General features: G+C 51.4%; 1 protein-coding gene across 6 annotated transcripts; it reads right to left on the bottom strand.

The window, feature by feature from the left end:
* Positions 1–12,455: 12,455 nt before the first annotated feature.
* Positions 12,456–70,344, bottom strand: PXYLP1 (2-phosphoxylose phosphatase 1). 6 transcript variants are annotated; one of them, XM_079100383.1, is made up of 7 exons: positions 69,812–69,973; positions 63,281–63,514; positions 45,015–45,147; positions 29,480–29,638; positions 28,489–28,615; positions 19,766–19,905; positions 12,456–14,793 (listed from the first exon to the last, which is right to left on the bottom strand). In XM_079100383.1, exons 3-7 carry the CDS (start codon positions 45,091–45,093, stop codon positions 13,856–13,858), a joined length of 1,443 nt encoding a protein of 480 aa, XP_078956509.1. In that variant the 5' UTR covers positions 45,094–45,147; positions 63,281–63,514; positions 69,812–69,973; the 3' UTR covers positions 12,456–13,855. The 6 variants fall into 6 exon arrangements, with proteins under 6 accessions (XP_078956509.1, XP_078956510.1, XP_078956507.1 ...); XM_079100384.1 differs by lacking the exons at positions 63,281–63,514; positions 69,812–69,973 and adding an exon at positions 70,265–70,344; XM_079100381.1 differs by lacking the exon at positions 63,281–63,514.
* Between the last annotated feature and the right edge of the window lie 563 nt (positions 70,345–70,907).

The raw sequence follows: 70,907 nt of genomic DNA, 5'->3' as shown, positions 1-70,907 counted from the left end.
AACTACTAGGTAAAAGCTCACAAATTCCTGACCCACAGAAACTGTCAGATAATAAACTTTTGTTGTTTTAAGGTAATTTACTATGCAACAAAAGATATGTAACACAATGAATTATACAGATCTTCTAAATGCAGGCATATTTTATTCAGTATTCAATATCACCATCAAACTCATTAGAAAAAAGTTTTAATTTTAGAAAGCTGTCAAGCTCATAGTGGCAGATACTTTTCAAAATTCTAATTTTTATTTTCCTCACAAGCTCAAAATTTGTCTTTGGCATTAAATCATGTCAATTGGCTTCCTTCCATTGATAGGCTCACTTTGTTCATTTTCTAGAAAAACTCTACTAAATACCCATATGCAAGACATCTCCTGCCAGTTGTTTAAGTAAAAGGCAACTCAAAACAACAGAACTGTTTTACCTGAAGACAGGACCTTGGTACAAAATGAAATTGCTTTATGAATATTTCCCATTTTGTCATACAGATTATAAAAAGAACACACATTCAAGGTTTGAAATTAAGTAAAATGAATACTTTAGCTTCATGAAAGATGTTCTTAAGTGAAACTGGTTTCCTTATTCCCCATCCCTGTAAGTATGCCAGTGAAAAATACAATCATATCAAACATACTTTAGTGTCACTGTCCTGATTCATTCCTGCTAAGGCACCACTTTAAATATCAATACAGTGAAAAATGCAAATAACTAATATTATTGTGGAAACGGTTTTGACCTCATAGATGCCCTAAAAGGGTCTTATCGATCTCCACAGGTTCACTCAGGGAGGGATGGCATACTTACAGGGATGGGGGATGAGGAAGCCAGTTTCACTTGAGAACATCCTTAATGAAGAGTGTTTGTTCACTCAATTTTGAATCTTGACTACATGTCCTTTTCATATTCTATGTGACAAAAGAGGAAAAATTCGTAAAGCGAGTCCACTGCATACCGGAGGAAAAGCAAAGCTGTTGTTGCTCACACAGAGGAAATCAGATGCCTCCCGAAAGTCTGTACTTCACAAACCTGTCTCATGGAGTACACTGTTACTAGTGGTGGTCCTCCCTAGCAGGGGTTGGGCAAGTGTGCAGTTTAAAATGTTTAGATCAAAACTCGATTACTATAGGCTGTCTCTCTCATAAAGAAACAGTCCTGAAAAATGTGGTCTTCACTCTCCTGCCTAGTGGCACAAATATTTCTTCCTTTTGAGATTCAGTGATGGAGAAGACAGGTCTCATTCCCTCTTCCTTGTCACCCCTGTACTCAACTCTCCTATTTCACGATCCAGTGCCTTTCAGGCCCCCACATGCCCTGAAGTTCCCTCTTAGTTCATTCCTTCTTTTCCTTCTTCCTCCAAATGTAACAGAACTCCTATCTCAAGCCTGTTCTCACCAGTTGCTCCATTTTCTTTCTTTCTTTTTTTTTTTTTTTTTTGCCCAGGTGCTCCAGCAAATAGAAAAGTGAAAACAGCCCCGGGGTCTACAGAGGCTGGAGTCTGAGGGATGAGACTGTGAAACTGCGTCTGGAGGTCTCAAAAGGCTGACAACCTCCAGAACCCAGGCATTTGAGAATATGACCTGGGTGGGCCGGGGCCATAGGAAACCTATCTTCCTGGGAACAGGAACCACAGATCTTCCTCCTCCCAGTTACTGTCCACGCCTGTCCCCTCTGCCCGCAGCCAAGCCTCCTGCATCCCCCGCTACAAGCGGGGAAAAAAGGAAAAAAAAAAAAAAAAAAAAAAAAAAAATGCTGTGGGATACACGCGTAGGCATTAGGAAGACAACAGGAAATGCAAGGTTGGCGCTCCGGGCGAAGGGGTGAACCATCCGGCCACCTGCCTCTACTCGGCAGAGACGCCTGGGGATGAGCGGGGAGCAGGCACCGCCGCGGGCCGACGAAGCCGCGGCAGGCAGCAGCGCGATGCCGAGGAGGCCTTGTGCGCCATAAGGAACCGCGATACCGCACAGCTGGATCGGAAGGGCTGTGGTCAGTCCCTTCCTTCCAAAGTCCGGGTTTCTCTGACTCACGAACGACCCCTGGAGGTAGACACTCCGCTGAAGCCCGTACGGTTCCACCCCTTCAGAAACCATCTCTACTGCCAGCTTCGCTCCGCCTTCCGCTTACGAAAACGCAGGCAGTTCTGGGGCTGAGGCCCCGCGCAGCTTTCTGGGAAATGGAGTCCTGATCAAGAGGATCCTGGGAGTCGTAGTTCCTACTGGTCCCTTTGCGCAGGCGCGTTTCCGTTTCCACGTCGCGCCTTCTAGCCATCACGGAACTGTGGTCGCTCCGGCTCCTGGTCCGGCGGGGAGGAATTACTGAGCGGGACGTGACGGACAGTTTGGGTGTGCTAGGGGTCTGACTATGACTGCCGTGTGTGCCAGTCCTCGCGATGGGGATTCAGGGACAGCGCCATAGGGCCCCCGAGGCAGCGAGGCAAAACCTTGAGGTGTAGGATAGGACTGAGGGGGCTGACGCGTCCGGGGCCCGGGCCTTAGATCCCAGACGAGCAGGGCTCTGACCTCAGCGTGCAGGGCTGCGACCTTGAAAGACACCTCGAGCCACACCGAGCAGATGTGCGGCATCCCTAGGCCCTGGAAAGCCCTTGTCGCTTTCGGGGGAGGCACCTTATGATCTAAATTTAATGACTTCTCAGAAGGGTAGTGAGGGGAGGCCATTGGGGACTGAGCAGTAGTGCAGGGAGCAGTGATGGAAAGCTGATGATGGTAGTAGTAGTAGTGCGGACTGAGCGGATGATAAGGGATGGGGAGAGAGAGGAGTGGAGAATCCCCAGATTTCTGGTGTGAGCGGTGGCATGTCTGCAGATATTCTTACCTAGTGAAATTCTTATTCATAATCTGCCTCAATTCATTAAAAGACCTGAAGGATCCGTTTGTGAGGGCACATTTGCAAATCATTCACAAAACATTCAGATGCACACACTGATCCAAGGGCTGTCCGTGCACAAAGTCCACAGCTCACATTTATATTCACACTTATGCTATTGCTGTTGTTCCTCAAATTCCATGCGTTGGAAACTTAACCCCTAATACAACGGTTTGGGGAAGTGAAACTAATAACTGGTGATTAGAATGAATGTTGTTTTCTGTGAAGCAAGTGGATTTGTTATAAAAGTGAGTTTGGCCTTTTCTTGCTCTCTTGCACATGCCTTCTCACCATGTGATTCCTGCCACCATGCTAGGATGCAACAAACAGCCCTCATCAGATGTGGTACCTTAGTCTTGGATTTTCAGCCTCCGGCACCACGAATCAAGTTTCTTTCCTTTATAAACCACTCAGTCTCTTGTATTCTGTTATAACAGCAGGAAACTAAGACACCTGTTGAACACACTGGTGTGTTCTAAGTGTAGCCTTCAGAAAACAAAAACCAAACCAAAAAACAAAACAAACAAAAAACCAAAAAAACAGGTTATATTCCTTAGACATTTCTGGAAATTTCAAACCCAAAAGAGCTGTCAATCCTCTCTCTCTCTCTTAGTCACCTTCCTGCCTCCCTGGCCTGATGGGAAGGATGGAGAAATGAGGCTTGGATTCAGGTGAGGCTTTGCCTTTCTGAATGTGTTTGCTGAGAGTCTTCCCAGAGCATTAGTTCTGAACACATTGTGTGTGTGCTGGATTCTTTGGAGAATCCAGTAAAAGCTATAAACTCTTCCTGGGTAAGCAATCCTCTTTAAAGCCACACTATTACGAAAGCAAAATTGAAGCCCATCTGTGGGGCCCAGGCTAAGAACCTCACTTGAAGTAGATGAAAACGTCTGTTTCTTGGTTGCTGTCTGCTTATCTCATTCAGGCTGCTGTGGCCAAATACCCTTTACTTCCTCTGTTGTTGTTCACCCCAGAAGCTGCTTTCCCTGCAACCTGAAGCTCCCTCTGGTGGCTAGGAGGAGTGAGCTATTCTTTCCACCTGTGTACCTGATCGTCAAGCTTAGCAAGGGGACATATACTCTGGGTCCAGTTGGTCTCACCTGACTGCCTTTTTAATCCCTTTGATGAGCCAGCTGTTTAGAACTCTTTTTTTTTTTTATTGTAAACAAATGGGATACATGTTGTTTCTCTGTTTGTACATGGCGTAAAGGCATACCATTTGTGTATGTTTAGAACTCTTAACAACTGGCTCCCTGACCAATAAATTGACCTTCTGATTTTGGATCCTGATGAATCCCTGTCTATCTGAAAAATTGTTCTTCAGTAACTGACTGGCTGGTTGACTAAGTTTCAAACCCACAAATCACTGGATTCACTAACCGACTTTCTTACAGGTACCTTTAAAATAGAGGGAATTAATTGCTCATGGTTCTGGAGACAAGGAAGTCCAAGATCAAAGGTGCCAGCAAATTAGATGTGTGATGAGGACACTCGCTTGGCTTCACAGATGGCAGAAAAGGCACAGCAGTTACCTTCAGCCTATAAGGGGACTAATCCAATAATCGTTGGATGTGACAACCATTTCCCAGTAGGCCCATCTCTTAATAATGTCATGTTAGGTGTTAGGTTCCACCATATGAACTTTGGAGAGATCAACATTCAGATCATAGCACCGTCTCTGTAGCCTTCAAGTGGTTCAAGAGGGGAGAAGAGAAGGGTCACAATCCCCAGAGGAGTTAGGGTGTGAGGAAGGGGCCACCTCTTCTCTCGCCATGTGTTACCCTTAGGCACCAGTCACTGTGGGTCCTCTGCTGTGCAGTCCATCGTTCAGCTGGTCAGTTGGAGTCAGTCACGGGGTCAGCTTGTCAGATGTTTTGTTGTTTAGGGTTAGTAGGTTAGTTAGAAAGCCAATGGCTCAATCAAGTGTGAGTTAGAAACTTCACCAGCCAACCAACCAGTCAGTTACTCAGGATTAATTTTTCGGATAGACAGTAAGTGGTCCATCAGGATTCAAGAGTCAAAAGGCCAATTTATTGGTCAGCCTGTCAATCAGGGATCCAGAATGCTAGACAGCTGGCTCATCAGTGGGTCAAAAAGGCAGTTGGGGTGAGACCAACTGGACCCTGAGTGACCTCCCGGCTAAGCCTGACGCTCATGTACACAGGTGGAGGGAAGAGCTCGCTCCTCCTGGCCGCCGGGGGAAGCTTCAAGTTGCTGGGAAAGCACTTCCTCTGGAGCGGCACAGGGCCCGGGCGGAGCTGCCGCTAGAGGCTGGTGGGCGTGGCCTCACATCCGCACCCTGCACACCATCCGGGCACCTTCAGGCTTGAGGGAGCGGGGCTCTGGGCGCCAGGTGGACTTCCACACTAGGGAGATATTAAGACATGCCTGCCTCCATGAGGGAAGCCAGGCAGTGCCCTCTAGGAGGACACGCCGTCCCGGGCACTGTTGCAACCAAAGTTCAGGATCCTGGGGTGGGGTCGGCGGGGGGGAGAACAAGGGGGACCTGGACCGCCTCACCTGTCAGCCCAGGAGGGAGGGAGGAGCTCCCTAGGGCTGAGGCACTGGGGCAGGATCTCTTCCACAGGTGCATGCCTGTTCTAGGCTGCTTCTCCTTTAGCTTCCTCTAGTGGCCACCAAGCTCCCATTCCTTTGCTAAACTCTGTGGCCACTGCTGCTTCTTTTGTGGTGCTGGGATTGAACCCAGGGTCTCAGGCATGCCAGGCATGGGCTTTACCATTGAGCTACATCCCCAGCCCCAACAGCTTCCTCTTGATCAAACAGACACTACTAAAAGCAAGGATGGAGGTTAGAGGCAGATAAAGAAGGAACCTTGGGAAAAGGATGAGCTCCCTTGGGGAATGATGCGGTGTCAAGCGGTGTTGGGTACAAAGGTAGGATTCAATAAATTCGGGTTCTTTTTAACCCCATGAGGAAGTATACCTGCCCAAGAGCCATATCTCCCGTTACCGAGAGCTTGATGCTGCACCTGCAGGTGGGCTACCTGGCGTGGCAGGAGCATATTCTGGTCCTGGTGACCCACTGCAATGAAAAGAAGAGTCACCTGGGAGCAACAAAGACCCTGCCATGTTGAGGTGTCCCCTGCGCCTGCAGCCTTGTGTGATCCCTGGGATCTGTCATCTCCAGGGGAGAGACAAGGAATCAGGTTTAGAGCACCGAGAAGCCTTGTCTAGGCCCCACACCTAGGAGGTGGTAGAACTGGACTTGAACTTGGTCTATGTGATTCCCAGGCTCTCTGCCTTTGTGGACTCTCATGCTGCAGACTGCAAGTGGGGTGAAGGGCTGAGAGGCTGCTCCGAAAGTGACTGTCCTCACACAGGTCCTGTACACCGGACACCTATGTGGTGATACTCAAGCCCCCTCCCAGGCGTGCAGAAATACAACCACTGCAGTCCACACACAACCTCTTCATCCTGCTACTTCCTGCGAGTGGAAAGCTGGAGACTTCAGTGGGAGCCACACCATGGAGGGCCCTGTGGGCCAGGGGTGGCACAGTTTGACTGGGGGAGGTACTAGGGATTGAACCCAGGAGTGCTCTACAGCCCAGCCACTTAAAAAATAGATTTTTAAAATTTGAGACAAAGTCCTGCTAAATGGCAGAGACTGGCCTTGAACTTGTGATCCTCCTGCCTCAGCCTTCTGAGTTGCTGGGATTAAGGCACCTGACTGCATGATTTGGTTTATGATGCTGCAAGCATTCAATCTGTAGTCACCACAGAGAATATTTGGTATTAGTGAGATGCCCTCCTACCTGTCACAGGGCCCTGTGCAAGATGCTCACTGCAGGGGCACAGTGATTATCCCCCCAGCCACGCTGCCAGCTGTGAGGCTTAGGCAAATGACCTCCTCTCAGTTTCTTCCCATCTTGTGGTGTGTGTGTTGTGGTGATGGGGGTCAAACCCAGGGCCTGTGCTGGCTAGGCAAGTGCCCTAGGCTGAACCACACCTCCAGCCCTCTCTTTCCGCACCTTAAAGTGCGGAGAAGAATAAGAACAGTTTCTAGGGGCTCCTAAGGCTGAAACAAGGTCGCACCTACGAAGTCATCTCCTGCTCCACTTCATCCTCTCCGTCTTTCCAGCCACTGCTATGGGTGACCAGTTCCACCCAGGCCTCAACCTGATAGCATCTGGAGTCTCCTGCTTCCTGCCCTGAGGCTTCTCTGACGTGCTGAGGATGAGCCAGCAGGCAGGGTTTTCGCCCTTCTTCCCCAGAGGGAAAAGTTCCAGGATGGCCCTCGGGAGGCCCTGGGGCTGAAGCAGCCAGTCACCCACAGGGTGGCCAACTCAATGGTGGCCCTCCTGCTCTTCATTCTCGCTCCCTGGGATCATGTTCCTTAAGGAATCACCCCCACTTAAGCATTTATTCCTCAGACTCTACTTTTAGGGGAGCCCAGGCTAAGACAATGCATCGCTAAGATGGTCCTACTTTCTTGGAAATGTTGCATTAGAGAAAATAGTGGGAAAAGTAACCGAGGAGCCAGATATGAATATCCATAACAAAGCGGCAGGAAAGGGACCTTTCTCTAGTGTAGGATGGACCCTTGACTGTGGCCTCAGTGTCAGTTTTCATTTATTCACTTGTGGGGTACAGGTCATGGAGTCGTGTGGGGGAGGAAGCGTGTGCTGGAGGGGCCTAGGGGAGCTTGGTGGTCTGGGATGATCCACGTTCAGCCCTGGGTCTGCCACCCCCACTGACTGTGTGATCCGGGGTACACTCTACCTCTGGGCCTCAGCTTCCTTATTTGTGAGATGAGGATAATAAAGGCCTGCTTCAAGCAGTTACTCCCACTGTGAGACACAAGCTCTGTCAGTTGAAGGCCTAGCCCAGTGTCCAGCTCATGGTATTTGTTCAGTAAATGGTAAGTCTCTCGTTAGCTGAGAACTGGCCAGAACAAGTATCCCCTGTTGTTTCACATGTGCAGATGGCCATCTCTCAGGAATTCCAGGTCCTCCTCCATCCCCAGACATCAAATCTGCAGGTACTTGAGTCTTTCATATAAAATGGTGTAGCATTTGCATATAAAATATGCACATCTCCCAATACACTGCAAATGATCTCTAGATCACTTAGAGTATCTACCACAATATAAGCTGTAGCTATATTGAATTGTTTAAGGAACAATGACATGAAAAAGGCCTCTATGTGTTCAGGACATTTTTCCCCCCAATATTTTTGATCCACAGCTGATGGACTCTGAGGTTGGCAGAGCCTATGGCTGTAGAAGTCCAGCTGTACTTAGCTTAAACAAGAAAACAAAATGGCAAGCCTCGTGAAGGCGGTGACGGAAGGAGGAGTTTGTCATCCATAGGTACTTTATCCCCTTCCATGTGGTGCTCTGGTTTCCCTGCCAGGTGAGCAGAGGCTTAGCTCCTAGGATTTGCTTACTCTCCATGCAGGTCAGTTCCCAGACTCCGAGACAAATGTGAGTGCAGGGAGTTTAGCAGGATTGCTCTGGAGCCACCACCGGGAAGGAAGCGCAGCCCACCCCAGGTTGTCTCCATGCCTTTAAATCCCTGCCCTGCCCTGGCAGCGGGCACACCTCTTTCCGCTGATGGGTCTCTTCATCAGGGCAGTTCCCTGAAAGGGCTGGCAGCTGAGCACTGCCAGCAACTGAGGCGACAAGGCCTGAAGGTGGGGTCTGGGTGGGACAGCATCTACTGCACCTCCAGCGGTCCTGGGTGGCTTTGGAGAGGGGCATTTACTGTTAGTTCTCTACCCAGCACTCACTTTCCTTAGTAAGCGGAGCCTGATTTAATTGGGAACAACCTTAATAAACAGTATTAATACTTCCCAAGACTCCTTTGCAATGGATGTGGGTCAAGGGACTCCCATTCTGAGCTGAGATGTCAGTAGGACTCTGGGCTTCTGATGGCATCATGGAGCCATGGGAGAAAATGAAAGGTTTTATTTGCTTAAGCCACTGTTCTCAGGCATCTGTGTTGCATGTAACCAAACAGACCGTAATGGTTGAGAGAGGCGTATCATAATCCTGCTTAAGAATATGGTCCTTCAAGTTAAGAGGACACAGCTTGAGTCCCAGCTCTGCTGCATATGTGGCATCTCAGACTAGAGACTCTATCATGCTTCCCTTTTCTGTGCTGTGGAAATGACAGTAGTACCCAACTCTAGTCTCAAGATATGACATTAAGGTCACCAATTTGTTCTAGTTTGCTTGGGACTTTTTCTGGTGTTAGTACTGAAAGTCTTACATCTTGTGCAAACTCCTCAGTGCCAGGCAAACAGGGAGAGCTGGTCAACCTATTTATTACAACACATCCCCTAACTGTCTTGCTTCTTCTGCAGATGCAAGGCTTGGCCCTGAAAACAAAAACGGTCTTTGATGCTGCCCCCTAGTGGTGTGGAAGAATATGACACCACAGCAAAGGTAAGTTTTGAATGACATAGTTCTTAACAAAACCAGCAAGCCACAAATGATTACAGGCAGAGTTGGAATAATTCTAACCATTTAAACTTAAATTCATTACTGCTGTCACCTCAAGATGTTTTAGCGTTCAGTGAGATGCACCAGCAGATGTTCTATCTGGTAGGTCTGCTGCAAAGATTAAATGGGATAGTGCAGGTAAAGAGCTTTTCCAGGGTTTCCCAGCCTTTTCATGGCATCTCATGGCAAGAGCTCTTCAAAAATTCACTGGTGTCCCATCAAGTTGGGCTAGACTCTTCGGAAAAGTATCATCACCCTCTGAACCTGTTCCTTCATTTGTTTTAGAGGAATAGAACTTTCCTCAGTGTCGTGAAGGTTTGTGGAGACATGGAAAGAAGCAGGACTCTGGGTTAGCACCTTTACTGCTGACAGCTTTGCAGAAGCCAGGCCTGAGGCCATCCTCCTGCCGAGGGCCTCTGCAGGAGCAGTACTGGTGCCCCAGCCAAACCTTGTCCTCATCGAGACCAGTCTCAGCTGGCATTTGGGCTGCAGAGTCCAGGAAGGCCTGACTGGGCACCCTGATGGATTTGGCTGGATCCTCTTAAGCAAAAGCTCTTATTACTCATCTGTGCTGGCTCCTGAGCAGCCACCAACACAACCCAAACATTCAGTCCAATAGCCTTGAGCGCTGGGAGGGAGCTGGTGTCCAGGCCAGCCTCTGTGCCGGCCTCTGTACTAGTAAAACCAGGACTGCGCGGTGGAGCCCAGCTGTTTTCTGCTTTCTATTTGTGGTTGTGTTTTAACTCACCAGGGCAACACCCAGCCTGGTCAGGACTGCTGGCTGTTCAGAAGGTTCCCGAAGAGGTGCAGAAACAGAAACATGCAGCCCTGCTTCTCCTCCGTCAGCCTTAGAGTTCCAGGAAAAGGAATCGCCTGCATCTTCCAGAAAGTCTCATTCGGCCCCACCCACAAAGACCCCCATGTCAGCTTAACTGTCTATTTGAAAGGCTACTAATTATTGATAGCCTATAATTAAGTTCTTCAATTCTGTTCAAAAGCAAGTTAGAGAAAGAATACTTGTGTCAATATGTACCTGTAGCTCCACTGAAAACTGCTTAGTTGTGCTAGAAAATCGGTGAGGCTTCTGGCCCCTGCTTTGTTCAATGCAAAGTCTTATGGTCCTGTTTTAATACTGGCTTTAAATTTCAATTTCATGCATTTTTAATGAGACTTAAAATATGTCTCATCTATATCATGGCTGGCTACCTCAACATGGAAATACCTCTAATACACTGTTAAAGGAAGCAAGTCAATGGGAAACACTTCGGGTAATGAAAGATATTTTTTAACAGAAGCAAGTCATAGAATACGAAGTCTTGTTCCCATTTTTAACATATATGTATATGTATATATATACATATATAACATAAAATGCATATATACATATATATGTTAAAAATGTTATATTTTATATATATACATATATATGTGTGTGTATATATCTATATATATCTACTTTTACATAGAGGTTTCCAGAAAAAAATATTTGTCAAACAGTTCATAGTGTCACCTCTGGAGGTGGAATTAGAGTATGTGATTCTGTGAAATATATATTTGGTCTTTGTCCCCATCTTCTCCTAAAGCCCTTGGAATAGTCAAAGCAACAGTGTCTTTTCACATACATGAGGTGGCTGATGGTGGGCAGCCCCAAGGTGGCTTTGGCAGAAAGACCATGAAAGATTAGAGGGTTGGGATTTTTAGCTCCACTCCCCAACCTCCAGGAAGGGAAGAGGAACTGAATGTTAATTGATGACCGGTGCCCAGTGATTTAACCAGTCGTGCTTATGCAAAGAAGTTTCCATAAGAACCCAGAGGGCAGGGTTGGAGGAGCTTCTGGACAGCTGGACATGTGGAGGTTCCTGGAGGTGGCAGGCCAGGACGGCACGGAGCTCCTGGCCCCTTCCCCCTTGCCTCATTCTCTTCATCTGTAGCCTTTGTAATGTCCTTTGTAATAAACCAGTAAAGGCTTCCCTGGATTCTGTGAGTCAGTTGAGCATATTAACCAATTAATCAAACCCAAGGGGACGGTGAGAGCCCCAATTTATAGTGGGTCAGTCAGCAGCACAGGTAAAGCCACCTGAGGTTTGCCACTGACACCTGAAGTGTGTGTGTGCATGTGTGAGGGGGTGTCCTGGGGACTGAACCCTCAACCCATGGGATCTGACACCAGGCCAGAAAGGCAGCGTGAGGACAGGACGGAACCAGAGGATACCACCTTGGGGTGTGGGAGAAGCGCACCTTGTTTCCAGAGTGCCTTGGAGGAGCACAGCAGGAGCCTGAGTCTTGTTCTTTCCCCTCTGAAAGGGAGAACGTCACTTCTGAAGTTGTTTTTCAGTGTTTGATTATTTTCCAGTACACATGTATTGATTTTAGTCTTAAAAACAAGAAAGCTAAACATAAATGTGTCCGCACCCAGACCTGTCATGCATTAAGCCATTAGACGGTGGCCTAGAAGCTGAGGATTATGCTCCTCGACCTCAGCTCAGGGCTCCATCTTTGCCATGGAATGAAGTGGCTCAGAATCGAGACTGGGGAACATATTTTAATGCAGTCACAGGAGGTAAAACATCATCTACATTTCTGATGTTGGTTCAGAGCCAAATCATTTACTGAGAGATATTAAGAATCGATTTTTTTTTTTTTTTTTTTTTTTTTTGTACCAGGTATTGAACCTGGGGGGCACTTAACCACTGAGCCACATCCCCAGTCATTTTTTATTTTGAGATAGGGTCTCACTAAGTTGCTTAGCACCTTGCTTTTGCTGAGGCTGGCTGTGAACTTGCCATCCTCCTGCCTCAGCCTCCCGAGCTGGCTGGGATTATAGGCGTGCACCAACATGCTTGGCAAGAATTGCTGTTTTTTTTTTTTTTTTAATTTTTTTAAGTCTTTAAATTTGCTTTTTTAAAAAAATCTTCAAGCTGTTTTTAATTAGCCATTCTAATTCAGATATATTGCAAGTGGGTGCAAGAAATCTGAAGAGGCTTTAAATGCTCCAGAGAGGAGGTGATTCTCAGCACTAAACACAGCAGGTAAGATGAATTTTAAAAGTATGGTTTCTCACTTGAAAAGAACTTGAGTGACTTACGGGTACAGACCAGTTGCACAGGATAAGTATTCTTCAAAAATTTATTTATAGAAAGAGAAGTGTTCAAATGCAACATTGGACAAATCAGAAGGGGCTGGAATTCCACCAACACTGGAGAATCTCACTTGGACTTTACATTTCTTTGAAGAGAACTAGCACCATTAATTCAAAATCACAGATTTAATAGTAATTGCTCCTAATATATAAAATACCTTAAAAGATTATTTAATTATCTAGTAACAAAGTTCTAAAAACGTATTTAAAAATCAATTGGAATTTGCCATTTGAAATTGACGAAAATGGTTTAAAAATCGATCCAGTTCTAGGGCTTGTCAAAAGGAACGAGCCGTCATTAGTTATTTTGGAAAAAAGTGTCTGAATTCAGCTTCTGGCCTTCTTCCAACCACCAAGGTACAGCAAATTGAATATTACTATAGGAATAAGAGCATGTCTAAAACGGGACTTAGAAAATATTTTCCCAGACTATAAAAATACTAAATGGAATACAAAAATTTCAGCATACACAGCAAATAGACTACAGCAGACAGATATTTCAAACATACTTAAAACTATCTTGTACCACAATCATCATGAACATCAAGTATGGTTCTAGCCATTTCTCTATGATTCGTTCAGATTCGATAATTTCTTCCCCCTCATGTTTTGTTAGTGTTGGACCAGATTCTGTGTTTCTAGCAGAAGTTATAGGAGGAACCATTGAATAATTCTTGGTATTCAATTGGTTCTCAAAGTGCTGAGAGTGCAATTATAGTAGAGCCTGTTTTTCAAACCAGGGGTCAGCACAGTGTACCCTGTGAGCCATCGTGGGCCACCTCCTGTTTTGTGTGGCCCGTGCACAGAACCCTGCTCACTTCTTTATGGGTTGTCTGCGGTTGCTTTTACGTGGCTAGGGCAGAGCTGAGAGGCTGTGACAGAGATGGAGTGTGGCCTTTTGTTCTGCACAGTGTAAAATATTTACTCTCTGGCCCTTTATGGAAAAATATCTGCCAACCCCTGTTGTAGACAAATCCCTTCTGGAAATTTTTCATTCAACGAGGACAAGGTAAAAGTGTCGAGATTAAGAAAATTTTGGCTAAGGTTTGCTGGTTCTATGGCAGGCCAAAAGAATACAAACTTTGATTGGCAACTTTGGATAGTGGATATTCATCTGGCCTTCTGAGCGGTCTGGCTATGATCAAGTACCTTCTGTTTTCTTGTGTACTGGCCATCCTGTACCGAGTAACTCACATACCAGATCGTGACAGTGTGCTTTGTGTTCAGTCCGAACCACCTCTATGGCTCCCAAATGCAATTTTTCACCTTTAAAAATTAATACTCTCGTACCTTTAGCAACAGACAGAAGCAGAAGCCAACCCTGCCCAGCCCTCTGTTTCAGTAGAGGTACTACCGTGTTGTACCGGGTACCCTTAGACTCCTTCCCTGTGACAGGCATCATAATAATTAGTACTACTGCTGTCCAGGGCCACAAACATGTCCCTTTTGACAAAGCGCACCAAGTTCTCAAGAGGACACATGGGCTTGGAAGAACGCTTGTGGTGATCCTGGCAGAATGAGGTGTGGAATGTGACGTCGACCCCGTTGTAAAGAATCCGGACCGCATGCTCACTGGGCTTGTCTCTGTCTTGCCAGAGCTCAAAGATCAGCCTGGCTGCAAACCTCGGGAACCTGGCTTCCGAAAGGCCCAAGGCACTGAGAACTGGTGAGAGAGTGACGTCGTGGGCAGAGTAGAGGGCAAAGAGCTCGTCCCTCCTGCCCTCGGCAGCGCGCTGCATCCGGTCGATGGTTTGATTCAGGATGGGGTGGGCTCCCAGCAGCGAATACCCAAGGTACAGTCTCTTCTCGCGCCTCTCTTTCTCGTCCTCTATCTGGTGCATCTTGATCACCTTGAAGTGCTCCATGTCGAAGCAGCCGCTTCTGGTGCAGGGGAAGCTGACGTTGTGGCAGAAGTGACAAAGCATGGAGTCTATGGGGTTGGAGGCCCGGAGCTGCTTGGTGGGGATGTCCACGATCCTGGCCATCTCCCCGTAGGTCTGCTCCAACTGGCTGTTCTTCAGCCGCAGGAGGTACTGGCGACGCTGCTCCTTTTCCAGATACTGGTTTCTCACGGGGCAATAGCAGTTCCCGGAGCAGAAGAGCACACTCGGCTGGTGCCTGAAGTAAATCTTCTTCCAGTCAAAATCTGGGAGAAAGCCGTAGAGCAGGGCCAGCCCACTCTGGAGGGTGCGGCTCCTCCCGGTGGTCTCCAGGTACAGCTGGTCCGCGGACCAGTCGCTCGGCAGGAGTTTGTGTTTCTTCAGGTAGATGTCCCTCAGCAGCTGGCCATTTTGCAAATGCTGCACGATTCCTGAAACACAGGGTGACATGGGCCTCCCTTACCACCAGCTTAGCCAAGGGGACGGTAAGGGGAAGTCTGGAATGTTTCAGACCCAGGAAGATAACAGAATGGAGCCCGAATCCCTACAGGAAGGAAACGGCAAGGATGGGCTCGCATCAGCCTGTGACAGGGGTCCCCTAGGGGATGAACACAAGGACCTTCTGCCTCCCTCCCTCGCTCCTGCTGGGCTGGCCTCTTTCCTGAGAGAAGCACTGTGACTGGCGGGCTGTAGAGGGCATGAATCGCCCAGCCCGGGGTCATCTAGGCTGAGACTGGCATGGTCCCAAGGACAGCTTTCTCCTTCCTGCCTGGGGACACAACAGTTCTGTGTGTGGGGACGGCTCCCCAGAATCTGTCAGGTGGAGATGACTGCCGGTTGTCCCTCACTGCAGGGACAATTCCCTCCTTCACTATTTCCCCTAGAATGCCCAACCAAAGGCTCTCTGCTAACTTGTGGGGGCCATTCTGCCCAGATCTGCTCGTCAACAAGGACGTGCTCTGTATGATTTTGCAGGATCTTTTAGATACCTAGTAGAATATTTTTAAAAAGCAAAGCAAAGCACGGTATGTTTACTGTACTCCTTAAAAAAAAAAAAAAAAGAGGGAAAGCTAGAATGTGTATTCACAGAGGCTGCATTTTACATACAGGGACTTTGCAAGGATGTATAAGAAACGAACACCGATGGTTTCCCAGGAATGATGGGGGAGCAGAAATGAGGGTGGATGGAACATGGGTAGAAGCAAGGACTTTAAGTGACAGTTGAGTGTCCTTTTGGTTTTGCACTGCCACGGCACAATAAGTGAACTTCAAAGAAGAATGGAAAAGGTTTGTATTCAAGCGGGAGAAGGCAACCCCAGACAGAAGCAAGCTCACCCTCCAGTCTGCAGGACGTGAAGGGATGTGATCTGAATAATGGCTGTAAATCCTCTGAGGGCATGAACCACGCACAGGCCCCGTGACCAGTGACGTCACTTATTTAGCCGCCCAGTGGTTTGGACAGACCGAGGCCATGACCAGGCAACTTAGGCTGGAAAGCGTGAGACGGAGGGAAGAGGTTGGCCCAGATGGGGATTAGCTCAGCCACAAGCACAAAGGGTGTCTGGGTCCCCTTGTGAATGAAGAGCATTGAGAGCAGAATTCCCTCAGGGACCTGGGCTGGGCATCTGAGAAATGCTTTGCAGACAGAGGCAAACCATGAATGATGAATATGGAAAATCTGGATATATTATATCATATTATATTAGTCTAGCTATATTCAAGGTGGGAGTACTTATTGCATGCTGGGCCTTTCTCATTTAAACCCCACAAAAGCCCAATGGAGAAGGCGTATTACCATCATTACTACCGTTTTCCTTATTTGACAGATGAGGAAACTGAAGTCCTGAGCCACTCACAGTTAAGCAGTGGTACAGCCAAAAGCCAAGGCCCCATCTGGTCTCAATTTTGTGCTCTTAGCCCTTGCTCGGTGCATTCCCTTACGTTTTCGCACAGAAATACAAAGTTCTAGCCATTTAGGGCTCCTTATCCTCTCCACACACAACCTTCTCTGCCTAGAGAGGCCCTCAGCCAGCACCTTCTTCCTCTCCCAGGTCCAATTAGTAATTCCTTCCTGTTCCCTTGTGCTGTGGGACCTCCGTGACATTAGCTGCACTACAGAAGAGACTGCCACAGCCTAGGACCCTGAAAGGCACTAGGTCCACATACCAGCTAATGTAATTTACCACCAGACCTGCTGGGAAGAGACCAGGAGGCCCATTTTAGAGGTCTGTCTGATTTCAAGACCTGTGTTGAATGGCTAAGACCTTCAGCTTCCAGTATTCTAGTTCTTTCCATGTGTGTTGTTCTGCTAGAGCCGATAGGGGACAGACAGATGTGAGTGGTGGGAACACGAGGTTAAGGGAATAATTCTATAAACTGGGCCTACGGTGCTAACACCCACATGCTCTCTTTTCCAAGGAGCAATTTAGCTGCAGCCCTGCCTGGCTTCAGTGGACAGGATGTGTCACATTCCTCAGCAAATTACCCGTTCACTACGGGAGAAATGCAGGCCTGAGATAATGTTGATAAAAGGAACCCAAGTTACCCTGAAGGGGGAGACTTCTGTGACACTTACACAGACCTGATCCTGGAATTCAGGGAGATAAGGGTCCTAACCAGAAAACCTAACCATTCCTCCTAACCAGAAAATCGGTTAAGAGTTTATGGTTAAGAATCCAATTAGAGTAGGTCAGTATGACCAAAGTGGCCTAGAGCTGTCATACCAGTGGGACTTGAAAGTCTGAGGTCATCATGCCATCAGCCAAAAGTCAAGTGGTGGACCTGGGTGGGACTCTCCGGAAACTTTTCTGGGACCCCCCAATAAAACTGGAGTACAGGAGAGGCCCATTGTCCCTCTCCTCTCTGAGAGGACCCACTCTCTCCTTGAGGATGTCCCTTTCCCCTTTCCCATCCCTTCCAATAAATTCATTCCTGTTACTCTGAGCGGCATGTCTGAACTCCTTCTGACTTGATTGCAAGAATCAGGGTTTGAAGGGGGACCTCTGTGCTGCCTCAGTTTCCCAGAAGGCCCTAGCGGTGTAACCCAGCCCCAGGGCCCCCTTGGGACGGGCACAGAGAGGGCCCTGCTCATCCAGGCTTTCCACACTCAGCCACCGCCAGGGCCTCTTGAGCAGAGCAGGCGTGGGTGAGCCATTCCACGTAGTCACCGTGGGGTGCCACAAGTGTGCCAGTAAAACATGACTATTACAACAGCCAGGCATTTTTAATGACATTTAAAATAGAAGATGCAAGTGACCATTAAAGAGAATGAAGGAACAGGAGTAAATGGTACCGAAGAAATGATCCTCAGAGTCACGCTCATTTAGAGAAGGAAGATGGTGATATATCACTTGAGAAGAAAAGTCCAAAGGAGTGACCACCTCTAAGCGCGTGAGCTCCCCTGCACCCAGCCTGAGCCACAGGTTGGATCCACAGGCTGGGCCTCCAGCGCCTCGGCTGGGACCCCCGAGGACCCCAGGGGAGTCTCTCTCTCAAGATTCTGGGCTTTCAAATTCGTCTCTGGGTGTGGCTTTTACTGCTACTGTGTTGACAGACACTCAGCAAATAGCCACAGCGGCAGGCAGGGGTGAGACAGCCTTTTACTCCTGGTTCCAGTGTCTGGAGAACTGGCCGCATTCTTGCCCTTGGACTCTATGAGTCAGCCCTGAATTCTTAGAATAAATTTCCCTTTTCACTTGAGTTGGTTTCTGCTGTTCACAACCAGAGAGGCTAACCAGCAAGTATGGTCCTGCCCTCAGCGAGGGTCATGGGCTAGAGTCAGCACAATAACAGGGGAGGGCCTTCTTGGCACGGTGGGTGCGGACAGGGGGCTACACAGTCTTCATGAGGGACAGGTGTTCTGCCCCACATGATGAATCTACCATGAGACACTTCCATGGTGAAAACCTGTTCAAATATTTCAGTCTAGAACATAACTCTGTTTTTTTTTGCGTCCATAAACATAAAATTGCTTTTGTGTAAAGTTAACACCCACTGAATTTCCAGAGAGGCAATACAAATTAAGGGAGTTCTGATCAGAACTTGTCAGAAAACCCACAAACTGACATGTGGTGTCAATCATCTGCCGGTGGAGCTGTCACGGTCACCAAGGCACACTCAGGGAGGACATCTGAGTACTTCATTTGATTTCCTACTGTAACAGCTCTCAAGCATTTATACTGAGATACACAGAATTATATAACAACTTAGTTTCCTTTTGCTTGGTACAGTTGGGGTCCTGAGAGAACTTCTAAAATATTGAGTATCTAGAAGGGTTACATTATTTAGAACTTTCACTTCAGGATATCTGAGGGAGAATAAAATATCTGTGAATGAGAGGGGGTTCTGGATCCAGTAAAATGAGGACCCCTGTTCTAAACTAACGCAGAGTTCATGTGCCTGGGACCAACTGCCCAAGGCCTTTAACACAACTCTTTAGCTGAGGCGGGTCCTCCAGAGCCTCTGTTTGCTCCACTGTCACCCGCCCTCATTTCCCCACCAGTCATGGCTTTGAAAACCTGGCAAAACCCAGCAGGACCAACCCTAGGACAAAGACCCTCCTTCCATCTAAACTCAGGCCCCAAGATGCCAATGGAACGAGGGACCAGAGCATGGTGTTGGTCCTCTTGATTCCCCGAGAGAGGCTGGTGACCACGCAAAGGTCCCTTGAGGTCCCAGACTGAAGAACCAGGACCCTGGAACCCGTTGGGGAAAGAACCAGGTCTTTTTCTTCCCAGCAGACATCACCCTGCAGCTAACTCAGCAGCTTCCCCTGATGGTGACCTGACCCCACTGGGCTATGACCAGGCTGTCGAGGCAAAGCTGGGCTCCGTGGGGACTCAGGTCAGCCAAACATCCTCGGTGCACAGCTGGCGTCCGCCACAGGAAGACCTCCCTGAGATCTTGTGCCTTGAGGCGGGAGCTTGGTTGGCAAGACGTAAGAAGGTGAGGTTGGTTAAGTGAACGACGGCCCCTCCCGCGGGAGCCCCACGCAGCCATCAGTCATGGGGACGAACAGTAATGGACAGGGAGAGATGCCCGTGACATACTCCTAAGTGACAAAGTGGTCACGAGTGTGTTAGTGAGATACTGCGCTGCGTGCGCCCACCTGCATACGCACGGGAAGAAAGATGACCGATCAGGGTCTGTTTCTTTGCTGGGACTATGGTGCTTTCTTTTGCTCTCAAAGTCTTTTGTCAGTTCTCTTCGTGAACAGACATTGCTTTTGTAGTAAGAAGAAAGTTAATTTTAAAATTAAGAAAGCGGATGTCTCACCAGCTACCTGGGAGCCTGGGAGCACCCTGAGGTGACAGTCGATCCCCCTCTGTGACCCACAGCACCTCACCCAGGGTATCGGCCCCTAGTGTGGACAGAGGGAGGGCTGGCGGTGGAGGGGTCACGTACCTGTCTGCGTGAGCTCCCCCATCTCACACAGAGCGTGGTTGGGGTAAAGCGGCATGGAGTTCAAGGGGCTTTCGAAAGAGGATCCTGATCCCTTGGACATGTGACTCACGAAACCTTCCAGTTTAGGGTGATATGGTTTCCTAAGGAGGCAACACAGAAAACTGGGTCAGAATGCTTCAAACACAGCCTGGAGTTCAGCACCAAGACCTTCCTCGCCCACAGTAACAGGGTCTGGCTCAATTTGTTTTAGATTTTTTTTTTTTTTTTTTTTTTTCGGTGCTGGAGATTGAACCCAGGGCCTTGTGCTTGACTGGCAAGCACTCTACCAACTGAGCTGTATCCCCAGCCCCTCAATTACTTTTAAAATGCAGTTTCATTATGACTCACCCATAGCCCCCCACGGGAGAAACCCTCTCTGTAAGGTCAGCCTGAGCCCCACCTGGCACCAAATGTTGTCCTGTGGGATCTGGCTTTGCCCTGTTCCAGCCTTGTCCCCGCAGAGGCCACCAACACTACCCAGCAGCCTGCCCCAGGGCGAGGGTTGTCCCCACCCCTCCCTTGCCACCTGGCCCCCAACTTCGCAGAGCCTTCCACCTGGTGCTTCTTTGTCTCCTCAGCCTGCATCTCTGGTTTCTGGCCTCAGGTAACTTCTGTCTGGATGGCAATGGGCCACTCCCTGGCTTTGCAGGTTAACCTGTCCTTCCTCCCCCGCCTTCTGCACAGCCAGAGGGATGGCTTCAGAGGCACCTCTGCCGGGTCACAGCCTTCCACACAGCCACATTCTGGAAAGGGTCTCTCACGGCCCCACATGAGGCTCCTCGCCTGCTCAGCCCTCTGGTCTCCGGTAGCGTCCTCTGTCAACGAGGCCGACAGGTCCCCCCAACACACAGCACACCTTATCATTTTCCACAGCAACCCTCCTCCATGTCCTTTCCTCCGAGATGGTCCACCCCAACCGTGACCTGGCTAACCCTAATCCTTCCTTTCTTTGACCTCTGGAAACTGAACCAGACATCCAAAATCTCTGTCAGTTTTTATAGTTCAACATGCATTTTGCCCATATTAATGTGGGGTGGTGAGAAAGTGCTAGAAAAGTTTATGAGGTCTGAAAAGAGCTACATTTCTGCCACGAGGTATGGGTGCTCAGTGAAGATATAATTTGCCCCTGAATAATGAAATGGCTTATGAGCATACACAGATTTTCTTTGAGCAGTGAAATGGCCCATGAAAGCTGAACAAAAGTGGACAGAGAGAAGTTCTCAACAAAACTGCACAAGTACGAGCAAGAAGCAAAGATAAAGCATTCTATGGCAAACCCCTGCGGTCTGAATGCCCAGTTAGCTTTAGTGATGCTTAAATGTTGCTGTCAAAATGAGTTTATTATCTTTCAAAAACATAAAGCTGAAAAAAAATCCATCTTTTAAAAAATATGTTTTAAAATGAGAGAATATTCATCCCGACATGCAGAAGAGTCTAATAAATCACCCTGCCTGACTTCAGGGAATTATGTCTTTTCATAAAAACAGAGAGAATTTCATTTTGCCTGAGGCTAAAGCACACCAATGTTTGCAAACTAGGAAAGGAAATGCCCAGACTGACCGTGAGCCACCATTACCAATCCATCTGAACACCAAGGCTGTCCACGAACAGGTGTCGGATTTCTGCTCCAGGTCATTGTTTCAGGTTGGTGATTTTTGAGGATTTGAGAAAGTTTTGCTGCCAATTTGAGCAATGGAATTTCACTACTGGATGTTTGCTGAGATGTCCCAGGTTTTCAGGGCCTCCGGTTGCTTAATGGTACTTTGATATCTAATTGTATCCATCACTACCTTTTTTTTTACTGCATGGAAAGACAAAGATTCATGGAGGAAAAAAAAAAAAAAAAAAAAAAAAAAAAAACAAAAAACTCCACTCACAAAACAGGTAACAGATGGCTCAGTGTTTTTAATAGGAGAAGGACTAGGGGACCCGAGTCCCTGGATCTGTTCTGGATCTCACCACCTGGCCCTGCCTGCCTGTTCTACGGCTCCAGGGAGCCCAAAGGGCACCGAGCACAAGGTAGATGTGCCCAAGTCACGTAGGGATGGGTTCAACGATGAAGGTCCCGGCCTCATGCGAACGCCAAGCCTTCTATGATCCGTAGTGATGATAAGATGAGTTTCCACCGTGTTTATTAAAACATGCAGCTTTTGATGGAAATCTTAAAAACAAACACTATTGTGGGCGAGAGTACCAATGGTACCCTAGGATCTATAGTCCCTTGGGAACTTGGTTAGATCCCATTTCTGAGCTAGAGGTTAGATGGTGCCACATAACTCAGTGTTTGGGAACGGAATGGAAGGCTGTATGCCACTGTGGGGTGAAGGCCCCCTTCACATTCTCTTCCTTGCCTCTGGCTGCCATTGAGGCATGGTAGCAACCCAGACCAACTATTTCAATATCCTCAGAGGATGGTGGAATCAATACCCGGAAGGAACCTGGAGTCCTGAATGGCCAGGTGGAGCCGAGACACAGTAGCAGGAACATTTACCTCATACCTTCACCCCGCCCCTGCCCCCAAAAGAGATGAACTTCTTTATTATTTAAGGCAATGCTTTTTTTTTTTTAGGGGGTGGTACTGGGGATTGATTGAACCTAGGAGTGCTCTACCACTGAGCTACATCCCCAGTCCTTTTTATGTTTTGAGACAGGGTCTTGCTAAGTTGTTCAGGGCCTCACTAAGTTGCTGAGGCTGGCCTTGAACGTGCACTCCTCCTTCCTCAGCCTCCCAAGTCACTGGGACTATGGGTGTGAGTCACTGTGCCTGTCTAAGGCAATGTATTCTTGAGTCTCTTTGTTACCATGGCCCAGACTTGTCCTGAATAACGGAGAAATGATCATGTCTATGTGGATGCACTTTTTTTTTTCAGCAAAAATTCGTTGCAGCCTCATTGGAAATCTGCTTTCTTACTGAAATCTGAAAGAACCGAAAGCACTATGATTTAAAGCCTTCAAATCATTCACTTCAGAGTCCTTTTCACATTTTTATGTGCCTTGCTCTTACCTCTTTATGAGCCCCAACGCCAGTCTCTACACTCAGGAGAAAACGTGCTATGCTTAGTAGCTGTTGAGGCATTTCTGAGCTCTGCACACGACGTTCAAGTGAGCGGGAACAGAGAACAGTAGCACCATTACCAGAAAACCAGGCCCCAAACCCACCTGGCTGGGAACAGGAATGGGTTCACACCAGATTTTTAACATTTATGCTGGTTAAAAAATTTATTATTTATAATCTCGACAAAATGCAATTCTAAAAAGGCAAACCCCGTGTGCTTTTCTGTCTTTGCCTTCCTGGACCTTTTTGTTCTACCTGACATGAATAACGGCCCCACAGGCCTCTGCTCTCCTACCTCTCCCGATCCTCCCATTGGCACACCTCGGCCTCGCCCCCGAGCCGCTCTCCTCAGTGTGGAGGATGGAAGGGTGTTTCCCGAGACTGCTTTGGCCCTTTCCCCACTCTAGGTTCTGACGTGATCCACTCAACCCCCAGTTCAACTGCCACCCACATGCTCAACCCTGTCAAATGACCCCTGTCTCCCAGCAAGACGGTGCTCCTGAGCCCCCAAATGACAGGGCCTGCTGCCTACGGGAAGGCGTCACCAGAATGCCTGCAGACGGCTCACTGCGGTCACAGCTTCCCTCCCCGCCTCCCTTCTTCCGTGCTCTCTATTCCAGGGAGGGGCGGTACTCCCAGCAGATGACCCATCAGAACCTGGACACAGTGCCCCTGCTAATCTGCCATCAGACCTACCAGGTCTATTGGTCCCGCCCCTCCATGGCGTTGCCCTTCCCTGAGATCCAGCTTCCCGTTCAAAAAACATGTGTCCCTGGAAAGTCGGAGCATGTGGCCCAGGGAGGGCGAGGCAGCAGCAGGGGCGGCCAGAAGGCAGCCGAGGAGGTGCATGGGGGCCTTGGAGACTGTGTTTAGAATGCAGACCCTGCTCCCAGACGCGTCCCCTCTGGACCTCTGTCCTTTAACAGCATTAACCCTGCCACCAGCTGCCAACCCCTGCTGCACAGCCTGGTCACTTCATGCCTCCTCTCCCTGCTGGCACTGGGAGCATTGGGAACGGCCTACTTTCCACCTCTCTGTGCTCCACACTCAGGCCTGTGACTCTCGCTTTGAGGGTCCTGATCCACGCTTTCCGGCACCCCCCCAATGTGCACAGGTCGGTGTCCCTGCCCCAGGGGCCACTTGTCAGATGACCTGCTACTGCACACCCTCCTTCCTGACCTGCCTGCTGTGCTCCTCTCCCTGCCCCACACAGAGATGGGCTGCCCTGTGGGCTCCTGCTCCAAAATGGGGGAACTCAGACCATTTCACTTCTTGCTCTTCTGAGGCTGCTGCCTCCTGAGCTGGCCACCCTTCCCGGAGGGTCACCGAACACCGGCACCACGGTGGTATCTCTGGAGGTAAGCAGGCCCGAGAGCAGAGACGGCCTTGCCTCCGTGACTTTACAAGCCCACTGTCCCCTCCTCCCGGGTCCAGCCAGTGCTGGTGCTGTCCTCAGTCCTGTGCACTCAGCCCTTCTGGCCTCGGCTCCTTGAACGTGCTTCCTGCCCCGTGATCCCCTCTCCAGATCTTCTCGGGCTGGCTCCCTTGCTTCATTTATGTTCCTGTTCCTGGGCCAGTACCTGGTGCGTGACAGGAGCACAGAACTCAAGTGTGTTGAACGACTGCTGACTGAAGTGAATATTTTCCTCCCTTAGATCTATAAACGCATGTTTAGTCCATATTTCTGAATATAAAAAAGGCATTTACGAAACATGGTATATGAACAGGTAATACTTTAACACTGGCTAAACGTAGTACCCTGAGGGATGCTATCAAGTGTGTGGCATTCACCAAGAGGTACAAAACCTTTGAGAGCCACAGACACGTCCATGTGGGAAGAAACTTTGAGGCAACTGGCTTGTCTGGGCCACCAGGTCCTGTCTGCCTGAGCTCCCTGCTGGCCCAGGCTTCCCTTTCATTGGCCAGAGTAATTTGCACCCTGCATGCACGGCCACATTACTAATTTACAAGATGAAATGGAAGGTGGATCCGGGAAGTCAGTCAGTGGCCAGAGCAGGTTCACCCACACTGGGCTCTCCTCACTCTGTGTGTGTGTATTTAAAGATGGAACTGAGTAAAAGACATTAAGCACAGTAGTACCCCCTTATCTGAAGGGGATACGTTCCAAGATAACCAAGGGATGCCTGAAACTGTGGCCAGTCCCAAACTCCACATAAGCTGTCTTCTTTCCCCTGCACACATTATGATAAGGTTTAGTTTATAAGTTAGACATACTAAGACATTAATGAGATTAACAATGAAACAGAACAGTCACAACAATATGCTATCATAAAAGTTATGTGCATGTGGCCTTTCTGTTTATTTCTAGAATTTTCTATTTAATATTTTTAGACGGCTGTTGACCATGAGTAACAGAAACGGCAGAGAGGGGACCTCGGATGAGGGGGGACTACAGTTACTAAACATTCACGCTCCACCCTCTTCCATAAAGCATATAAAGTAGCTCCTACAAATACAGGATATTCAGTAAAATAAAAACAGGCAAAGGAGAACAAAGACAGAGGCAGTCCGGCAAGGGTCGCAGGAACTGAGCCTCTCAACTGGGAGCTCCAGAGCCCCACCTGAGGGTCCCGTCACTGTGGTGACAGCATGAGGGGCCCTGGGACATGGCCTGGTCTGCTGACCAGGTCCTCTGCAGAGAGGGAAAGAGGCTGGGCCCAGAGGCCCCCAGGCTGCTGTGGGCAGCGACGCGTGGCCACGCGTCAGGCCAGTGGACTAGCCCGCATGCTTCGTTCCGTTGTCCTATCTGGACCTCACGAGGTGCTATAGGGGAGGCATCATTATCCCCGCGCTCCAGAGTGGAGCACGGAGGCCGCGGAGCTCAAGTGATCCGCCCATTGTCAGACACGCTGCGAAGGCTTCCCGGGATTCCAGGGCTGAGGCTTGAATCCATCACCAGGTGCATGAGAGGAGCACGTCACAGGAACCCTGTCCTGTGATTCTCACTGAAGTCCTGGATCTGCAACCCACCTAGTCCAATAACTGCTACATGCCAAGCTCTGGGTTCTGCTGATCCAGGGACAGTGAGCCCTTGAGGAGCCCATGGTCAGGGGAGGCAGAGACAAGCATGCTGGGAAGACGAGCTGACAGTGCCCAGGACACAGGGGACACACTGCACTCTGCCGGGTGGCCCTGACCAAGGGCACCCTTCCTGACAGAGCAGCCCCAGAGACCTTCTAGCAACAGCTAACTGGTCTAGGCGCAGATCCCTGGTCTATGTTGTGCAAATCAAATTCTGCCTTCTGGGAATGAAAAGTCCGGTTAGAGAAGGGGTGACCCAGCTACCCCACCCCTTGGTATTTATCCAAAAGAGCTGAGATGGGCATACTACAGCCATACCTGTGTTCCAGTGTGACTGTGTATAGCCACACAGTCATCCCGAGTTACAGAACCAGCCCTGGTGTCTGTCAACAGATCAGCGATGAGGGAATCATGGTACCTACACCCAGTGGAGTTCGACTCAGCCGTAAAGAAGAATGAAGCTATGTCATTGGCTGGTAAAAAGGCGGAACTGAAGAACATCATGTGAGTGAAATAAGCCAGACTCAAAACGTCAAGAGTCTCTCATATGTTGTCCCTCATATGTGGAAGTTAGAGCAAAGTCAGGAATGAAGAAAAGGTGGGGAAGAAAAAAGAAGGGGAAGAGTAGAATGTAGAAAGGATGGAGCGGGAGGGAGGAGGTGGAGGGAAGAGGAAGAACTGTGGAATGAAACTGACCAAATTTTGCTATGTACACGTGTGAGTAGATCACAATGAACTCCACCTTTATGTGTGATTCCAACACACAAACTAATAAATAATAAATAAACAAATAAAAGGGAGAGCAGTAGAGTAAAGGAAGGGGGTCGGGGAGGGAGGAGGGAGGATACAGGGAAGTCCTGGTGATTGACATCCAGCACACTATGTCATGTGCATTATGAATGTGTCAGAATGAACCCCACTATTATGTATAATACACCAATGAAAAAAAAAAAGAGACAGACGGATGCCGGAGCTGCTGAGGAAGAAGCTCATTATCCACAGCCCTCAAGGCTGCCCTGCACTGCCAGCTTAGAGGCCTCCTGGTCCACCTCTTCCCTGTCTGATCAAAGGACTGATATCCAGCCAGAGGGCAAGGGCAGGGCTGTACCAGTGCAAACACACGGAAACCCTGCTGTGCCTGATGGACACAAGCTAGACCCTGTGCCACCCTCCCTCCACCCGCTGGCACTGCAGCGCCAACGTCCAGCACAATGAGAGCCCTGCCCTGCCCCGCTGAGGCCAGGAGAGGGGCTGGCTTTAGACATTTAACTCTCGCTTTGCTTTTTCTGACACCCTTGTCATAAACCCTCTTTTCAGTGTAACCCAGCAGGGCCACAGAGCCACCCAAGGATGCTGGGGAGGCTTCTTGGAGGAGGAAGCATCTCAAGGGGTCTTGAAGGAGCTGTCAGAGTGGGCCAAGCAGGGACGGGGACCAGGAAATGCAGCGGGAGCGGAGGCCTGAAGGGAGGGGGCTGGGGACTGTGGGGTGCCGCCCCGCGGGGCGTCTCCGTAACAGTCTGGGGAAAGGCGAGAGACTGGGGGCTCAGCCTGGAGGGAGCAGCCAGCGTCCACCTGGCTCTGATGTGCTCCGGACTCCACCCGGGCTGTTTCCCAACCCGTGAGATGGTAGGATGTAGGATACACGTCCCTTTTCCTGGACGTAGGGAAGAAGACACCAACACCAGGCTGCCAGCCTGTGGCCTCCAGCATGACAGGGAGCACGGAAAAGCCTCACGCTCACAGTAAAATGGTTCACTTCACCTTCCCCACGCTCCTGGCCAGTGAGGAGCTTGAGAGGCAGAGAGCGAACCTGAGATTCTGGGGTTTAGGCCACTTTTTAAACACAGCCCTGGCAGCAGGGAGGTGATCCACGGACCCACCAGGCTGGCCCTGCCCAGGGCAGGCTGGCACCCAGAAGCACTCCATCCAAATGACGCCCTCCCCTGCACTTCTCTCCGTCCCCCGAGCTCATCTGGTCCACCGGGGTGCACGTGTGGACGCGGGGCCCATCATTTTATTGCTGACTGTGCTTCTCATTCTAGGCCTAGGCCATTTCCACATATACGATCTCCACTTTCTATTCAATTGTTTTTTATCCTAAGGGCTTTTGACCAAGACCAGGCTGTCTCTGTTCCTGGGAAAAATAAAATGGTGGAAATACTGTCCTACATTCACGGGGTGACGCCACTGCTCATTGGAACTGCCTTCCTGTGAACTGCCTGGCTCATGCCCCACCCCACCCGGCAGGGTCAGCCCCATTTCAGAGGTGAGAAGCTGAGCTCAGAGACCAAGGGACTCGCCTGCTGCCCCTGGAGCAGCGGAGCTGGGCCAGGACTCCTAAGCCAGGGCTCACGGGGCCTCGCTCGGCTCTCTGAAGCGTGGCAGGATAGGAGGGTGGGCATCAGAACTGGCAGGCTCAAGCCTCAGTGTCCCCATTGTGCTCCCACCCCTGTGGCCTCAGTCATTTCATCTGTACAATGACACTCAAGCAGGGCTGAAGGTCAGGCTTCCCTGTCCTGTAATTCTCCACTGAACAGGAGAGAGCAGGTTCCAGCAAGACACTTTTTAAAAAAGAAGTAGAGTTTACCTGTTGGCCACCAGAGTGCAGTCGATTTCTGGCCGCTTTGTTTTGGGAATGGCATACAGTGGGTATCTGTCCCCATGGCGAATTAACACTTGCACCGAGACCAGCTTGAAATGATGTGGGGCGTGACCTGTGAGAGAAGCCAATAGTCAGTGGATCATCGCTGGATAGGTGTTGATCCTTTTAGAGGAAGACTAGTGGAGGACCTGGCTGGGCTCTGCTGGGAATGAGAAGAGGAGGCAGCAGGGCCACCAAGGGGTCACAGAGCCACCGACAAAGGGCCTGAGCTATGGGAGGGGCTGCTGTGCTGGGTGGAGGCCGAAGTCCCATAGGTGGGACGGGGGATGTGGCTGGGGACTGAAGGCCAGCGCGGCGTAGGCATGACAACTGATGCAGCCTCACTCACACGCAGAGCTGGGGGAGGCCCACAGAAATCTGGAGACGCTGGCTGGGACTGTATATCCTCCATGAAACACGGCGCAGTGCAAACACATAAATGTTCCACACCAGCCTCTGACACGCTCAGAAAAGCAAAGCCTGCTGGAGGAACTGCATTTTCCCACACCTTTATGGCAAGACACCAGCAGGGCATCCTGTGGCCCTCTGAAGTCTACCCTGGGTCTACCCTGAAAAGCGGAGTAGCTGATGGTGGGCGAGGCCCTGAAGCCTGGCTGGGGCTGGTGCTCCATCTTGCCCAGCAGAGTGTGATAACGGCAGACATCTCTGCAGGCTGCTCCCGAGACCTGTGCCGTTCAGAGCGGTCACTCACTCGCCAGCATCTCGCGTGCAGGTACTGCTAGCTAGCCCTGCCTTATAGGGGAGCACGGTAAGACCCAGGAACTCGTCCCAGGGTGTGGCCTGGTGGCAACTGCAGGCTCTGCGCCCAGGAAGGCCAGCTCCTTACCACTGCGCTGCGCTGCTTGGAGAACTAGTCCCCGAAGCGTTCCAAGTCAGTATCAAGAAGGGCCAGGTCAGGGGGCCCAGCCAGGCCTACCTTCCATGCTGCGCTCGGCCACACTTGGGATGTTGCAGTACAGAAGAGCTTCGTAAACAGGGTCCGTCACGGGGGGCTCCGTCACGGGGTCGGGCATGATCCTCTTTCGACTCTTGCTGCTTGCTCCATTCCTAGCTGCCGACACTGGGATCAGGTGGACTGCGGGGAAAGCGGAGCAGGTCATGACAACGCGGTCCCCGAGGTGCCAGGCCAGTGCTGGCACAGCGTGGGGCAGATTGTCTCCCTGAGTACCTCTCCTCTTCTCAGAATGAGGGCGGACCCCACGCAAGGAAAACTGACGTCGGTGAGCGCCTGCTACCTGGTAGACATGGGTCTCACGCGCCTCACTTAATATCATCTAATTGTGCCCTGAGGTCCCCAGAGCCCAGTCGCAGGCATCTATTAAGACACTGATCTCCCTGAGACCACGTTACAGAAGGGAGGCGAGGACCAAGGTGCACGTAGATGGTCAACGGAGCCTGATTCCAGCTCACTCCTCTGCATCCAGACTCACTCTCCCTACTGCCATCTTTTGGGTCAAGGGGGCGTCCTGTGGCCTGTCATGGTTGTCCACCTAGCATCCCTCTTTCCATTAGATCTCCACCCCCGGTGGCCTGGTTGAACTGTCAATCACAGTGTCCTGGCCCCTTGGCAGCATGGACCTGTGACCAGAGTCAGAAATGATAGTGATAGGGCACTGACCTCCTTTCCCTTCCGAGAGGCAGACAGACACCAGCAGAGGCTTGCTCTTCCCTTCTGGGTGCTGGTCTATGTGAATGACGCCTTGGGATTCCCCAGCTACCTGTCCCTCCATGGACAGCCTCTTTCTCAGGGGTGCCCAATCTTTCCATGTTTGGGAAACATCCTGCCATATCACAGATTTTTCTAGAACACCCTACACAATAACAGTTGTACTTTTAGCATCCACCCTTTAGGGGAAACACATGTAAACAGGGGTATCCATAGACCTGTTTAACTTCTAAAGGTTTATTGATCACCATTTTATATATATATATATATAATATGTAAATATATATAATATACCTATATTAATAATATATATATATATATATCTGCACAATTGCTGAAGCAGAGACCAGCTACTTGTCTAAATCAGTTTAAATTCCCTAATTTCTTTTTCATAAATATTTAAAACTTCCTTTTGGCAGACATATGTCATAAACAAAGATGAAAGATGAATGACACACTGAGAGGAAAATGTTTGCAACACGTGTAACAGACAAATGATTACTATCCAAAGTAGGTGCCAGGTGTGGTGGGGCACCTGTAATTTCAGCGACTTAGAGGCTGAGGCAGGAGGACTGCAAGTTCAAGGTCAGCCTCAGCAACTTAGTGAGGCCCTAAGCAACTTAGTGAGATCCTGTCCTAAAAATAAAAATATAAGGGCTGGGGATATAGCTTAGTGGTAAAGCACCCCTGGGTTCAATTCCTGGTAGTACTAATAATTAAAAGATGCTCAAGCTTATTTGTAATTCACGAGATCAATGGGATATCATTTTTCTCCTATCAGACTGGAAAGTCAGGTTTTGATGATAAGAGGCAGCATCAGCCAGGGCGTGGGGAACCGGGCTTGCACACTCTGCAGGTGAGAGTGGAAGCGAGAATCACCTTTGAAGGCACTCCGCACGTGTGCCTGAGCCCCGACTGCCTTGGAATCTACTTGACACATGTACCAATTCCCACGTTCCAAGATGTATGGCCACAGAAACTCACTGCAGGGCTTCTGCACTAACAGGAAAGGGAACTAGCCTAAACACCCACCGTGACAGAATGCTGCATCTGTACTACGCAATGTTCTACCCCAGCTAAGGGGCAGGGGAAAGAATCCAAGACAAATTAAGTGCACTGAATGAGACAAGTCACTGGGCATTGATATAATCCTCTTTGTGTAAACAACGACAACAAAAAATCTTGCTTTATCCAAACGTATGGATACTCAGGCATTTGCAGAGAAGGATGTCCATCCCCACGCAGCAGTGACTTCCTCTGGGGAATGCTGGGAATGGGTGTGAAAAGCATTTCTGCTTTTCTATAAATGTCTATACTTGTACATACCCGCCACACACATATGTAGATGTATTTATGGTAGGCACATGTAACACGCATTCATGTGTTTTACACATAGATATTATTATTTAGAATTTTTAACCAGGGATTGAACCCAGGGGCACTAAACCACTGAGCCACATTCCCCAGCCCTTTTTAATATTTAATTTAAAGACAGGGTCTGGCTGAGTTGCTTGGGGCCTTGCTAAGTTGCTGAGGCTGGCTTTGAACTTGTGATCCTTCTGCCTCAGCCTCTGGAGCCACTGGGATAACAGGCGTGCACTGCGGCGTCTGGCTATTGTCATTTTTCCGACATGTATTACTTGCATTACTAAAGCAACAGTCAGAAAGCTGCAGGGTTTTCACCAGCTCAGAAGTAGTACTCTGGCTGCTCCTCGGGCCACCTTCTTTCCACAGCTGGAGGAGCTAGAAAGGCTAATCCAGCTCAGGCGTCTGCGGCTCATTTACTATTGCGCGGCCAGTGCCAGAGCAAGGGACTACAGAAGAGCAGACGTCCCATGGTGGCATCGTAATGGCCGGCCCCTGCGGTGGGCACGCCCCCGTCGGTCCTTGCCTCTGCTCTCTATGGAACGTGGCGCATTCCCTCTGCTCCTGGGCCAGGGTGAGGTACAGATCCTGTCGGATGAACGACACGGACCGAGGGGCATGGGCTCCTGGGTGTCCCTGGTTCTCTGTAAGCACGTGGGTGAGGTCTACTGGGGTTGCCACTTGGGAACCATGGGGACTGGGCCCAAATGACCTATGTGTGACTCGAGGCAGTGGTGGTTTGGAAGCCACAGGTAAAGACCAGTAATGATTAGAAGGAGACCTTCCATCCAGAAAGATCTTTCCGGCTGCTTCCTCTGGCATCTAGGCTCACTGACCTCACCTACTAGTTCAGATTGTTGAGATCACCCTGCGCTATCCGTGCCTCCTGAGTCAGCCACCAGGGCATGGCGCCAGTCCACATGGGGCCCTTCCAGGGGACCTCAAATGCCAGGCATTCTCAGGGGGTTCTGAGGCATGGGAGTAGCGGTGCCCCGAGAAGTTTCCCCAGTGCCATCTCTGCTTCGCCCCCCAATTTGGTTCTCATTGTACTGAGGGACTGGGAGCCGCCCCCTCCCCAACTCCTCTACTTGCTGGCAACTGCACCCCCACCCTAATCCTACCAACCCCACCACTGATCCTGGGAGTCACCTCCTCTGGGAAGCCCACCTTTGATCTCCAGGCCGTTCCCACATCCTACTTCTATGAGCTTATCTAGTTCCTGCTGCCGTTAGGCTCACACACCACAGCATGTGTAATCAGGGTGTCCCAGTTTGTCACCCACCAGACCCAACATCCCGAGGGCTGAGGCCATGGCTTTATCGGGTCTGTCTCCCTGTCACCTGGTGGCTGAACTGAAAGCTTGCTTTGAGCCAGGAACTGCGCTCTGTGCTTCTGAAGAACTATCGCTTTGGTATCTAACGTGGAGGGTGAGGGAGCAGCCTTGAGGTGGTCCAGGACAGGCTTCCTGGAGGCCCCCCGTGCCGTGCCCGCATGGCTGAAGTGCGCCGGTGGCGAGGAGAACAGGAGGGGAAGGTGGGCTGTGCAGCAAGCTGGTTAAGACACCTCGGGGCCCTGGGAGGCCAGGTCCAGTTGGCCCAACCAGGGATGACGCACAGGCAGCACCCTCAGAGGACGAGGAGCCTCCTCGGGGAAGGAGCCTGGAGGAGCTGGTCCCAGGTGGACGGGAGGCTGGCTCTGTGCCACTTGCCACGTGAGCTCTCTGGTCTTGGCCTTGTTTTGCTGGACAAAGGGGGCCGAGGGACAGACTTGGAGGCTGGGGAGAGATGGTATGTCTGGAACCTGGGATTCTGACGCTGCTTGTCCCAGTTGGCCATGTCCACATCCCTGGCTCCTCCAGCTGCCCCATGGGACAATCAGAAACTCTGGTGACCCTGAGCAGATGACAGCAGTTCAGAAGCCATCAGGCAAGGGAAATGGAGCCAGGGTATTGGGGGTGAGGGTGGCCAAGCCAACGGAGGGCAGGACAAGCTCCCAAGGTGTACCCAGGGAAAAGAGACCTTTTGAATCTAAACGAGAACCTGGGGCCACAGTGCTGCATGGCCAACGTGAATAACAGACTCAGCAGAGCCACCGATAACTCTGCACTAATGGGCACACGCTTTCTCCACGCTGTGATCCCTAAGCAGAAGGCCCCTTGAGGATCACTTTCACCCTGTCTCACATCTACAAAGCGCATGTATAAAGATGCCAACGGGGTCTCAACTGGCAGAGAACGTTCATTTGTGGGGCATCATGCTTGGGGCCACTTGCTCCCAGAAGTTCTTATTTTATTTTATTTTTTTGCAGTACTGGGGATCAAACTCAGGGCCTTGTGCTTGCAAGGCGAGCACTCTACCAGCTGAGCTATCTCCCTAGCCCTACTCTCAGAAGTAACCAGCAAACGTCACTGAGCCAGACGCATTCCATGTAGTCCCCTCTTGCCTCCTGTACCAAATCCACAGAGGGTGCCTCTGTGAGCAGCATCAGCAGATGTTCCCGTGGCTGTGATGATACAAGCCAAACTGACCCTCTCCACTTGTCCAGCTTGGCCTGGATTCAAGGAGAGGTCCCCATCAGCTAGGCAGTGGGCCTTGGACACAGGGTCTTGCAGTCTGCAAGCCCAGGCCCATTAACTGCTCAAGCGTGGTAGCTATGCACCTGTCTGTCCAGCCTTCCACCACTGATGATAAGAAAAAGAGTAGGAAGCATTGATACCTCTGGGGAAAGGGTCTCCTCAGCCACGTCACCTCCTGCACAGACCACTTGGTTTTGAGGAGCAGGAAGGGTCAGTGAAGATCTGGATGTAAAGCAGTGTTGAGAAGTCACCATGAGTGGTCAATGACAAACTGCCTCAGGCAAAAAATGACCCAGTTAAACATCGTCCAGTAGCCAACACCATGAAGTTGTCTGAAGATGTTTTGTTGAATGCCCATCTCCTTATTTCGATTTTTGTTTATTCTATTATTGTCCCCACAGAATAGAAGGAAGAAAAGGGCCAGAGTCAGGGCCAGATCCTAACTGACCAGTGTAGGCCTCGCTACAGGCTCCTGTCTGGACTTCCAGCCTCAGGTCACCTCTGCTGTGTCTCCAGAGAAGGGTCCGAGGAGTTCCCAGAGGAGATGGGGAACTCAGGACCAGCAGGTCTCTTGGCATATGTGACAGAAAAGAATTTCAGCAGGAGCCAGAGAAAGGCACAGGCAGAAGTTTATAGAGAGAGGCAGACGCACATGCAAGGGAGAGCGAGGGCTGTCTCGAGAGTGAGAGGGGCCCTGACTTGGGCTGGGGGTGCCATATTTGTAGAAGGGCGGTATCAGGGGCTGGACTGGAGGTGGATCCAGGGCGGAGCTGCACAATTTCACAACCGTCTCCCCTGACCTTGTGTATCTCCCTCACAAACTGCCAAGGGCAGGTCGCTCACGATTGACCACTGTGCTTTCCACATCTCAACGGCTTGTGGGCGTTTCCTTCAGGATTCAGTATTCCTCTCTCTTTATCCTAAATCCCTCTCTCTCTGACCTCAGTGATCCACAGGGGCAGCGCGTGTGCTCCAGCTAGGTGCCTGCTGCCAGCCCACTCTCTGGGAGTCACTTTGACTTGCACAAAGATGGGTCGGTGACTTGGCTCCAGAGTGCCAGTCAGTGCCTGTGGTCTCCATCCAGGTCCCCATATTAAGGCCCTGGCCCACAGCAGAGGACGAAATCCTACCTGCATCCTGGTCTTCCACTGGCTCCAGCCTGCTACACACAAGTTCCTCACAGGTGCCTCAAAACCCACCTGAGTGAAGCACCGTGGGGTGGGGGCGGGGGTCAGCTCCTCCTTCCTGGGGACACAGCACTTCCTCTTCCCCTTACGCCAACCCATGGCTGAGTGGGGGCTGTCAAGCAGCTCCTCCAGGACCCTGTCCTTGCCGTGCTAACCGGTCCAGGGACGGGGAGCTGACTCTAAGCGGCTACACCACAGGGCCCTTTACGGGATGGACAGGCTGGACACTGTGTGGCGGCAGCAGACAGGGGGCTGGCAGAGCTGCCCCTAACATGAGGGATGTGCCTGTCATCAGAAAGACCCCTGGCAGATTCAAGTTCAGCATCAGCGGCCTCGGTGTCCTCGTGAATATGGATGTGACAGGCTAGAGTTGGCTCAACTTTGTCTCCAGGCTCGGCTGCCCCTGAGTCACACCACTGACCACACCAGCTAAGAAGCTGTGGGGCCCAGGACAGTCCCACTGTCAGCTCGGTACCTTCCTGGCTCAGGGCACCCCTTGCTCTTATTGGGATCTCGAGACCAGTCTGGTCACCTCCTTAGGGGCCTGCAATCGCCTCTCCCTTGGGACTCGACTGAACTCAGTTCTCAGCTGTCCCTGCTGCCCGGGTGTCCACGGTTCTGAGCGTGGCAAGGTGCCTGGGGCTGGGGCCACGTGGGTTCTAGTTCTGGCTGTGACTTCCAAGCTGTGTGACTTTGGGCAAGTCCCTCTGCCTCTCTCTGCCTCATTCCTTCATCTGTAAGACAGGGCGATGATGCCTACCTCAGGCTAGGATGCTAGGATGTCCTGAGGGGTCACCTGTGTGCAATGTGGTAAGGACCTAGGAATGCCCTCTCCACATCCGTCACCTGAGGTGCATTATCCCAGTTTCCTTGCAGGCTCTTGAAAGGTGCTCCCTTCACCCTGGGATCAGGAAGGGGTGTGGAGCCTGCATCCAAGCCCTTCAGAGAAGCACAATGAGCAGTCTCCCTTCTCCTCCCAGGCACCCCAATCTTGGCAGCTTCCCTGACTCCCTTAAATACATTCAGCTTTTCTGAGATAGCACCTTCTTACCAGCTAACACACACCCTGTCCTGCCCCCTCCACCCCCAGTTTCCTCCTCCCAACAATCCGAAAGGCCGTGGAATTCTCTCCCCCTTGTCGGTCTGCCGAGGAATAACGATTTGTTCCAACAGTCGACGCCCACAATCCCCTCGGTGCTCCTCAGCTCACTAAATCATCTTAAACGCCCACCCCGCCTCCAACCTGCACTGAATCTAAAAACGTCCGCTGTAATTGCAGGATGAAAACCAGAACCACAACAGAGACCACGCTCCAGTTACCGCCTCCCGTCACTCGCAGGGGGCGCAGTCGTTTACCCAGGTGAAGTGTGAAAAGTCAAGTTCACCTCTGAAGCCTCGGAGGGGCTTGGTTTTACACCATCAGTCGAAGACAGTTGAGTACACAGCTAGCTTTTTGACCTGTCCACTTTGGGCCATGATACACCACCAACCTTTCTGTTTTCCCATTCTTTCTTTCTTTCTTTATTTTTTTGAAGATGGTGTCCACTAAGTTGCTGAGGTTGGCCTCAAACCTGTGATCCTCCAGCCTCAGTCTCACAAGTACCTGGGATTACAGGCCTGTGCCACTGTCCTGGCTTCTTCCCCATTCTTGGTGTTGCTTTGGGGCGAACTAAATTGGGGAAGGTTTCAGCAAGTGATTGCAGCAAAGAGCCCAGTGGACCACCTGCAATCTCGCCCCTGGGGCCAAGTACAACCCAGCTGGAGTTCCTTGCCCAGCTACCTGCAAGCCCTTCTTCTTGCCTGGCTCCTTGTCCCAACTTCTGTCACTGGGACCTAAGCCTACCTACTGCCAGAGTTGGGGAAGGGGTCCCCACAGTGGCCTGAGCTTGAGCCCTAGTTGTAGCCTCCCGGAGGGGTCAGGAAAGCCCACCCCCCTCGCATGCCCTGGTAACTGGCCTCCACCGAACAGGTCATTGGATTAGATGATGTAAATGCCAAAGAATCCAAATCATGGAGGAAACTAGAAATAAGACAGGTGTCGAGAACGGGCTTGAAAGAAGCAGGAAAGGAACTGCCACTCACCTGTCGGGTTCCAATCCCCTGCTCTCACCTTTGAGAAGCTGATAAGACCCACTGATCCTCATCCCTGAAAGCAGACTGTATACACAGCCATTTGGATTTAATTTCTGGGGTCCCAGGAACCCCTGCAGCTGCGAGGGACCACACAGACGCCCCTGGGCTCGGTCTAGGAACGCAACATACTTGGACAGAGGTTTCTACTTTCAGTGGGCCCTTGAGAAGTGATGCGGCAAAATTTTCCTTTTTCAAACTAAAAAGGGATCTTGACACTTCATTTAAACATGAGTTCATCCTAAAATAGTCGCTCCTCGCTAAGGTATAAAAAGAAAAGCAAAATCGCCCACAATCCTGCCCCCAGAGAAACCCACACTGAATATTTTGGTGTCTGGGTGTGGCTGGGTTCTTGCAGGGGTGGGGTGGGGGAGCGGGTTACACGTGTGCTTCTGTCCCTGATCTGGTGCAAAAGGTGACAGAGTCACGGAGGCCCGAGGAAATGGCTCCTCATTCCTCCAAGGGGAGCAAGTAAGATTCCTGTGTCTCAGAGGTCCGTGCCATTGAGGCTGGCATGCCAACTGTCCCCAAAGGCAGGCTGGGCTGCCTTCTGGGTAAAGGGTCACAGGGGAGATGCCAGGTGGGTGGGGCCCACAGGTCTGTGGGGACACCAGCTTCGCCTCCCTGATGGCTACCTCGGGCTGGGGAGAGGCAGAGCTCAGGTTGGGTTCCAGCCCCCCAATGACAGAGAAAAAGAGGAGACCAAGGTGAGGCTGGAGCAGAGAGGGCCACCAGAGAGGGGCCCATGGTGAGGGGTGAGGCCTGCCAGGCCTGCTGCAGCCACCCCAGCCAGGAGGCCAGGACAGCAGGACAGTCCCAGAGCGCTCTCCTGGCACCTGCCTCATGTGTCCCCAGACTCTGCCCTCTCCAGACACCTTGAAGGCCACACCGAGGGGCCCAAGGAATCCCAGGGTAACAGCCGCGGGAGAACTCCCCATGGACAGGTCGGCCACTGTGCCCCTTTCTCCTGCTACAAACGACACTGCAGTGAACATCTTAAAGGTGTCTCTCCCCTCGCTCTAGGATCAGAAGCTGAAAGAGAAGGCAGAGGGAGAGGGGAGGGGAGAGAGGAAGGGAAGACAAGCGAAGCCAGAACCAGAGGACGTCTTGATGAAAAGAAGCAAGGGGAACGGAGTTAGCAGACTCGGCCTCGGTGGTAAGGATGGGGTGAGACCTGACTGGACTCTTAGGTCAGAAACAGCTCTCCTCTCCAACTCTTCCTTCTTTTTGGCTCAGAGAGAGAGAGAGAGAGAGAGAGAGAGAGAGAGAGAGAGAGAGAGAGAGAGAGAGAGAGATATTACTGTGGTTTTTTAGGGTACAGGTCAAACATCTCTCATCTCTGGAGATCCAAATTCAAAATGCTCCAAACTCTGAAACTTTCTGAGCAGACATAATGCCACAAGAAGGAAACTCCACACCAGGAAACTTTGTTTCACGCGCAAAATTGCTAAAAACACTGTATGAAATTACCTCTGGGCTGTGTGCAAGAGGTGTACATGAAACATGAGTGAATTTCAGGTTTAGAAGTGGCTCCCATCCCCAAGATATCTCATCATATGTACACGTATATCCCCAAACCCCAAATCCAAAACACTTCTGGGTCCCAAGAATCTTGGGTAAGGGGCCCTCAGTCTGTGTGCTGCGCACCAGGGCCCTGGCCCGCTGAGGACCTGCCACTCCACACTGCCAGGAAAACACGCGGACGTCTTCACAGATCTGCACTCACACACACCACTGGGGCACGTGTGCTTTCCTCACAAAATAAAATATACGCAGGATAAAGAGCAGAGGATACAGAGCCTTCCAGCTGGGTGGCAGGGCCACCAAATGTTCCACCAAATGTTGTTCTTCTCTTTCCTAGTGGACATCAGACTCAAAACACAGTATGAAAGGGACAGGGCATGGGGCTGAAGGCCACAGGAAAAAGTATGGTTCTGTGGGTAAGAGAGGAGCTAGAGAACACACACACACACACACACTTTCTCACTCAGGAGTCCACCTGAGAACTTCCGGAAGGTTACCTGCCTCCCTCATCCTCCTGCCTACTGGGCCCCAGCTGGCTGCGGCCGCCTCCCGCCTCGTGGCCTCTGTCCCTGTCTCCCTGAGTTTCACCCTCGGCCTCTCCTCTGCTGCCTCTTTCTGGGACAAAGCTGACCCTGCCCTTTCTGGATCTGCCTCTGTAGGCACCACAGGGGGCCAGGCCCCATGCTGACAGGGCCCCGGCAGGACTGTGGGGAAGTGGGCAGCCCTTCTTAGCTGCCAGATCCGCCATTGTCCCTGCAAGAGCTGGGGGCCTCAGGTTGCCGGACAGACTGGTTTTTTTAAAGAGAGGTTGCAAGTTTATGTGAAACTGGTAAATAAATTAAAAAATCTGAAAGCACAGACTGGGCCAAGCCAAACCGCTCCCAGGCCACTGGGCTGGAGCAGCTTCCCGGGCTTCCCCAGCCCGGGCTTTGTGAACAGTGAACAAAAAGTTCCCAAGGAGCGCTTCCTGCCAGGGTCTCTCCTAGGCCTCAGGCCTGAGACCCAGCCAGGCGGGACATGGCCCCTCTCGGCCCTCGGGAACTTCCAAGGAGCCCAGGACGCTCACCGACACCCCGACTTACTCTTCCTTGCTGCCTCAGTTGGCACCCTGCCTGGGCCCCGCCTGCTCGTCTCTGTGTCCTGAGCCTCTCCTGCCCATCCCTTGTGTCCTCTCCCTTGGCCTGCCGTCTAGACCCTGGAGCTGCCAGCTCCACATGGCTGACCGTCTCACCTACGTTCTGGGCATTTCTTTCGGCCTCCTGCAGACCTTCTCCCAGATGGAGAGGAGACATTCAGGTGAACGAAGCCAGGGATGAGTAAGGCTTCCTCCGACTCCCTGAGGTGGGCTCTGTGTCACAGCAGTCACCCTGGCCCCACTCTGCCACCCGGTCACCTTTAAAGCCCTGCAGCAACACCATGACATTTGTGGACTTGCTCCTCCTTTCAGGGACCGCACCTCCAAGGAGGCCACCCTTGCCTTCCACCCCAAGAGTGAAACCACCTGGTGGCTTCACCTGCCTTCCCTCAGGCCGGCTCTCTCTGGGGAGTCCTCATGCACTTGAGACACACCCAGGGGGCTTGCTAATTGTGGGGCTCCCCAGGTCCCCTCCCATTAAGATTCTGTAGGGAACAGACACTTCACATCAGCTCCTCAGGCAGTTCTGATCCAGGTGGTCAGAAGCCCAGCTCTGGAAGACACAGAACTAGACTGTGGCCATTTGCCAGCTGGAGGGTGCCTTCCCTGCTACAGTGGCTCCCTGCAGCCTTCAGGACACCAGGTGGTGGTGGGAGGTGGGTCCCAGCCCTTGGCCAGCTTCACAGCTACCCACAGGGGAAGCTCTCCCACTCTGCCCTGCCAGGGGACCCAGCATGGCCTTGGTCAACTCCTACCCTCCTTAAGGATGAGGGGAGATGCCACCTGACTCCCCAGACCTCGCTGAGTCCTTGTCCTCCATCCTCCCAGAGCACCCTGCCACGGATGATGTCTAATTCACTTGACTTGGCAAATACAGACATTGTGATTGCGCTGTGCCGGGGTTTTATAAACACCAGTTTACCAACACCAGAAGCTGGAACAATCACGAACCCCACTTTGCACAGGAGGAAATCAAGCATGAAGGGGGTGAACGCCTTACCTGAACTCCTGAGGCTGATGAACATTGGGACAGGGTCTCAACCGGGCCTTCTGGCTCCAGAGTTGACGCTCTTCCCACCCAGCTGTGCCCCTCCCCTCACCCCTGGCTACCTGCCCCAGCGCCCTGCGTATGGCATTCCCAGTGTCTGCTCCTGATGCTCCCAGTGGACATAGAGCTCCCTGTGGCCCCCGAGGGACACTTCAGTGCCAGCCCAGGAGGCAGGGGTGTTGCTCAGTGCCAGCCCAGGAGGCAGGGGTGTTGCTCGAGAACAAGGCACATATACTCCACAGTCATGGCGCTGAAATCAACAAGGAAAGTAAACCTCATACAATCTCAGACTTTAAAGGGGCTCGAAACAGGACCAGGCCTGAGAGATGACCTGCCTTGTATTGACCCTTCGGAACTTGCAGACTCCAGTGACGGAGAACACAGCACCCAGGCCACCTCTGTGTGGCCCTCCCTTCAGGAAGATCTACCTCACGCTTAAGGGAAACCTGTCTCCACGTTCAGCTGGGTCACGCAGAACAGGTCTGACTCCTTGCAGGGTGGGTGCTTCAGACTTTGAAGACACCCTGGGCTTTTCCCCACCTGGGATCCAAATCTCCAGTCCACCTCTGGTGGTTCCCTCTGAACCTGCTCCGGTCAGTCGGGGCCCTGCCCCAGATACACGTGCCATGTGCTCCCTACAGATCAACCCCCATCACAGCCAGTGTGCTCCCATTAAAACAAATAAATGGACGACACGTTTCCAGAGCTTCCTGCTCCATCACATGGCTGGAGTGACAGAAGCTCTGGCCGCCTCCTGGAACATGGACAGCCCTAGTTTCTGATGATGGAGCATCATGATGGGAGTCTGGTTTGCTTAAAAGATTTACGTTGGCTCCGCTTCCATGAGCCAAGGGTTTTTCCAAAATTCTTCGTTCTCACACGGACCTTTCCAAACAGCCATCGTTAACTCCATTTTACAGAAAGGAGACAAGGTACCCAGATGCTTAGTGGAGAAGCTGAGATTCCAACCCAGGGCTCCTGCCACACTGCCATTTTGGGAATGCCAGGTGGAACATGGAGCACCAAGCACAAAATAAGCACGAAGGAAATGCTGGGGCAGAGGAGGGAAGTGGGAGCCTACAAATGAGCAGAAGAAGCAGAAACATAACTCGTGATTCATGAGTCTTCACATCCTGACAGTCTTTCCCTGCTGTGAGGAAGGAGCCCGGCAATTTAAGAAGTCATTTTTCTACTTGTATGAATTTTAACTACAGTAACATCAAGAACTTGAAAACAGAACAAATTGTTTTTTGTTAAGGACTGCTAGCATATAGTGGACCTATTTCAAGAGACTATGAACTGTAGCTTAATCTTTTTTGTATCCCTTCCCTGCTAACCTCACCCCCACAACGTCAAACACACATAAGCACTTAATAAATGCATGTGGGCTCACCGCATTCCTTCCGTAGCCAGAGGAAGAAGCACTTATTTGAGCAACCTAATTTCTGAATCGTAACCTGGGTCTTAACTTTTTCAGCTTCAAAACACCAGAAAAAGCAAACTACCAACAAGAGGAAATAAAATACATGATCATTTCAGAAAACAAAAACCATACTGGTTGCTTAAGGCATGAGAAGACCACGCTTGAGTTGATGGTCTCAAGTATATTATTTAAGATTATTATATGGGCTAATATGAAATTCAAAAATGAGTCCTGCTTCCCAGGAATTATAAAGAAACAGTTCATAAGTTTTAGGGTAAGAATAAAAAGACAGTCTTACTCAAGTAAAATCTTTATATTATGAATTAGTGCAATTTCTTATACCATAATAATAAGCAAGCAATAAAGCAATTAAATAAATGAAGCATCTGAACTCCATTTCCACAGAAATGAGGAAATTCCAGTTACACTTTACCTAGAAGTAGAAGAGAAGCAAGAATGTCCATTTCTTAATATCTTTCCGAACTCCGACGTATCCCAGAATAAAGAACTCAGAGCCAGCCAGGCTAATTTACCCTGCAAAAATTTTCCTTAAAAAAGTGTGGCTGAAAATTGGCTCTCCTGAAACAGAGGTACTTTCAGAAGAGTTATATAAGCAAGACACACAGGCCCATTCAGTGACGTGAGGACCAGCGCATGCCAGAGAACACAAGTCACCCACAGTCACCTCTCAGAACCTGCCGGGCCTCGGGGTAAAACTCTGGGTTGATTGTAACATCCCATCTCTCTGACCAAAGGGTGGAAAATTTTTAATGAAAAACTATAAACAATTAAACTACTGAAAATCAAACCACCGTTTTTTGGAAAGGATTCATATTTTGCAGCTCATTAACCATCTGGAGTATTTTTAAACTTCTTGTGCCCACATTCTCTTGACCTCCTTTCCAATTCTGGAAGGATGAAGTAAGTTATTTTAAATTTTCTTTACTATTAGAAATAGCTTGCCATGTGCCCCCAGGTGCGCCTGGCACAGAGTCACGCTGCAGGTGAATCAGGCAGCTTGCTCGGCGGCTCCTCTTTGCAGCCCCCTGCTCTGGGTGCCAGCCTGCGGGAGCACACCGCATCCCACTTACTGAGCCACCAGCTCTTCTTTCTGCCACTCAAACTGAGACAGAAATGCCACCTCCCCACGAACACATTCTGGGTGGTGACAGGTGCCAAAGGACAGGTCTTCTTGTCCTTAGGAGTGAAGTGGCAGAACAGACAGCAGTTGGGTGACGGCAATGGCACAATCCCCAGCATGGACAGGCTCTTGCTCAGCTTTCAGTTCAGGACAGTGGCTTTCAGAGCAGGCGTGGATTCAGTTATTCAAAAAGTGTTCACCTACTACGTGCTCGGCAGAGCTGGTTCCTGGGATACAGAGGGAAACAGGACATGGTCCCTGCTACCAAGGACAGACAGTTTTGTAGAAGGAAATGACACGAGAATGTTGAGACTGCCTGGTTAGTGACAGGAGGGACAGGCTCAGGGCATTTGGATGTATGTCACAGAAGTACTAAACCCTTGAGAGCCCAAGGAAGGTTCCAGAAGGAGAGGAGGCAAGCTCTGAAAGTACCCAAGGTGGGGGTACAGGGAAGGGCACCCCTTGCTGAGGACAGAGGGACCTGGGCACACGGGGAGGCTGGCACTTATAGGGAACAGCAAGGACAGGCAGGCCATGGGGGAGACCTGAAGACCACCAGGAAGGGCCACCACGCAGGGCCACAGTCAAGGAGGTGGCAGGGCAGGTCTGTGCGTAAGGCCAGTTGCTTGTGGGGGAGCTACAGTTTTGGGGCACAGACTGAACACAGGGATGCCGGTGAGGGATGGGGAGGTCAGTGGCCTGGCCTCGCTAGCGAGGTCTTATCTTGTCGCATGATTGCCCACACACAGCCCCCGCTGCCGAGGAGGCCGAGTGTGAGGCCAGTGACCTAACGGCCCCTCACCGCCCCAAACAACTCCAGCCCCAAGTCTTACTGAAGATAAAAGGGACACCCAACCCTCCAGGAGCCAACCTGAGGCCAAACACCCCGGTCTGTGTGAGTTCGCCCAAGGAGTCAAGTTGGGCCTCTCAGGGTCTCCACCCTGGGCCTCGATTTGGGGAATAACCAGAGAGTTTCAATGTCCATACAGAAGTAGAAAAAGTGTCACAGGACCTAGTGAGCACTCTTGATCCTCATGATAAAAAGAACAGCCCCAGAATATGGATGAGTGATTTAGGATTCCTGCTTGCAATCATGCACCCTGGGCACCAGTGATAAAAGGACCCATTGTTCTAAACGTATTTGTTCATTAAAAAATCAAAGGCTCGGGGGCATCCTTGCTTCCTACAGACTCAGACCCACTATTCTGGAATGATCCCCTCGCCCTCCCGCAACCAGGTGCCGCCCGCTGTACTCACAGAACTGCAGGCTGAGACTCAGGAAGGCCAGCAGTGCAGCCAGGGCCAGCAGCAGCAGGAAGCGACTGCGGAAAAGCATTCTTGTTCGTTCTATTTTCTCTTCATGGTCTCATCTCGTCACAGAGCACCAGTCCTGGGAAAGAAAGCAGGGGCGACCACTCAACAGGTGTCCAGCGTGGAAAACCAGGTCTGTCAACTGAAACCCGGCCGCTGGCCCTGATCCCTGACAGGGAGGTTCGATGCCTGGCTGGAGACAACTGCACGCTCTGTCCTAAGTTCTGGTCCTCAGATAAGCCCAAGAGAAAACTCCTGTTGAGCTGATAAGAGGAGTGCTCACCTGACATCAACAGGGAGCGAGGCATGTTAGAGACGCAACATGCCTCAGACAAATCGAGAGAATGATTGCTGTGCATTGACAATGAGCCAGACGATGCCAGCTTACTCCATGATGACCTCTGACCTTTAAACCTTCAAACTTTTTAGATGACCATTTGGCTAAGATGACCTTGGTCTTTAACAGTAACCATCAATCTGAACATCAATCACTGAAATGTGTCCCATGGTAGGGCCTTCAGGGGTGGCTGGGCTGTGTCAGGATGTGCTCCACACTAACCAGCCCCATCTGTCAATCAGAGACCTCCCTCGTCCTGGACCCTGGAGCCTGTGGAGGTGGGGTCTTCCTGCGGCCCCACCCACCCATCGGAATGTTCTCTGACCACATTATCACTGTGCAAAGGGAAATTAAAAAAAAAACAAAAAACAAAAAACTGAATGAAACCCTAAAATTCCTGCCTGTGAAAAAAGTGATCATACCCTCATCTGACCATGCTTTCCTCCTGTGGCCACAGGAGGGTGAGCCCTTGAGGCCCAGGAACCACAATCCCAGAGTGTCAAGCCCGGGTGGCTCTGGCTCCTGATCCAGCCTGGTGGGCTCCGTGTTCAATAGTAAACCAACGGAGAACAGCCTGAGTTGTACCCCGCCTCTGCCCTCCACCTTGGGCAGGCTTTACCACCCACTGAGGTCCCAGAGGACAGCTGTGGAAGTGGTAAATTCACCTGCAAACGTCGCCTGCGGTGTGGAAGGCTGGTCTCCTGCCACCTTCCCCCCAGGGGTAGGAGCCCCTGGCAGTCTCTGCCCAGAGAGCCTGCTACCTTCTTTCTGCTCCTGTAGGAATGAGGGACTCATGACTGCTCACAACCATGCACTGCCTCAGGCTTCCATTCACCGAGCGCCACGTGAGGCAGCGGCCACGTGGGCCTGGGTATCCTCGCTTGACCCGGGCAGGGTGGGCGTGTGCATCGCCCATGTGCAGATAGGAAACAGAAACCCGAGGACACAAGGCTGAGTGGGGGTGCCAGGGCACAAAATGAGCTCCCCGTGCCCCTACGCTCCTTTCTATGGGTCAGTGTCACCGATTCTGGCCACGACCTGCTGATCAACACAGATCAGGTTCACCCTGGACATGCCCAGTTCAGCTTCTCATATCTTGGAGGGGCAGGAGCTCCAAGTACCAGGGGTTTCCCGATTGGGTTTATCCCATCAACAACTTCCTGATATGGGGATCCTTTTATTGTGGGGGATGGGGAGAGAGATGACTAGGGAAGAGCTCAGGGCAAATTCAACACTGTCAGTGTCTCCGTATTGCCATCACCCTCCCCCGCAGCCTGCTAGCTTTTCATCATGGCTTCCAATACCACCTTCTTTTGAATGTCTATCTTTGGCCTTTCTCATTCTCCTTTACATGAACATCTTCTGGAGTTCCTGCCTGGGACCTGGCCTTTGGGACCTTTCTAAGTTCTACCACTAGGAGGATCCTGCAGCCCTTGGAGCCCCATGCTTGCTGTCTTGGGGGACCCTACAGGCAACCAGAGGCAGAAAAAGGACAAGTTTCAGGACTTTGGTCAATTATTCATCCTTTCTGAGGCTGTTTCCTCATCTGGAATTGTGGACAAATTACTCAGGGGACAAAATTCCAGTCCCCATCATACTGAAGATGTTCCAGAGACAGTGGGTGTTACCGGCTTTGTCTTGAGTCCTCTGATTACTCTGCTCTTGCTTCCTTCCTCTGGGGAAACAGAGTTTAAGATGGAGGCTTCTTGGCTTTTCTGGTTCCTCTGGACGTGTGAACACTCGACGTTCATTCGTTCTTGTCCACCTCCCTCCCTCAGCAGCACTGGCTCAAGTCCACTCTGGGAGTCACTGTGCTGGTCTGGGGAAATCACCCACCCAGATTTCTAAGTCTAGGTGGGGTCTCTTGCATTGTCACCTCAGAGGCCACACCTGCCTCCTGGCTGCTCTGTGTTTGCAGGCAGGAGATGAGCGCCTTTCTTCTGCTGCTGGGCCAAGTCTGGCTCTTCAATGACTTCCTGCCTCTAGCCCCCTGGGGATTTCCACTGAGCGACTGGCAGGAGCAAGTCAGCTCTGTGGACTTTCTCCGGTTTGACTTGATATTGCCTTTTCTTGTGGATTTAACCAGTGTGGTTCAGCCTTGTCTCCAGGTGGGGAACAGGCAGAAAAGCTGCTCCCTGCTAAGTTAAATCTTGGGCTTATCCCATGGTGGATTTGTTACAGTAATGGCCTCTGGTTGTTCATGCTTTTCTATGTCTGTGCCCTTCCGCAGTCTCCTCCCATACCTACTTTCAATTTGGCTAATGGAACAATAACGCAAGCTTGAGGTGTACGTATGTCTGGGGGCTTTTCTTCTTTTGCTACTTCTAGAACATGGAGACCACCCTATGGGGATGCCCAAGCTCCTATACTGGAGCATGCGGACCACATGGAGCGTGGGCAAGCACTCCAAGCTGAGGCTTCAAACAACCAGCCTGCCAATCATCCCACACACGAGTGAGGCCATCCTGGACCACCCAGTTCCACCAAGCCATAGCAGACTACTATCCAGAGTCTGCTCAGACTATTGCGTGGCCAACCCATGGAACCACAAGCAAACATAATGGCTGCTGTTATAAGCCAACAGGTTTTGGGAACTTGATACAGAGTGAAAACTAGCTGATACGATAGAGAGGAAACGCCTTGCATCTTCACCAGGAAATTCACAGCCAGGATCTAGATCTCCATGACCTCATCTGTGGCCACCACATGCAAATCTCTTATCTTGCTGACATTCTTTAATCTGCAGAGTACATTTTGGGAAAGAGGTTGTATTTAGTCTAGATGTAAAATTCTTAGGGTATGTTGGGATGACCAGATGGCTGGGTTCCTGTAAGTACTTTACTGTTTCTATTCTTTGGAAAATGTCAAAGGGGAGTCAGAAGAGGAGGGAGCAGAAACCCAGAGCATGACAAAGGGAGGATGTCCCATCTGTGTGTGTGTGTGCGTGCGTGTGTGCGCGCGCGTGTGTGCACGTGCACACATGCTTGTCCAATACAGGAGCAAGAGTGCATGGCTCTGCCACTGTGGGTATCCCCCACTGGGGATGCTTCTTTGGTGACTGTCACTCAAAGGAGCCCTAATGTGGTGGAGACGATGAGACTCCAGAGACACAGAGATCTTCCTTCAATCCCAGCTCCGTTGCTTATTTTCCATGAGCTCTCCTGACAACTGACTGCCTTTGCTTCTCTGAGTTGTGGGATCCTGACTTTTAAATAAGACTGGAGACAAGAATACAAAAGGGCAGGAGGAACAGACATGGCGACAGGCAGAGTCTACGAAGCGTAGAGAGGACTGTGCGTGACTCTCAGCTCTGGAGCAGCCAGACGGCCCTTTCGTCTCTCTTCACAACCCTTTCTCCGGTTCCGCTCCATGCTGGGCTTCCTTTCCCAGACCCTGGCCACTCCCCTGTTCGCCAGCCCCATCCCTTCCGGAAGGCAGTCAAACCCGCAGCATGCAGGTGGCCCTCCTCCATGGTGGGCCTTTCTTGGGGTGATTCAGCTCTCGTGTCCTGCCTTGCCCTGGGTTTTCCAGCCTGGAACATCTGTCTCAGCTTGTTGGGCCCCCTCCCAAAAAATCAAGAGTCAACAGTCAACAGTCTCTTTCCAGCTCTGTGGTCCAAGCTTGGCAATGAAGGTCGTGCTTTTCCTTCGTTTTTTAAAAAATAGCTAAATAAAGATGATAGAATCCAAACTTGCCACGGGGTTGGAGAAATCTGTGCTGATGGGTGGAGCTGGGACCCGGGGGGAGCTTGTGCATATGCCTGCGTGCCTGCGTGCCTGTCCAGCACGGGAGCTGGAGTGCACGGCTCTGCCCCTGGGATGGCTTCTCTGCTGGGGACATGCCCTCAGGGAAGCACCTACAGTTCCCAGAGCTCCTTCCCCTTTTCCCATGCCAGGAGGATGCTCACGCAGCCATGCGATCCTTGGCTCCCTTTGTGCCATCTTCCTGCAGGTTCCTCCAGGCACCCATTGCACTCATATAGGCCATGCCAGTCACAGCCAGGACTCAGGCCCAGGCAGGCCTCATGCCTGTCCCCTTGCAGCCCAGCAAGCAGAAGCTGTGGGCTGATTCAGGGCTGTACCAGCAGGCCAAGGTGCTGAGCAATGAGGGCTCCCACACCCCTAACCCACAAACAGCCTCAAGTCTCCTCCCCTCCATGGGAAGGATGATCTTGGCTCAGTATGCATCACGTCCAGTTCCCGAAAAGACCTCTGTGGAACCAACTGTCACGTGTCTGGCTGAATACACAACGGTGGCTCATGGCTGATGCCTATGGATGCAGCTTTAGTCCCCCGAACTAAACCCATGTGGTCAAAACATCTTCAACTCAGAAACAGAAGTATTGCTGTGAATTCCTAACTAAACAGCAAACAAACAAACAAACAAACAGAAACCCCAGCTAACTTGATTCTACCTCCCGACAAATCGGAGCAGCAAAAGAAAAGATTTTAGAATGTGATTCTGGAAACAGTGTGAGTTAATAAGCAGTTCCTATCACATTATGGGAAATACCACTTTTGAGTTAAAAAGAAAAAGGAACATGTCCAAGGCACTTTTATAAGCTACTATTTTACCACCAGAGGTTTCCAGAGCCCACGTTCTGGCCTGGCCTCTTTTTTTTTTTTTTTAACCTTTTACAAACTGAAAATGCCACGTCAGGCAACAGAGTCTGATCTCAGGGTCCCCTTCAAAGAGACAGAACTCAGGGTTTTAAACATGACCACAACTGCTTGAAAGAAAATGTGCACTCAATTATCTTTCATTTGTACAGTGAAAATACCATTACTAGGAATAGAAAGATGGTATTAAATAAAGAAAATGCTTTGGATGTATTCTATGCTTTGATTTTTTTGGGGGCATAATCATTTGGGTCTAAGTAAATATAATGTTATAATAATAATAATAATAAAAAAAACCCATGCAATTGTGAACTAAATAAGAACCAAGCAAAGGTAAAAGCATCCTCTTAGTATTCCTCTCTCTTCAAGGTCACCTCAGAGTGGAGTTTAACTGCAAAATCAAAGATGCTTGTCTAAGAATAAACCAACCTTGAAGCCAGATGAAGATGGATGGATTTCAAGCTTCCTGGAAATCCCAGGCAGTGGATGGGTACCTGGGATGGAGGGGCAGTGAACCCACAGCATTTACATTCGAGGGTCTCCAGCGAATGTGCAGGCTTGGTTCTAAAAGTAGAAGCCAATTCATTCATTCATTCAGTAGATTCAAGATCACATGTTGTCAGAAACCATCTCAAGTGGTCAGGACACAGGACATACATTTTTAAATTTTTGCCATCTTAAGGTCACAGCTGAAATCCACTAAAGTGTTTGTAGAAGAATTGATACAAGATCTAGGATGTGCTTTAAAATATTCCAGGGGCAGAGGGTATTGTGAGGAGACAAAAAGATGGAGGGGAATGGATGCAGATCGTTGACAGCTGCGGAAGCTGGGTGAGGGATCCTGCAGCTCACTACGTGCCCCTTTCTGCTTCTGTGGGTCTGGAGTTCAAAGGTTATTTATTTTATTTTGTTTTTACAGTTTTAAAAGGTTAAACAATTGAGAGAGAGAGAAAAAAAGGAAGTTCACAGTCTGGTCAGTGAAGAAATGAGCAAGACAGTCATTAGGCCGTTAGGCCACAAGACAGCGGAGCCCCAGGGGAAGCGGGAGAGGGACCGCGGAGCCCGTACCCAGGCTAGGGAACAGCGGGGAGTTTTCCTGAAGAGGCAAGGCCACAGCTGACCTGAGCAGACTGGAGCTGGTGCCTTTGTGATTGTATTTTACAAAGGCAACATGAACCAAAGAAGCGCCATTAGGTCAAACTGTGCTGAGAGTTGCTGGTGGGAGAGCCAGAGGGAGGTGAGTCAGTCCACCCCCCACCCAGCAGCAACACATGCAGGCCAGTGCTGGGCCTGGGGACAGCCAGCTGCACAGAGGCCACACAGGGATGGGCCTGGGAGCCTCTGTCTTGTCTGGGTGAGCTCCTCCAAGGCCAGGGCTCACCTGTGGCCCACACCCACCTGTGTGGGCTGCCAGGGCCTCACTCCCTCTCCCCAGGCCATCTGACCCACCGACGCCAAGGCCTCCTACCAGACCACATTCTCGCGGACTCGAGTTTCCTTCAGGAGTCCCCTCTGGGCACAAAGCTGATTGATTCGCAGGCTGGAACAAGAGGAAGGGTCTCCGCAGCCATGCCATCGAGCAGTGCCAGCTTGAGGGACTGACCCTCGTGTCCTAGGGCCAGAGTTGTCTCCTCCCAGCACCTGGCCTCCTCCAAGAAGAACGGAGAGGAGCAGATGACCTTCCTAGGGGCTCCCTCCCCCCGACACGCTGCTCTGTCTTCTACCCTAGGACAGTGAGAGGTGATGTAACCCACATCACTGACACATGGAAAACAAAGGGGTGATGGCCACCTCCGGGCTAGGAGGGAACCAGTGGAGAAGGGGTGTTTCTGGTCAATGCTGCAGACTGGTCCCCAAGCAGGCCCTGGATATAGGAGCACTGGGCCCCAGTGCTCCTGGCCCTGCTTTCAGTACCTCCTGGGGTCTGGTGACACCCCACAAATCCCACCTCACTCCCCAGTCCTTCCCACTCAGCTTTGAGAGTGAGCCCAGAGGTCAGGGGGCTGGATGGAACCCTGCTCAGCCCCTTCATGGTGCACAGTGCCCTTCTGTGACATGGGGACGATTGTGGGGCCTGTCTCAGAGGCTGTGTGAAGGCGAGTGGGGTCACTAGGTGTAAGGCACACAGCACGGAACCCAGCTGCTAACGAGCTCTTCATTAAGCATCAGCAGTGACTTCTCTAATGGTTAAGTGTTCTCTCTCCCAATTCCAGCAATAGAACACCCACTGGAAATGCCAGAGAGGATCAGAGTTCAAAGAATTTTAAACATCACCTGGCTCAAGTCCTTGACCTGGAGAGAGGGCAGAACAGGTCAGCGCTGGCACAAGGCCCCAGACTGCGCAGAGAACCTGGCCGGCAAGGTTCACACCCCTGCTTCCCACTCAGAGTCCTGTCCTTCCTTTTCTCAGACACACCATGTGGCAGATGCCACTGTCACCAGTGTCTGTTCACTTATGAATAGAACAGAATCCTCTTATGAACAGAATCCTTCGGGTTTTAGTGAGAGGCCCGGCCATCCAGCTAGAGGTAATGTTTCCCAAACTCTTTGGCAACTATTTATGGGCAACTGATCGAGTTTCGGCCAATGAGTTGTAACTGGAAGCTACATGGTGATTCCATGGAGCTTTAGGGATGAGAGACAGCATCCTAGTGTTCCACAGAGAAGAACCTTGGATGATCAAAGGGACAAAGTTGCCCATCTCCTCAGCTGCCTACCAGCTCCAGCTGTTCTGTGAGAGAAAAACCCATTTGACAGGTTTGCAAAGCCACTGCTAGTTCCTTTCTGTTAAAGCAGCCCTCCTTACCCAGAGCTGGCCATCAGCACTCAGCACACTGGTCCCCTTCATGGCTCCTTCTGGACCTGTGATGAATAAACTGCAGTTGTGATGAGCAGTGGCACGAGGCAGAGGCTCGTCACTGCCTGGGCTGCGAGTCACTTTGAGATCGGAGAAAAATGTGTCATGACCATGGAAACCTTTGTCCCCACTGAACTTCATTTTTTGTTTTAGCTTAAATGATCCACACGCCCATGAGACTGCTTGGCTGCAGATAACAGGACACCCTGGGGAACCCAAAGAGGCTCATGGACGTGCTCCATAAGCAGCCAGTGGCAGGGCAGACCAGGCTGGGCTAACCGAGCAGCTCTAAGGCATCGCTGGGAAGCCGAGGCCTTCCTACCTCTGTGCTCCTGGCAACCCTCTGTGCTTGTCCGGTCCCCAGGCTGGCTTCTCGAAGGTCACAGGATGATGGCCATGCTCCGGGGCATCACAGCCATACCTGGCAGTGTACAGAGGCAGAAGGGCCAGTCCTGGGCATCTCCTCTCTATTAGAAGCAGGGGACCCCTTCCCAGAAGCCCCTCCACCAGGTTCCTCTGGCAGAAGAGGTCACGTGCCCAGGCCCAAACCAATCCCTGGGAAAGGACCCCAACAAGGATCAGAGATTCACTTCCTGGTGGGGTCTGAACGGAATCAGGGCTCTGTTAGGATCGGGGGACCAAAGGAATTTCAGTGACAACCCACAACCTGGTAAGATCTGACAACATGCACAATTATTCTAAAAAAATTATTCCGAAGCCCAATCATCTGACGAAGGCCCCGGCACTAGCAATCTAGCAATCGGCGCCTACACGGTCATAATTACATGTCTGAAAAGCATCAGTGCCGCTGGCCCAGGTGAAGTCAGCAAGGACGTGGGGCAGAGCAGCACCCGGCACCCGCCCGTGCTCTCCTACCGAGACCTTCCGGCCCACGATGTACAGGTTTTGTAACATGCACCCTGAATTATTCAGCTACGACTCCTTGCCTGAAAGGATTTGGAGCCCATCATCTGCAGATTTCGTAATTTTAAATTCATGAAAGATTAAAGGTTTTTTTCCCCCCCTTTATTTTTTATTCCAACCACTCTCTCCTTTGAGGTTTTTTTCTAGAAGAAACTTGTCATGGCAGCTGGTCGTGTCTCAGGGCCAGAAGAGACTGAAAAGAACTCCCTCGAGCCAGCGTTTTTGCTCAGCTATTTTTTCTGACATTTGGGAAGAAGGCTGCATCCCGCCCGCCCCACGCTTGCTCTTTCTTAAGTTGTAGAAGCGGAGATGCCTGAAACTGGAGTTCTTATTTTAGCATGTCGAGAGCATCCCTGAGTCCCTCAGCAAAGTGGGGGACGCGCACTTGGCCTGACTTCCTCCCCACCAAGCCGCTTTAAAAATATAACTTTTTTAAAAAAGATTTTATTTTGCAAGCAAACTGTGTCAATTAAAAAAGTTTCTTCAAATGTCAAGGAAAGCACACACAGGGATGAAATAAGGCAGGCTGCAAAACTGGAAACACAAGTGGTATAATAAAGGTCGGGGTGATAAAAATCACGTTTTTTCAAGGCAAAAAAAAAAAAAAATTCCTGAGGATCTCAGACGTACAATGCCAATCAGGGACATGCGAGCGCGTGGGTTGGCAAGGCCACTTAGGTTTTCTGACGCCTGTGTTCCTATGTGACAGTACCTCAGAGATGGGATTTTGCTCTGGGTGGGCACGGGGGTGGCAGAGCCGTGGACGGGAGGGCTCGTGCTGGCCACTGCAAGGTGTTGGGTCTGATGAAGACTTTTCCAGGCAGAGAGCTCACTTAGAGAGCTCTGGCGGCTCCTGTGCTCACTGCAGACCACACATGGTGTCGTGACGGGGAGCCCTGAATTCTTATCATTCCCAGTGCCCGTGGGCAGGAACTCTGTGCCCTTAAAATGTTTGGGAATGCTACCGCCTCCCTGGCAGTGTGGTGAGTGCCGAACGAGCCCTCCTGTGCCCTGCAGGTGATCAAGCCCAGGCGGCCACCTGCTGGGGAGGCTGGGGAGGCCGGGGAGGGGCTGATGCAGGGACTCTGGATGCTGATTCCTGAGGATGCCCTGACCCTCTCCAAACTATGCGTGGCTCCTTTGCACTTAAGAAAGCGAGAAGCAGAGAGCTGGGGAGATAGCTCAGCTGGCAGGGTGCTTGCCTTGCAAGCACGAGGCCCTGAGTTCGATCCCCAGTACCGCAAAAAAAAAAAAAAAAAAAGAAAGCGAGAAGCAGAGCCCAAAGAGAGCTAAGAGCTCTGTGGCACAGATTGGCAGCCGTGCAGTTTGGGAAGGAACCTGAAGTGTTACCTCGTCCCAGCCCCTACCAGTGAGGCAGTGAGTGACACTGTTATGAGCTCCAGCACTTGGACTGGGCTTAGGTCAGAGTGACAATGAAACACAAGATTCAAGGTCGATAGCATTTAATGACAAAGAAGCTCTCGACACAAGTGATGTCCAGAATGCAAAGCAACAGAGCCGCCGTGATCCTTGTTAAGTCACCAGCTTGCGTAAACTCGGGATAAATGAGCCAGTACTTACGCTCATAAAGTGAGTTTCTACATGTTCTTAATAAACCCAGCAAAAAGCACTCCTGCCGGGTTACCATGGGGCACTGCTGTGCACAGTGTAGGAAGCCATGGTGGCTACTGGTCACAGGAGGTTGAAAGGGCAAAGAGCACTCCTGCCAGGTTACCCTGGGGCACTACCATGTGAAGTGTGTAGGAAGCCACAGCAGGAGGTCTACCTGTTGTCAACAGTGTTTGGTAACTCACTGAACTCTGCTGGTCAGAGAAGGTTGAGAGGGCAAAGAGCACTCCTGCCGAGTTACCAAGGGGCACTACTGTGTGCAGTGTAGGAAGCCACAGCAGGAGGTCTACCTGTTGTCAACTGTGTTCGGTAACTCACTGAACTCTGCTGGTCACAGGAGGTTGACTCTGCCCACTGACTTTGTGATCTTTGTGATAATCAACCACAGGCTGCTGGGGCACTGATCCTGGTCTACGTGATTCAATCTGGTGGAGATCTCAGCTTCCTCTCTTAGAGCTGGGAATATTCTTTTGTAAGGCAGATCATTCTAACAGATGAAAACATAACACAAAATCTTATTCTTCCCCAAAGAAATGTCATCCACAATCCTCCGGGCCCTCTGGTAGTTGCCCAGCGCTCCAGCGATGACAACCAACCACTCGGGGGCCAAGGCCTCTAAGGCCAAACCTGCAGGTCCAGCCTCACCTCGAGTCCCCCCCCCCCCCCGCCCCCCTCCCACTCCCGACATCTCTCAGCCTCACAGAAGAGCTTTGCTCCTTGGGGACTTGGAGCCTGTGTCCATGAATGTCTATCAAGTGGGGGCAGAGAGTCTGCTGGGATGCCAGCCCACAAGGGCATCAGCCCCCACAAGAAAGAACCTAGGATGGAGAAATCTGTGGCTCTCTGGAACTGCCTAGGGAGGTGAAAGCCCCTCTTGTAAGGGACATGTTGCAGCCACCTCTCTGGACACTTGCTTTGGAGTTCTGAAGCCACCACACTGGAGAACCACAATAGAGGCCACCCAGAGAGAGGGATGCCCACCTGGACCCAGCTGTCCCATCTCGTAGCTCTGAGGGGCACCAGCACCTGGGCCCATCTACCTCCAGACAATGAGGACATGAGAGAAACGACGCCTCTGGGGATGATCTGTTATGTCGTAGCAGTGGGCTCCACGAGGCCCTCTGTCACTCTCTGGGGACTTGGTCAGTCCTGCCCTCCACACTTGTGTCTCCAGTGCCCAGAGCAGTGCCTGGTCCAGAGCAGGTGCTCAATCAGGATTTGTGGAAGGAAGGAAACAGAGGCTCACTTCCGCCATCCCTGCCTTCCTCTGCCTCTCCTCTGTCCCTCCAAGTCCCCCCTCACTGACTCCTCCATCATCCTTCAATCCCAGTGCAAAGGTCACCTCCTCAGGGAACCTGCCCTTGAACTCCCCTGACAGAGCAGCAGCCAGTGTCACCCTCTCCAGTCATTCTGTATTTCTCCTTCATGACACTTCTAGGGACTATCATTATGTAATCACAAGACCACGCTGGGATGCCCGACTGCTGGCTGTCTCCTGGGATTGATCCGGAGGCATAGGCCAGCAGGGCTGGTGCCTGTCTGTTAAGGAGCATGTCCCCGCTGCTGCACAAAGCCTGGTATAGAGCAGGCTGACCGCCTGTCGGAGCACCTCTGAACACGGGCAAGCTGCCCAGCCCACTATTAGAAGGTGCTAGTTCTTCGAGAGCTCTCTTTAATACCGAGCTGGAACTGACCTCTGACTGCCAGCCCGCGCTCCACTGTGGTTTCCAAACCCACTCGCACCCAGGTCCTCTGCAACGCGCAGACCTCGGGCGACCAAAGAAGCTGAGTGTCTCTTCCAGGTTTACACAGTCGTTTGGGGAGGAGTGAGAACGTGAAGCAGGCTCTGGGACACAGCTGCCAGCTCAACAGACTTCCACGATCCCACACTGCCTCCCAGATGCTTCCGCCAATATTAAATGCTTTGAAACCACTGGAATCGCTCCGCCCAAAGAAGAGCAAGGAAAGCCAGACACGTTCCACAGTGGCGCACAGGGACAAGCTTCCCAGCGCTTCACAGAAGGTAGAGGGCCCACATACAGCAAGAGCTTTTGGTCACATGTGAGGGAACATCCCTTCCTTGCCGACCAGGTAAGGGATGAACCCCGAGCAAAATTCCACTTCAGATTTTAATTTGGCCCCTAATTACTGTACCAGTTCTCTGCACAGAGTGTTCCCTTACTTTCCTTTCTTTCCCATTACTTCTCATTCCCAGGAGCTCTGGAGATCAAGGACATCAGCTAAGGTTCAGAACACCCCAGGCGATCTGCTGGAGTTCAGTAAGACAGTGAGGCTGAATGAGCAAGCTTTTGAAAACAATGCAATGCCCAGGGAAAATCAACTCGGACCTACGCCAAAGGACAGTGAGAGAGAACCAGGCACTGCGCGATTGTTTTTTTCTTCAATGTGTCATGTATGCATGCACTAGAAAACTAGGATGGAGAGAAATGCATGTTTAAAACTCAGGTGGTGTTTCTCTCTCTCTCTCTCTTTCAATTGATACTAGAGATTGAACCCAGGGGTGCTTAACCCCTGAGCCACATTCCCAGCCCTTTTTTAGATTTCATTTAGAGACAGGGTCTCCCTGAGTTGTTTAGGGCTTTGCTAAGTTGCTGAGGCTGGCTTTGAACTCACATCCTTCTGTCTCAGCCTTCTGAGCCGCTGGGATTACAGGTGTGCACCACCATGCCCAGCCCTATTGTCTTTTTTTTTTTTTTTTTTTTCAGTGTTGGGGATTGAACCCAGGGCCTTGTGCTTGCAAGGCAAGCACTCTACCAACTGAGTTATATCCCCAGTCCTCTATTGTCTAACACACACGTGTAAGTTTTCAGAAAACAGGCAAGCTTACAGAAAAAAGATATGGCAGGACATGGTCCCCAGATTAACAGTGGTCTCTGTGGAGTGTAAAGGACTTTTCAGTAGTTACTATTTTTAATGCTCTGCTTGTGTAATAAGCAGTACATGATAAACGACATTATATTGTTATAGCTTATGTGTAAGCTGTGACACTGTGCACAGTTTGATCTCAATTAAGTTATAAAGGAATATGGTATAAAGTCTGGGCTGAGTGGTTTCAGGCAGAGAAGGGAGTGGGACTTCTTATTTGTGTATTCTGTAGAATTTCAAACCCAGTGCTAGTTTTAAAAATGAACTTAAATAATTGCTACTTTAAAAAGTAACATTTGGGGGAGGAATAAGAAAACAAGGCAAAACACTGGAAAGAGAAAACTCACCGTAAGTATCAGGAGTGGTTAAGGCTGTGATTTCAGGTAATCTTAAATTTTCTCTAGAACAAATTGCAAGATGGAAGCCTTGCTGGCCACACTGTAAAAAGGTGGTGGAAACTAGAAGACTTATTTTCTCACTTACGTGTTTCTGCATGTTCCAGATTTTTTTTGAACATGTAGCTAATTTTATATTAGGAAAAAAACAATAAAATTCAATATCATTATTATTTTGCGACACTGGGGATTGAACTCAGTGGCTCTCCACTACTTAGCTACATCTCCATTTCTTTTTATTTCTTATTTTGAGACTGGGTCTTTCTCAGTTGTCCGGGTTGTCCTTGAACTTGCAATCCTCTTGCCTCAGCCTCCGACGTAGCTGGGATTACAGGGTGGGCCGCCATGCCTGACTTAAATAATAATTTTTACAATGTAGTAAAGCAAGATCTAAGACGGGCATATGACAAGCTGTGAAGAGCCCAGTGGTTTTTAAACAGTCCCCCCTTTCAAAACTCGGGGAGCCTGATGTGTCATTCAGATGACCACAGAACAGCTGGGGTTCGCGGGGAGGGGCCTGGTGCGGAACCCCTCCCACCTGCAGAATCTGCACCAAGCAGACTAAGGCTCCAGGGGCCTGCAGGGTGGGCCCCGGGGCACTTGGTACTGGGAAGACCAGAAAGGGCCGAGAAAAGAGCAGGAACTGAGAAACTGCAAGGGAGGGGCTGTCGGGGCTGTCGTGGTCCTGGCCGGCAGGCACAGATATTCTGGGGATCACTGCTACAGTGCACAGAGGCAGGGGGCCGAAGCCCGCTGGTGGGTGCTGTCGATGACAACCTCGTGCAGTGGCTCATCAGGGAACAGGGCGGACGACAGCTGGGGCCAGACTGGGTTCCCACAGGAGTAGGGAGCACCAATGGTCTCTGGGCACTGGCCCAGCAGGACAAAGGTGGTACTGTGGAACTGTCACTCCCCAGCTGCTGAGGAATCCACTCCTGTGGGTTCCTCCTGTCCTTGAGTGGCAGCAAGAAGGCACCCTTGGCCTCCTGGGCCCTGACATTTGTGGGCTCAGAGCTCCTCCTTATACATCTGGGAGGCCTGGGGAAGACTGGTGATGGGGCTGGGGTCCTGAGTCACAGTAGATGGGATCTCTCTGGGACCCAGGTCCAAGCCTTTTAGTCCACCACTTTCCAACTCGAGCGAGTTCCTTCATCTCTCTGAGCTGCAGTTGTTTTACCTGTAAACGGTGATTTTATTTATTCACTCAACAAATATTTTTTGAGCATCTACTAGAAGCTGGGGATTAGTAGCCCAGATTGGTCCCGAATCCTTGCCCCACGGGGATTATATTCTAATGGATCTCACCTACCTCACGGAGCTGGCATTTGGGGGGTGGGGATGTAACAGGAAAACACCCGGGACGGTAAGGATGCTCCTCTTCCTCGGTATTACACACATTCCCTACGGCACCTGAACCAAGACCCTCAATAAGCACCACTGGACTGGTCAGTCTCTGTCTGTGGATTTGGATTAACTTGCCTTGAAGCACAGAGCTGTTCACTCAGCCCTTGCCTGAGACTAGCAGAATCTCCCCGTCCCCACACATGGTCAAGTCCACTATCATAAACAGGACTGGGAGGGAGAATGAAGGAAGCCACCTCAGGGCTGTCCATCCCCAGGAAGGCAGCCGACTGCTTTGCCAAACCCTGGCTCAGCCCTCAGTTCCCTGGGGAAAGGGAGGGCAAAACTGTCCCCAGCGCTGCTGGGACCGTGACTACCTCAGGAGGTGCTGACCACGGTGCTGGGTAGGATGTGGACACCTGAGGGACTGCAGGCCAGCACGTAATGGGCCCATGGAGATGACCGCCTTTCCAAGCAGGCCAGTCTGTAGCACGGTGGGCCCTGCGTGGCAGGTGTCACGGTTAAATGTCCATTTCCACCTGGCCCTGGTGGGGGCGGTGTTTGAGCCTGGGGAGGAGTGGTGAGAGGCACGATCAGGACACAGTCTGAGCGAGCGGCCAGAAGCACTGGTATGAGTCCAAGCAAGAAAAATACTGCAGGCCAACTTTAGAACCTCGTCCCTGGGTTCCAAGAAAGTGCGCCATCAAAATCTCCCTGGCAAGTGTCTTGAGATGTGGTGACAGTTCTAGCCCTCCTCACCAACTTCACGCTGGGGCTCTGGTGCCAGACTCTATTTTTACAGCTTGAGTAATGCCTGGGCAAAAGACCAGACAGAAATACGAGACATAGGGATGGGGCATGAGAGGTGACAGCCCACGCCACAGGGCCCACATCCTACTCAGCCTCCCTCAGCAAACCCTTCAGTGCAGGGTCCACAATGGCGGCCATTGCCTCCTCAGACTCAGGCCCCAGCCCCTCCACAGCTTTGCCCCGTCCAGCCTAGACCCGAGTTTCCCTGGGGCTGAGTCCTCACCTGTCTTGTCCACTTCTGTGCCCTCAGGCCCTAGTGCCCAGTGGTGCTGGATAAGTGGCCACACCAGCCCGCCTCAGCTCTGGCACACTGGGCTGCAAGAACCTCGAGTACCCCTTTTTGTGACTTAGTATCTGTGCCTCGTTCACTCTCCTGGCCCACATGCTTCCCTGACCTGGTTAATTCCTGCTCATCTTTAAACTCAGGTCAACTTGGAACCCAAGCCTGGGTGATGTCCAACAGTGCAGAGTAACCTCAGTCCCCTAGAGCCTACCCCTGCCACAGAACTCAGCAACACTACGGCTCACGTGACCTTCCCTGTCTGCCTGCCCCAGGGCTGGGGGGACACAGAGCAGAGTAAGCATCAGGGCTCAGCAGGTGTGTGTGGGAAGAAGGGGAGGCAGGGAGGGGACCGGGGACGCTGTGGATCGAGCACACCTGTCGTGGTAACCCACAACAACTGAAGAAGAAGAAGGCAACAGATCAATCACTCGCTCATCAATGTGTACTGAGAAATATTAGCAGGGATTCGTGGGGAAATATTTCTCAATGGATTAGAGTGGGAATCAGAGGTCACGCCACTCTCCCCTCCAGCTGTGAGCTGGGTGGGCTGGAGAGGAACATTGGGAAGTCAGCCGAGGGCACTCTGCAGGTTCATAAGCTCCTCTGGCCTTGGGAGGCTGAAGGCCACCTTCCCTGGGTTAACCTCCAACTACTGAGGTCAATCATCTCGGGCCTGTTCTCACAAAGATGCTGGTACACGAGCACCGCAGTCTAGGAGCCTGGAGGGCAGTCCCTCCACCCACCCATCAGGAACAGCCATTTTGGAACTTGCATGAGCAAAAATCACATGAAGCAAGTTTGAGCCACCAAGCACATCTGCCTGGGCAGCGAGCCTCCTCAGTGTGCCCGCAAACCATTCATACGGTCCTTTTAACTGGGAGTAACGTGATACGGTTCTGGCCATGAAATGCTGGGGGCTCTTGGGGAGAGTCTGGTGGCCATCTCAGGAAAAACGTCTGCTTTCCCGAGCAGAGGAGCCAATGTGGCTGGCATCTGCTCCTTTCTGAAGCAGACGTTTTGCTACCACAAAGGAAGGGCCGAGAGGATAGCAGAAGAGTCTGTCTTGTCACAGGAGAAAAGCAAACACCTACTTGTGTAAGCTCCGAAGCAGGACTTTCTGTTACTTGCAACCAAACACACTGTGCTAGTCAGCTTTTTATTGCTGGGACCAAAACACCCGATAAGAACCACTCAGAGGAGGAAAAGTTTATTTTGGCTCATGGTTTCAGTGGTTCAGTCCGTGGTAGGCCGGCTCCACTGCTCTGGGCCTGAAGGGAGGCAGATCATCATGGCAGAAGGGTGGGAGGAAGGAAAGCTGCTCACCTCCTGGTAGCCAGGAAGCAAAGAGAGTATGAGGCACTAGGAACAGAAACATCAATCCCAAAGGCACAGCCCCAGGGACCTACTTCCACTAGCCACACACCACCTGCCTACATTAACCACGCGTTTGTTAAATTATGAACCCATCAAATGGACTAACCCACTGATTAGGTTACGGCTCTTACAATCTGATCATTTCACCTCTGAATGTCCCTGCATTGACACGGGAGCCCTGGGAAGACACCTTATAACACACGTAATGCCATAATGTCTAAGGGACGTGCCCTGCTGCCATCCACCATTCATTCATCCAACCTTTACTGGGCTATTTATTGCTCTAAGGGCTGAAGCTTCTGAGAAGTGGCCCCTGCCTCCCAGAGCACCCCACTCAAGCCGGTGGGAGAGTTGCATGAGCAGATAATGAGAATGCCGGGGAGCCCTTGCTGTGATGACCCATGATGTCCCAGAGGGGAGTGGCACCCGGCAGAGGGCTGGTGCCAACATGAGGAGTTCCAACTCCCTTTCTGGCATTCGGTGCCCACAGTAGATACTTCTCAGGTTAAAAAGCAAATAAAAAGAATGTGCTGTCCTCAGCCAAGCCGACTGCAGTTACTCACTGTAAGCAGAGTGGTTAAACACCATCAATTAATGCAGCCGCTTCGAGATAATCAGCAGTCACTAGAGCACGATGCACGGAAGGAGAAAATCAAAAATCATACGCTGCTAACTTAGAAATGCTGGAGATTCTGTGAACAGGCTTGCTTAGATCTTCCCGCCTGCTGACGTTAGTGATCTCCTAAAATATACTTACTTTCTCAGGAAGACAGTAATTTTTCACCTTGAAGATAGAACCCAAAAGGGGGAAAAAAAAATCTCTGCCATGACCTTCAACCATAAATGCCCAAGCTTTGATTTTTCAGGTCTATGTTTCTATTAGGAACTGGGATGGAGAGGCAGACAGACAGACTGGCGACAAAAATGGACAGGGTCTGAGAAATCAAGAGGCTGACTGGAACCAGAGAAGCTCGGGCACCTGGGGAGCCATCTGTAAAGCAGACAAAATGAGCCCCTTTAACTCAATTCTCCCGACAAACCAACCATCATTTGCCATTTCTCTGTTTGCAAGCACGGGGCAAGAACTAAAAAACAGAATAAAACCTCATTCATTTTGAATCCTGGCAGATGAAGAAAGAATAAAAAATAACCAGGCTGCCCACTAAGAGGCCTGATCATCAGTTTCCCCAGGGCAGGGCCGGTGCAGGAGCCAGGCTTGACAAGGTGGAGAAGGGCTCGTGCAGCCTGCCCGGGAGAGTGCTCTGGTCCATAGCCCACGGCCACAGGCCCTGTGCCGACTGTGCTGTGGCAGGTGCTGGCCAGGCAGGCTGCCACGCCACTCCTGGAGGATGCATGGAGCAAGGGCCTCCCTTCCAGGACCAGTTGGTGGACCCACGCCCGTCCACACAGCCTCTCCGGTCAAGGAGGTTCCAGTTACAGCAGACGCAGAAGCTGGTGGTCTGCCCTCCCGCCTGCAGCTCCCCCCAGCCTGCCCTCGGGAGCTGCTACATCTACCCTTCCTCCCTCTAAGGACTGGGTCTCCTGGAGCTGCGGAAGTGCCGTCTAAAGCAGCAGCCAGGGCGGCACTCTGTCAACAGCACTGTCACGCTGGTGAGTAAACACTGCGTCTCGGGCCTCTCGTCCCGCTTCCGGCTAACAACTTGTGGCCAGGAGCGACAGTTGAAACATTAACCACCGGAGGTGTCAGACACACACCAATTAAAACGAGCACCTGTCTTAAACAGTTGGCAAGGTCACATCATACCGGCACGTACCAGCTGAAGATCACCCCCCATCCCAATGATGGTCAGTGCCTTCCAGGCTTTACCGCAGCCTCGCGTGGCCAGAACACGCGGCCCAGGGTCAGGTGAGTGCCTAGGAATACACTGGCACTGTCACATACACCTGCACTGTCACATATGTCCCTTGCCGGGAGCACAAGAGATCCTGAGTGTCCTGTCCATTTCATACAGTCATCATCACAATGTGGTCAGCGGGTACCTAGGGTGGACTGTAAGGAGCTAACAGTTTTCCAGCTTAGACCATGTGCGAGGCGCTGTTCTAAGTCCACATCACATACTGTCTCATTTCAGTTTCACAATACCAGGAAGCAGGTATTACCACCAGCCCAGTTTTACAAATAAGAAAACTAAGGCACCGAGAAGCAACGTGCCCAAGGGTACAAGCTCGTGACGGCAGATCCAAGAGTCAAGGCTGACCTGGCCTCGGAGTCCACCCCCTTCACCACTGTGCTGAGCTGGATACACAGGCAAACCTAGACCTGCAGCACCAGGACAGCCCGACACCCACCAGCCCGAGGAGCCCTTCCAGGGGTTTCTGGTGGCTCAGCCACACATCAGTTCTGTGTGTCCGACTTGCCGAGTACCCTGAGGAACACCAACACCTACTCTGACCCTGAGCAGGACACCACCTATACTTTTCAGAAAACTATGTGACTGCATCTGGTTATCAAGCAACTGTAGCAGCAGAATCCAAGTTCACATACTAATTCTCTGCGGAGGACATCTGAATTCTAGGGGGGAGGATTTAACCACCCTGAAGTCCCATTTCCCCATTTCTAGGTAGATCTGGACTTGCCAGAAGGATCCAATGAGATCATGGATCCACCTCATCAATGAGCTCATACGGTTGCCTACGTAGTCAGATAGTATATAGACAATGTATGACAACTGACAGATTTCAATAAAGTCAGATTTCTATACTTACTAATCTATACTGATAAAATTTCTATATTTGTCTATACTTTTTAAAAAGTTCTAATTCATATGTTCATATTCTATTTGGGATATTTAAAATATGATACTTATTTCTGTAAGACCCTTCCATTCTTATTTCTGAACTTCCAAACATTTCTGTGATAATTTGATAACCTTTCTCCATACCACTGAAATCCAAATGCCTCTTTCATTTTAAAGCATAAAGAGTGAATGAGACAGTGAAGGTGTTACTCTGACTCCTATATTTGCTGATGACAAATTTCTCAGGCAACAGCCTCATTTTATTTAGTAGTTAAAATGCTCAAAACAACACTGTTGTATCTCTGAAGGTCAGTGCTGGACCCAAGAATGAGGCAGGTTTAGGGAAGCAGGCTGTGTGGTTTTGTTGGTTGGAAAGATACAAGTCTCCAAGTAATGGAGGGGTAGGACAATTAGTGTTCAAACTATTTGTATCTTTGGTAGAGATGATGGCTGAGCCCACAAAGGAAGTGGAGGAGGGAAGGGGAGGGGTGTGGGGAGGTCAAAACCAGATGCAGTGATTTTTACTTTACTCAGTTTTTTGAAGCTCTGGTTTCTATGCTATTGACTGTATCTCTCCTAAATAAGTTGGCCGCACATAGAGACAGAGAGGGTGGCAACCGGATGACTAAGGGTGGCCTTGCAAACAGGAATATGAAGGTCCATGTGGGAAGTGATCACGGATATGAAGAGAATTTTTGAGTTCCACAGCCTCCCTTACCAGAAGGACCTCTCTTCCAGCCAAGTGCCCAACCCAGGTGGTTTTGCCTGGTGGGAAACCTGTGTGTAGATGGGTGGGGATGGAAGGAGGGATGCAGGATGGATGGAGGCATGCGTGGATGGTCAACCCTGCCGGGAGGGAGTGGTGAAGACTGCCTCCTGGCTTCAGGAGCTCCTCCGTGCCTCCAGGAGGCCCATCCAAATTCTCTTCCCAGGTCCATTAATCATTAACATCCTCCATGCTCCCGGGGTGCCCGCCCTTCACTAGGGACTCATCTTTTTACCAAAGCCAAGCACTTCCCCAACCAAAATCCAGGAAAAGTCAGAACAGCCTGCAGGCTCTACGGGTGCAGTACAGAAGTGGGGGGTCTGTGGTCCAGTGAGGTGACCATGGCTCTCCTACCTTTTTGACCCTGAGCAGACCCTGCAGTTCCTTCTGGGCTCACAGATGCCTCCTCACGTGGTCCTGCAGTGGCTCCAGGATGTGCAGCTGCCTTGATTCCTGTGCACCCTGTGAGGCTGTCCAGCAGGTCCAAGAAGGGGCCCTTAGGGAGTTGCTTCTATCAAAAGCTGCCCCCCATGCTACTAGAAGGCTGTGTCTTCCTCACCCACCAAGTGAGCTGCTTCTCTTGACAGTCCTCTGGGCTTTCTCCTCAGCACCTCAGGTGTGAGGTGGCTCCCCGAGGCCAGGCCCCAGACCACCATTCCCAAAGCACCACATCCCTCACACAGACACTGAAAACAGCTCAGCCCTCTCCACCCAAAGCCCAAATCTCAGCGGGCTTTCTACAGACCAGCACAGGAGCCCAGCACTGTGGGCCATTCGTTCTCTCAGTGACTGCTCCTCATGGTAACCCCCCACACCAGATGCAGGCACACTTCCGTGCCCACCAACCAAGAGCCCTGTCCCCAGAAAGGTCCTCTAAATCTCCCCTTCTGGATTTTCAGGATCTCAAATATTTTCCCATCCTTTCTCCTGCCATTCGAGATAGTAGTCTCTCTCCCCCTGCCTTTCTCTCTTACTCATGAACTGCAGGCATTAATTAAACCTCTTCTAGAAGACAAATTTTTGCCAGCTGCAGGAATTCTGGGTAAAAGCCAGACCTAAAGACAGAGGCAGTCTGGGTAAGAAAGATAAACTCAAGACAGCCAGGGGCAGTGCAGGTTCCCACAGCCAAATGACACTCTGAATTCTAGTCCTTCCCAGATTCCTGAACAAAGAGGGCTGGCGCCCTGGTCCCAGGCTCCAACGACTCCCTCTTGCTGGCCTTCCACACAGACGGCAGAGATGGACTTCGCTCCATTTGCCCATGGAGCACAGCTAACCCTGACAGACCAAAGCATGTCCCCAGGCACCAGCCTCCAGCCACCCCCATTAAGCTGCAAGCTACTGACAAGTGTCCAGGAGGGGCACCGGCCCTCCAGAGGAAGCAGCTTTGGAGTAGGCAGCACCCACTGGAGCGAGTGGGTGGGGTATACTCATATTCCCCAGCCTGAAGTGGCCAGTGGGCTCCGTAAGTGGCCCTGTCTTGCTGAGAGCTTCCTCGGAGTGGGCGGGGATGGAGATTCCCAAGAGGGCTGAGGCTGCAGCTCAGGCCCTTTAGGTTACATCAGGCCTTAGTAGCTCCTCAGGGGGGGCCATGACCCACCCGACTCCACTTCTGGGATGAGGGCAACTGATTTCCTTCCTGGAAATTCTGGAGTCCCATTGAGGTTATAGACAGCTGTCAAGGCCTGATACGGAGATTGAGCTCTTTGTCCTACATGAGTTTGTCTCTAGTGAGATCGTGTGTGTGTGCACGCATGCATGTGTGTATTTAAATCTGCTGAATTTAAGGATAACATTTTGAAAACAGTGTGGCACAACGGAAAAATGTGGCTTCTGGACTCATGACAGATTCAAGAGGGAAATTCATTTCTTAACCAACACTGAGTAAAATACCCAGGTAGTGGGTACCAGGCCCTGGGGCCCTGGGGCCACAGAGAAGGGTCCATCTCACCCCTGAAGGTGCTCCTAGTTAGTGGGGTTCCTGACAGTCAGCAGCTCTGCGCAGTGAAGGACAAGGAGATGCCTACAGAAATTTGTGGACACTCAGAGGGAACCTACTGAACCCGTGTGTGCTTGGTTAACTTTCTATTCAATGGTAAAGGAATATTGAGCTAATTACTATTCAAGCAGATCGATAGGGGATAAAAAAAATAGAGTTACAGATAGGATAGTTCCAGAAATGCTCAGAGTGCTGTGCTCTGAAAACCAGGTGGCTGCCATGTCCCTGGCACCCAAATTTAGCCTCCCAAGGTGTCAGTGAGGGTGGGCTGGCCATGAGCCAACCCCTGAAAGAGAAATACCCCTGACACGCCTCTTCTCTGAAATAGGCAATTAATTTAATCCAAGAATTAATGAAAGCCTGAGAAGGCATGGGACGGTGCACACACTGGCTTTCAGGCTGTCACCATGCATCGCCACCTCTCTCCAGGGACCAGGAGGCTTTCCAAGCCATCTGCTGTAAACCGTCTTCCCACAGATGTCGGACTGGGCACCGGCACCTCTGAGGAGCAGGAGCGCTGCCAGGGCCGACTGCAGTCACGTCTCATTGGAAAGGGTGGGCAGGGCTCAGCACTGTCTATTCCACACTCGGGTCTACCCTCGTGCCTTCTGCAAATAGCAACAAACGTCCCCAAGTTGTTAACTCTCCCAGACACCCCCGCCTCCGCCCGGCCCTGGGCCATCCGTCCCTCACTGCCCCATTCACACCCTGATCTGATTCCACGCCCCTCCTGATATTACTTGTTGCCTGTTTAGAAAGCATCCATGCCTTTCCACGAAGACAGTGGCCACCCAGGCGGGGACAGCCTCGTTCCCCAGTGCCCTTTGCAACCCCATAGCTGAAGCGGGAAAAAAAATGGCTCCACGTCCTCCGGCACCGCTAATCCTTTACCATCCACAGGTATAACTTGAAAGCCAGCTACAGCCACAAAGAAAAGCGACCTGCTCTGAGCAAATTTATTTATTTATTTTTTGCATGTGACAAAGCCGGCTTCTTTTTAAAATCGCGATATACTCAAGTTTTCCGGTAAAAGCCAGCAGTGGGTCTAAACACACGGTCCCAACGTGAGCATGCAGGAAGGTTAACCTGCGCGCGCGGAGCGGTCCCTCTGCGGGGCAGGGACTCCCGGAGCTGCCCAGCGGGCGGCAGGTAGCTGCCCCGAGGTGCCAGCCCCACACCCCAGAAAGGCCGAGGGGAAGTTGTGGTCGCCTTCTTACCTGGACACGAGCGGGTTCGGGACTGACCGGGAAAGGGGATCCCGGGAGCTCCAATTCCGACTGGAATCGGGCGGCAGGAGTGCGGGGGCCGAGCAAGAGCGGGCTGGGGGACGCGGACCGCGAGGAGGCAGGCTCCGCAGGAGAGGCGCGGCGCTGGGGTGGGAGAAGCCGGAGCCACCGGGTAGGCGAGGCGGAGCCGAGGGCTCCGGCGGGAGCAGGGGATTTGCCGGCAGGTTCGACGCCGCCAGGGCTCGGAGAAGGGGCGCGGGGTCGGAGGGCGGGGGCCGCGACCCGGGGCGCGCGGGGGAGTGGCTTGGGGACCCCGCGCGAGTCTTGGGGAGGGCGCAGGGAGAGGGGAGGGAGCTTGGTCGCTGGGCACGGACCCGATGCTTGGAAGCCCATCCCAGTGTCCCCACCTCTGTCCTCCCCGCGCGTCGCCCCTCAGTCTCCCAACCCTGAACCCTGGACGCCCGCCCGGCCGCCTAGCGCCCCCGCGCCGCTCGGCGCCAACCGCAACTGCCCGGGCCTGGGCGCGCGCCGCACTCACCGCCCATGGTCCCGGCCCGGCCCGGGCTCCGCCGCCGCGCGCCCGGCTCGCCGCCGGCTGCCAGCTCCTCGAGGCGGGAGGGGAGGCGAGGGCGGCGCGCATCGGCCTCCTGGCAGCGCGGGCCGCCGCAGCGCCCCCTGTCGACCCCGCCGCACTCCCGGCTCGGCCCGCCTTGCACCGGGCGCCCTCGAGCTCCGCCCCGCAGGCAGTCTTGCAGTGCGGGCGGGCCGAATCGTCAAGCGCCGGGCGCAGAGAGATTTGGCAAAGGATGCTGCCTGGGGAAGGCTAAACAGCCTCCAGGGACTGGCTCGTCTTCCGAGCTCCGGTGCGAAAGCACGCGCAGTCCCAGCGCGCAGTGACAGCGGCCACCGACACGCCGGGCCCTGCGCGTCTCACAACGCTCGGCTTGGGATCTGGGAGTGCGCTGACGCGCGCCGAGGCCTGCAGACCGACCTGGGCCCTGATGTGGGTGCTTTGGAGCTATGTCTGGCCTGGCGCCGCCGATCCCATTGCCGAGTGGGGCGTGAGTGTTTTGGGGTCCTCCGGATGCTGCGCGGACCCAAACTGTCAGATCTTTACCACGGTGCCCCCCCGCCCCGCCCCAAGCCGATCCCACGCTTCTCTTCCGGCGCGGATCACATCCGGCCTGTGTCAACTCTTAGACCTCGCTGCTGCTCAGTCCCCAAAAGCGCGCAGGCACCCTGGAGAGGTCGCAGCCAGCGTTGCGCGCTCACGCACACACACAAACACACATGCCTTAGCTTCTCGGCCCAGCGGGGTCAGCTACTGAAGATCCACCTAAGTAGCACTTACTAATTTGCGCCCTACCCTGTTAAACATCCGATAAGCTCGAGGTTGTATTTGATTTGATCCAGAAACTGTGGTTCATTTCTTCAAAATGTTGGGTGCCTGGTGGAGAGTCCCACAAGATTTCCCTTCAGAAGATGATCTGACCAACTGCGATTGTCAGAGGCCTTTGCTGTCAGTTCGAGGTCTACAACGACCCTGTGCCTAGTAAAAGCAGCCTCGGACAGAAAAGAAACTGCTGCGGTTTGCCTTTGAGGTGCAATTTCAGAAGGAGATATTCGTTGGGCCT

This window comes from Sciurus vulgaris (assembly GCF_902686455.1).
Source record: "Sciurus vulgaris genome assembly, chromosome: 10".
NCBI classification, from domain to species: domain Eukaryota; kingdom Metazoa; phylum Chordata; class Mammalia; order Rodentia; family Sciuridae; genus Sciurus; species Sciurus vulgaris.
Note: the sequence above shows the minus strand (reverse complement) of the source record. Positions and strands in the feature narration are given on the sequence as shown.

What these genes read in the sequence shown, in the direction of transcription:
- PXYLP1 (XM_079100384.1), bottom strand. Translation starts at nt 45,093, where the DNA reads ATGCTTTTCCGCAGTCGCTTCCTGCTGCTGCTGGCCCTGGCTGCACTG. An exon ending in GAGTCTCAGCCTGCAGTTCT is followed by an intron (nt 29,639 to 45,014) that starts GTGAGTACAGCG and finishes CTTTCCCCGCAG; the next exon opens with TCCACCTGATCCCAGTGTCG. An exon ending in TGCACTCTGGTGGCCAACAG is followed by an intron (nt 19,906 to 28,488) that starts GTAAACTCTACT and finishes TTGCCTCCTTAG; the next exon opens with GAAACCATATCACCCTAAAC.